At 44.4% G+C, this 59,980-nt stretch overlaps 1 protein-coding gene across 1 annotated transcript; it reads left to right on the forward strand.

Moving 5' to 3' along the window:
- Nucleotides 1-6,056: 6,056 nt before the first annotated feature.
- LOC106560924 (anoctamin-10-like) lies at nt 6,057-44,157 on the forward strand. Its single transcript, XM_045688141.1, has 13 exons — nt 6,057-6,212; nt 20,155-20,360; nt 20,713-20,886; nt 22,357-22,497; nt 23,330-23,449; nt 26,320-26,952; nt 27,192-27,247; nt 40,223-40,297; nt 40,539-40,703; nt 41,548-41,739; nt 41,981-42,118; nt 42,287-42,403; nt 42,513-44,157. Exons 2-13 carry the CDS (start codon nt 20,162-20,164, stop codon nt 42,519-42,521), a joined length of 2,019 nt encoding a protein of 672 aa, XP_045544097.1. The 5' UTR covers nt 6,057-6,212; nt 20,155-20,161; the 3' UTR covers nt 42,522-44,157.
- Nucleotides 44,158-59,980: the final 15,823 nt, after the last annotated feature.

The following is a 59,980-nucleotide window of genomic DNA, read 5'->3' on the forward strand; positions in this document are numbered from 1 at the left end:
GGTGAGTGCTAAACTTGCTCGGTGTCTAAATAGCTAGCCCTGTGATGCCGGGCTATCTACTGAGAATATTGCAAAATGTGCTTTCACCGAAAAGCTATTTTAAAATCGGACATATCGAGTGCATAGAGGAGTTCTGTATCTATAATTCTTAAAATAATTGTTATGCTTTTTGTGAACGTTTATCGTGTGTAATTTAGTAAATTTGTATTAAATTCACCGGAAGTTTGCTAGTTCTGAACGTCACATGCTAATGTAAAAAGCTGGTTTTTGATATAAATATGAACTTGATTGAACAAAACATGCATGTATTGTATAACATAATGTCCTAGGTGTGTCATCTGATGAAGATCATCAAAGGTTAGTGCTGCATTTAGCTGTGGTTTGGATTTATGTGACATTATATGCTAGCTTGAAAAATTGGTGTCTGATTATTTCTGGCTTGGTACTCTGCTGACATAATCTAATGTTTTGCTTTCGTTGTAAAGCCTTTTTGAAATCGGACAGTGTGGTTAGATTAACGAGAGTCTTGTCTTTAAAATTGTGGAAAATAGTCATATGTTTGAGAAATTGAAGTAATATCATTTCTAAGGTATTTGAATAACGCGCCACAGGATTCCACTGGCTGTTACGTAGGTGGGACGATTTCGTCCCGCCGACCCTAGAGAGGTTAATGTCTTAATCGAAATTACGGATTGCTTCTAATCCACTCATCGTTCCCTTATGCTATAGTTTGTACATCTCAATTGTCAATAGAAACCACATTTGTTTAAGCAAGTCAGCCATATCAGCTATGTTTTTTTTAAAGGCAGTTAATTCAGCAATGAGGCTGAATGAACTGTTTCGCTGCCAGACAAGGCTCCACTGATAGATAGGTGTAGTGGTGGTAAGGATTCAGTCCATGGTACTGAAAAGAAAGCTTTTCTGTTGGGACAGCTTTATGTAGGCCCTAACAGTTTGTGGGCACAGTTTGTCACCTTTATAGTGCAATTAATGTATTGTTTAGTGTTGTGTTGTGTAGTAGTGGCTTTGCTGGCATGCATCTAAAAAATATATGATGAGTTGCCACATCCTGACCAGTATAGAGGATATTTTGTTATTGTAGTTTGGTCAGGACGTGGCAGAGGGTAGTTTATTTATGTATTAAGTTTTTTTTGGTCACTGGTCTATGTTTGAGAGCACTGCTTTTGTTGAGCCTGCTTCTCGGTTCCTGTCGTTAGTTTGTTTATTGTTTTTCCGTGGTGTTCTCATTTTATTTAATAAATATGTTGAGCACGCAACCCGCTGCACCTTGGTCCCATTCTCTCTTCCACGACAGCTGTGACAGAACTACCCACCACAACAGGACCAAGCAGTGGAGGAAATCTGGCGAGGACCGGGGAACACGGTAAGGGAGCCCGAGAGGCAGGCACATGGGCAGTTTGGCGGGGCGAGGATGGAGCCCCAGGCCAGCTCCCCGTACCCTTTTTGGGCAGAGACAAACTGGACAGGTCCCGTGCTTTGGGGTGATGGGTACGGTGGCGAGGCCGAGCATTTTCAGGCCAGTGCGCGCAGTACCAGCACCCCGCATGTGCCAGGGGAAAGTGAGCATCCAGCCAGTAGGGGTGATGCCAGTCCTGCGCTCGAGATCGCCAGTGCGCCTCTACGGTCCAGTGCGTCAACCCAGTCCGACTCGGCCTGTTCCAGCTCCCCGCACTAGCCCTGAGGTGCGTGTGCCCAGACTGGCACATCCTGTACCAGCCCCACGCATCAGGCTTCTAGTGCGTCAGCCCAGCCTCGCCAGTCAGGAGCCGCCAGAGCCGCCCGCCAGTCAGGAGCCGCCAGAGCCGCCCGCCAGTCAGGAGCCGCCAGAGCCGCCCGCCAGTCAGGAGCCACCAGAGCCGCCCGCCAGTCAGGAGCCGCCAGAGCGGCCCGCCTGCCCGGAGCCGCCAGAGCGGCCCGCCTGCCCGGAGCCGCCAGAGCGGCCCGCCTGCCCGGAGCCGCCAGAGCGGCCCGCCTGCCCGGAGCTGCCAGAGTCGTCCGCCAGCCGGGCGCAGCCATCACCGCCCGCCCGCCAGCCGGGCGCAGCAAGGGACACCCGCTAGCCGGGCGCAGCCATCGCCGCCCGCCAGCCGGGCGCAGCCAGGGTCGTCCGCCAGCCGGGCGCAACAAGGGTCGCCCGCCAGCCGGGCGCAGCCAGAGACGCCCGCCAGCCGGGCGCAGCAAGAATCGCCCGCCACCTGGGCGAAGTCAGGGTCGCCCACCAGTCCTCCGGCGCGGCCAGGGGCACCACCTAAGTGGGCAACGTCGAGGGTTGAGCGGAGTCCACGTCCCGCACCTGAGCCGCCTCCTATATAGGTGGGTTGGGGAGGGGGGGTGTAGCACAGTGCCGTCGTTGACGGCAGCCACCCTCCCTTCCCTCCCTTTAGTTTAAGGGGGATTTTTCTGTTTGTTTTGGGGGTTTTCTGTGTTTTGTGTAGGTGCATCCGGGGTCTGCACCTTTGGGGTGGGGGGTACTGTCACGTCCTGACCAGTATAGAGGATATTTTGTTATTGTAGTTTGGTCAGGACGTGGCAGAGGTTAGTTTATTTATGTATTACGGTTTTTTTTGGTCACTGGTCTATGTTTGAGAGCACTGCTTTTGTTGAGCCTGCTTCTCTGTTCCTGTCGTTAGTTTGTTTATTGTTTTTCCGTGGTGTTCTCATTTTATTTAATAAATATGTTGAGCACGCAACCCGCTGCGCCTTGGTCCCATTCTCTCTTCCACGACAGCTGTGACATGAGTTTGCCCCACCAAGATTTACATGCAAAAATCACCACTGTTTGGATGTGTTTATGAAGGTTTTGGGTAGGCCTACCATTAGAATACGAAATAAAATGTTCATTCATTTATGTTACTGAAGGCTATATGTAAAAACAAAAAAACACAAAACACCACAATTCAAGTGTTATACACCTTCACAAATAAATACATTATTATTTTGAAAAGGCAGGTCTTTAGAAACGTTTAAAACATATGTACATTTTATTTCAAAAGAACAGAATATCATACTTTAACTTTATTATGTTAGACTACTAGTCTGAGTTTAACGGCCTATGTCTATGCTTCCGCAAGTGCTTACATGTAGAATGCATTGAATAGCGGCTGTAAGGGTGTAGGGTGGTGGTGGTTGGAGTTGTCAACAAAGCAGCATGACAGAAATGTGATGCCAAGTTTTCGAACTGCTGGTAGTTACTTTGAGAAGATATATAAAGTGATCTGTGCATTTGAACAAGAGCATAAATACACCTATTTCACTTTTGCATTTAAACCCAGAATGATCACTGCTGCACATTCTGCCACTGTTTTGAACAGATTAGATGATACTATTTAGAAGGAGCAGACAGCTCACAGATGAGCGCACCAAGGAGAACGCAACAAGCATGCAGATGCAATAAGTAAAAATACATGATCTAAGTAGGGATAGCTAACACATAATGTCACAAAGCATGATGCACTAGCCAGTTAAAAAATTATTCCAGTTATTGTTCAACTAGTTAATTTGACAAACAAAATTACCAAACAATTTCTCAATGTTTCTCAAAATTACTGTAGTTGGCAAATTAATTTGACCATGCTTTGTGATACACCAGGTGTTATACTGTATTAGTCCCCATAGCATGTTGCCCTGTCACCTACAATAGAACATTATGAACACCGCAGGAAACAATACAATTGGCCAGCCACAGTCATGCTTTTTTGTCCTACCAGATCCACGATAAGAAGGTTCTAGCTAGTATATCCCTCTAGCTAGTATATCCCTCTAGCTAGTCTATCCCTCTAGCTAGTCTATCCCTCTAGCTAGTGTATCCTTCTAGCTAGTGTATCCCTCAAGCTAGTATATCCCTCAAGCTAGTATATCCCTCTAGCTAGTGTATCCCTCTAGCTAGTGTATCCCTCTGTCCTTCAACTCTTGTTGGATGTAGATGTCTGGTTTATCAGGTACCAAGCTTCCATGACTGTTATGATAATGTATTTACAAGTTAATTACAATGTGATTTTTGCTTTAGCACCATCTTTACTTGATAGAGCAGATCTAGTCTCACGTGCGGAAGTAGACCATCTGGCGTAAGTTCTGACTGAGCGCACATTTAAGCACCCGAGTACGCCCCATTTACTTTGTGCTCTTAAAATGTATGCTGTGGCAGTTCCCCCCCATAGCAAATAGCTGGCAATATAATCCAAGCAATGTTCGCACTGCCTATTCGCCTGCGGCGCTTCTGCGACTAGCAGAGTCAATGATGGGCAAAGTAGTAAGGTACTGAACAGCAGGCAGAGCTGGTAGGTGCTTGTCAGGGAGGAATAATAAAACAGACAGCGCTCCACACCCTGAAGGGAGGTAGAAGTTTCACTGCATTCCTGTCCTGCAAATCATTCTCACCCTTTTGCAAGGACATATTTGTTGTGTGTGTGTGTGTTTAGGTCTGTGTTCAGGACCCCTGACCAGGCCCCACCTTGATCTCAGGACCACAGTGTGTGTATGTTAGTGTGTGTGTTAAAACGTAACATCGGAGGGGGTGTGGGCCAGCCATCCACATACGCCTGTTGACCTAACCCTCAGCATATTATCAGGCACCATACAGTCCCTTGTTCACTCTCCCCGACTCCCTTCCTCCTTCTTTATCCATCTTTCATTTTCCTCGGACTAAGATGGCGCTGTACTGCAAGGTCTGACCCAAAGCTGTTTTGTGAGTTCTGACCCAGCTTTGCTATTTTGTGATGATTTTGGCTTTTAATTTTACTTTAATTTCACGAAATGTATCCGCTATCATTTGTTATAACTAACAACAACTTCTTAACATCAGATCAACAGTTATTTACCCCAATTCTGGCTTAATCTTCAACTCATCATCCTGGGCTCTTTCTGCAATTCCGACCCAATTTTTGGAGTGCCCAAGAGAAATCCCCACTGTTATAGAGGAAAGAGTGGGGGAATCCTAGCAAGATTAAAGCGAAGGGAACTGCTTTCGGTGAAACATGGCTTTCAGACAAAATACCCCCTATGGCTATCCAACTCGATGCATTCTCCATTCACAGAGGACAGGACAGTAGAGTTAGGGAAATTGAGAGGGAGAGGGGGTTATCCCCATAGTGAAGGTTCGCTGCCTCCCCAATTAACCCCAATTAACACAGAGGTTGAAGCTAAGCTAAAGGAAAGGGCTACCACACACAGGGCCCTCACAAGCAACCTTGAGGCTCAGGACAGGAACAAGTACAATAATTCTCCCTACGACCTCCGCAGAGTCATCAAAGGAGCAAAAGGACAATATACGAATAAAGTGGATTCATATTACACAGGGTACGACGCCCGTCGCATGTGGCAGGGGCTACAGTCCATTACGGATTACAAAGACCCATCCATGATCTGCCCAACGTTGCCTCTCTACCAGACGAACTCTACATATTTTATGCATGCTTTAACAGTAACAACACCGTACCGTGCGTGAGGTACCCCACCGAAACAGAGGACTGGGTGATCTCGCTCTCCGAGGCCGTCATGAGTAAGGTCTTTAATCTGGTCAACACTCACAAGGTCGCGGGGCCAGATGGTATTCCAGGGCGCTCTCAAAGCATGCACAGATCAGCTGGCAGGTATATACTGTACATGGTAATTTTCAACCTCTCCTTGTTCCAGTCTGTAATTCCCACATTTTAAGATGACTACCATCATTCCCAGTGGTGTAAAGTACTTAAGTAAAAATATTTTTAAGTACTACTAAAGTAGTTTTTGGGGGTATCTGTACTTTACTTTACTATTTATATTTTTGATTACTTTTACTTTACTACATTCCTAAAGAGAATAACTTACTTTTTACTCCATACATTTCCCCTTACACCCAAAAGTAATACAATTGTGCCATCTGGTTTGCTTAATATAAGCAATTTGAAATTATCTTTGCAATTACATTAACTTTTGATACTTAAGTATATTTAAAACTAAATACTTTTAAGTAGTATTTTACAGGGTGACTTTCACTTTTACTTTTAGGTATCTTGAATGTATTGTGAGAGGACCAAATATTTTGTCTGTTGCTCTAAAGCGGAAAGGTGGAATAAACAAGTCGGGAGCAGGTTTTGTCATAGAACAAAGTTCTCTATTGAGGTATCTTTTCTTCTCCCACATGCCCACACAACCAAGGAAGATCTCACAAGAATAACACAAATCTTCTTCTTTACAGGAATTAGGAAAACAAGGTGAGTAACTTTTTTATAGCATAAATCACGGGTGTGTCACCGTCTTAACTATACGTTGGATAGCTCATTTCTGGTGGTGGTGAGAATCAGTGTTTGCCATTCCCGTGAGGTAGTCCGTTCCTTTCTTCTGTCGTCTGTCAGGTAAGTCATCTGTTTGGAGAATCAACACCTCCTTTTCCCACTAGTTTCCTCTGGTTCTCCTGTATCTTATGTAGGAGGAAGAGAATAGGTTGTTAGTGCTGCCAGGTGTGCTTAACTGCCTCTGATCCCCTGTACTCACGTGCTGGGCTGGGATACTGTCAGTGGACACAGCCTGCCTCCTGGTGGTCCTTCCACAGTATCTTTACTTTTACTCGTGTATGACTTTCTGGTACTTTTTACACTGCTGATCATTCTTGTTCCCAAGAACTGGACCACCCTGTAAATCAAATGCTTACTTACAAGCCCTTAACCAACAATGCAGTTAAAAAAATAGAGTTAAGAAAAGTAAAAACATAATAAAATCAAATCAAAGTTTATTTGTCACGTGCGCTGAATACAACAGGTGTAGACCTAACAGTAAAATGTTTACTTACAGGTTCTAACCAATAGTGCAAAAAAGGTATTAGGTGAACAATAGGTAGGTAAAGAAATAAAACAACAGTAAAAAGACAGGCTATATACAGTAGCGAGGCTATAGAAGTAGTGAGGCTACATACAGACACCGGTTAGTCAGGCTGATTGAGGTAGTATGTACATGTAGATATGGTTAAAGTGATGCATATATGATAAACAGAGAGTGGCAGCAGCGTAAAAAGAGGGGTTGGGGGGGCACACAATGCAAATAGTCCGGGTAGCCATTTTATTACGTTCAGGAGTCTTATGGCTTTGGGGTAAAAACTGCTGAGAAGCCTTTTTGTCCTAGACTTGGCACTCCGATACCGCTTGCCATGCGGTAGTAGAGAGAACAGTCTATGACTGGGGTGGCTGGGGTCTTTGACAATTTTTAGGGCCTTCCTCTGACACTGCCTGGTGTAGAGGTCCTGGATGGCAGGCAGCTTAGCCCCAGTGATGTACTGGGCCGTACGCACTACCCTCTGTAGTGCCTTGTGGTCAGAGGCCGAGCAATTGCCGTACCAGGCAGTGATGCAACCAGTCAGGATGCTCTCGATGTTGCAGCTGTAGAACCTCTTGAGGGTTTACTGTTGGCATGACACAGGACTGATGGTAGCGCTCACCTTGTCTTCTCCGGACAAGCTTTTTTCAGGATGCCCCAAACAATCGGAAAGGGGATTCATCAGAGAAAATGACTTTACCCCAGTCCTCAGCAGTCCAATCCCTGTACCTATTACAGAATATCAGTCTGTCCCTGATGTTTTTCCTGGAGAGAAGTGGCTTCTTTGCTGCCCTTCTTGACACCAGGCCATCTTACAAAATCTTCGCCTCACTGGGTGTGCCAGATGCACTCCCACCTGCCTGCTGCCATTCCTGAGCAAGCTCTGTACTGGTGGTGCCCCGATCCCGCAGCTGAATCAACTTTAGGAGACAGTCCTGGTGCTTGCTGGACTTTCTTGGGCGCCCTGAAGCCTTCTACACAACAACTGAACCGCTCTCCGTGAAGTTCTTGATGATCCGATAAATGGTTGATAAATCCTTGCCTGTGAAGCCCTTTTTGTGCAAAGCAATGATGACGGCACGTGTTTCCTTGCAGGTAACCATGATTGACAGAGGAAGAGCAATGATTCCAAGCACCACCCTCCTTTTGAAGCTTCCAGTCTGTTATTCGAATCCAATCAGCATGAGAGCATCAGAGTGATCTCCAGCCTGGTCCTCGTCAACACTCACACCTGTGTTAACGAGAGAATCACTGACATGATGTCAGCTGGTCCTCTTGTGGCAGGGGATTTCCACATGCAGTGGAAATGTTTTTTGGGGGATTCAGTTCATTTGCATTCTCAAAACTTTTGGCCATGACTGTACAGCCCCGTCAATGATAATGGGGGCGTGCTCGGTCCTCCTTTTACTGTAGTCCACAATAATGTCCTTAGTCTTGGTTACGTTGAGGGATAGGTTGTTATTCTGGCACCACCCGGCCAGGTCTCTGACTTCCTCCATATAGGCTGCCTCGTCGTTGTCGGTGATCAGGCCTACCACTGTTGTGTCATCTGCAAACTTAATGATGGTGTTGGAGACATGCCTGGCCATGCGATCGTGGGTGAACAGGGAGTACAGGAGGGGACTGAGCACGCACCCCTGGGGAGCTCCAGTGTTGAGGATCAGCGTGGCAGATGTGTTGTTACATACCCTCACCACCTGGGGGCGGCCCATCAGGAAGACCAGAGGTTGAAAATGTCAGTGAAGACACTTGCCAGTTGGTCCGCGCATGCTTTGAGTACATGTCCTGGTAATCCATCAGGCCCCGTGGCTTTGTGAATGTTGACCTGTTTAAAGGTCTTGCTCACATCGGTTATGGAGAGTGTGATCACACAGTTGTCCAGAAACAGCTGGTGCTCTCATACATGTTTCAGTGTTGCTTTCCTCGATGCAAGCATAAAAGGCATTTAGCTCATCTGGTACTGTCGGCTCGCATCACTGGGCAGCTCACGGCTGGGTTTCCCTTTGTAGTCCATAATAGTTTTCGAGACCTGCCACATCCGTCAAGCCTCAGAGCCGGTGTTGTAGGATTCAATCTTAGTCCTGTATTGACGCTTTGCCTATTTGATGGTTCATCTGAGGGCGTAGCAGTGTTTCTTATGAGTCTGGATTAGTGTCCCACTCCTTGAAAGCGGCAGCTCTAGCCTTTAGCTCGGTGCGGATGTTGCCTGTTATCCATGGCTTCTGGTTGGGATGCGAGTAAAAGGGATGTAAAAAAATCTATATTGATCTAGGTGGGTGAGGGCAGGTTGGAGCGCAATTGAGATTGTGTCATCTATGGATCTATTGGGTGGTATGCAAATTGGAGTGGGTCTAGGGTGTCTGGGATGTGAGTTCTGGTAGAACACAATCTCAATTGCACTCCACTCTGCCCTCACCCACCTAGATTCATATTTTTTGGGGTTCAAATCCCTGTTAGTGAGCATTTCTCCTTTGCCAAGATAATCCATCCACCTGACAGGTGTGGCATATCAAGAAGCTAATTAAACAGCATTATCATTACACAGGTGCATCTTGTGCACCTAAAATGAGCAGTTTGTGGCAACACAATGCCACAGATGGCTCAAGTTTTGAGGAATTTACATGCTGACTGCAGGAATGTCTATCTCCTACCATATGTCGCCTCCAACATTGTTTTAGTGAATTTTGCAGTATCTCCAACCGGCCTGACAACCGCAGACCACGTGTAACCACGCCAGCCCAGGACCTACATGTTGTCTAAGACCAGCCACCCAGACAGCTGATGAAACTGAGGAGTATTTTTGTCTGTATTAAAGCCCTTATGAGGGAAAAAACGAATTCTGATTGTCTGGGCCTGGCTCTCCAGTGGGTGGGCAGATTCAAACACAGATTCAACCACACAGACTAGGGAGGGTTTCCAATGCCTTGCAAAGAACGGGACCTAACAGTAGATGGGTAAATAAAAAAAAGACATTGAATATCCCTTTGAGCATAGTGAAATTATTAATTACACTTGGATGGTGTATCATAACACCCAAATACTACAAAGATAGAGGCATCCTTCCCAACTCAGTTACTGGAGATGAAGGAAACTGCTCAGGGATTTCATCATGAGGCCAGTGGTGACTTTAAAACAGTTACAGAGTTTAATGGCTGTGATAGGTTAAAAACTGATGATGGATCAACAGCATTGTAGTTACTCCACAATACTAACCTAAATGACAGAATGAAAAGAAGGAAGCCTTTACCGAATAAAAATATTTCAAAACATGCATCCTGTTTGCAATAAGGCACTAAAGAAAAACAGCAAATACATTGGCAAAGAAATGTACTTCATGTCCTGAATACAAAGTGTTATGTTTGGGGCAAATCCAACAAAACACATCACTGAGTACCACTCTGCATGGTGGTGGGTGCATCATATTATGGGTATGCTTGTCATTGGCAAGGACTAGGGAGGTTTTTTTATATATAAAAAGAAATGGAATAGCACAGGCTAAATCCTAGAGGAAAACCTGGTTCAGTCTGCTTTCCAACACTGGCAGACAAATTCTACTTTCAGCAGGACAATAAGCTAAAACACAAGGTCAAATACAGTGGATTTGCTTACCAAGACAACATTGAATGTTCCGGAGTAGCCTAGTTACAGTTTTGACATAAATCGTCTTGAAAATCTATGGCAAGACCTTGCTGTCTAGCAATGATCAACAACCAATTTGACAGAGCTTGAAGAATTTTTACAATCCAGTCTCTTAGAGACTTAACCAGAAAGACTAACAGCTGTAATTGCTGCCAAAGGTGATTCTAACATGTATTGGGGAAAGGGGGATACCTAGTCAGTTGTACAACTGAATGCCTTCAACTGAAATGTGTCTTCCACATTTAACCCAACCTCTGAATCAGAGAGGTGCGGCCGGTGCCCAGGGAATCTATATCAGGTGGTGTGAAAGGAAGGCCTGAAAATCGTTAAAGACTCCAGCCACCCAAGCCATAGACTGTTCTCTCTGCTTCCGCAAGGCATGAGGCACCGGTGCATCAAGTCTGACACCAGCAGGCTCCTGAAAAGCGTCTTTCCCTGCCATAAGACTGCTAAATAGCTAACAATATGGCTGCACAGCCTATCTGAGTTGACCCTTGTATTTTATTTAGATTTTGCATTGTCTTTATGCACACTCTCAGGCATCTACACACTCACACACACTGACACTCCAACACACACATAACATATTTACACTGAATGTACAACACATTAGAAACACCTGCTCTTTCCATGACATAGACTGCCCAGGTAAATCCAGGAGAAAGCTATGATTCCTTATTGATGTCACTTGTTAAATACACTTTAATCAGTGTAGATGAAGGGGAGGAGACAGGTTAAAGAAAGATTTTGAAGCCTTAAGACAATTGAGACATGGATTGTGTATGAGTGCCATTCAGAGGGTGAATGGGCAAGACAAAATATAGAATATTTGAACAGGGTATGGTTGTAGGTGCCAAGCGCACCAGTTTGTGTCAAGAACTGCGACGCTGCTGGGTTTTTCACTCTCAACAGTTTCTCCCGTGTATCAAGAATGATCCACCACACAAATAACATCCAGCCAACGTCAGGCCAGTGGTCGAAAACTGGCCATTGATGAAAAAGGACAAAGGAGGCTGACATGAATTGTGCAGAGCAAAAGACAGTTAGTCAATTGACAGTCCAGTGCAACATTGGTGCCCAAAGACCCATAAAAGAATGCACAACTCGTCGTACCTTGACACGAATGGGGTATGGCAGCCAACGACCTTACAGAGTTCCACTTCTTTCAGTAAAAAAACAAGAAACTGCTGTTGCAGTGAACTAAAGAACGAAAACACTGGACACTGGAGAATTGGATAGGGCTGTTGCGGTGACCGTATTACTGCCACATCGGCGGTCACAAGTCATGAAGGCAGTCAAATTCCACGTGACCGTTTAGTCACGGTAATTAGGCTTTTCCAAGCTCTGATGCTGCTGTGGTCATTAGTAGCCTTCCAAACTTACTAACTGCCTGGTACTCAGCACTCTATTGTCCCTCTAATCACTCTGACATCAATGTAGATATGTTCAAAAATCTAATCAAACACTTCATGAGAGCCCATGAGCTCATGTTGCTCAACATTTCTATAGGCTATGCAATTGCACGAGAAAACAGAGTGATGGCCTCTACTAAAAAGAGGAGGATCCCATCAGCTTTCTATAGGCTAGGCCTACTATATTTATTTATCTACTTTCCTAATATTAAGCACATTGTTTATCTTTACAACAGGAGTATAGCCTACTTGGTTGCCATGAAAATGAACCACGGGAAAAGCATTCTTCATTCGCTATTTACATGCATAGATGAAATGTATTTTTTCCCGCTGCCCCAGATTCAAGACAGGTGCATGATAATGGTCCATTCTATATCAAAACAAATTTCGTATGTGTAAAGACAAGATTAATTCAAGAATAGTCTGATGGGTGACAATATTAGCCTATCACTTGTGAATTATATACTATCACTTGTAAATGATGCCCAGCATAAGAAACATAATTTTATTTTGCGACTTTTTCTAATCATAGTCGCACATCTCATGTAGCCTAGCCCATAGGCCTATATGTTTTGATAAGGTTTGTATCACAACTAAAGTGGCTAAACAACTTCTTAAAATTAAGCATATCAATCAGCTTTCCAAGGGGTTTAAAGCCTAACTGGCATACATAAACAGCGTTTGAGTTTCAAGTTTGGGGAAGATCATTTTCACCATAAAAATGCATCTTTATAATAAAAGCATTACATGAATAATCACATTTGCGGTCACTTTTGATAATGGTGTTTTCCTACTAATGGAACATCTGTTGCTTATAGCCTACTGCCATGTGCGCATTGCTACACTTATAATGTGAAGAAATAGCCTAATAGTTTATCAACATTTTAAGCTAAATATTCTGATATGTTGCGTCAGCCACATTACATAAAACAGGTATTTTGATGCTAGTGGTTGTATTCATTTGTGATCCATCTCATCTCACAACTGTTCCAGACTATGTTTGGAATATTTATTTCTCTCACAGAATAGAATAGGTCGACTTTTGTACTATGGGGGAATAGTAGATTGACAGATTGCTGTTCGTTAGGCCTACTCATTTTGTTGGCTTGCAAAAACTAAATGTGGACAGTTCTTCCAATATCTTCAATATGCACCTCGGAATTGGATAAGGATGCGCGCAGTTGCGTCACCAATGTGTCTGTCAGTAAATGAATCAATCAAATGTATTTACAAAGCCCTTCTTACATCAGCTGATGTCACAAAGTGCTGTACAGAACAGCAAGCAATGCAGGTCTTCACTTGTAGCCTGTGAGAAAGACCCAATCACGTGATGGAGAGCCATGTGAATGAGAGGTGCTTAGGAGCGCCCAGCGCTCAGGGAGAACGGCACAATGCAGCACTCCCTGCCACTGGCCGCAAAATGCATGGATTTGTTTAGGGTGCATTATGGCCAACAAGGGGATGTCACTGATCTTTTTCAAATCATCATTAGAGTCGTATCATGTAGCCTTACAATGTATTTAATATCAAAACAAATACACTACCGGCCAAAAATTTTAGAACACCTACTCATTCAAGAGTTTTTCTTTTTTTAAACTATTTTCTACATTGTAGAATAATAGTGAAGGCATCAAAACTATGAAATAACACATGGAATCATGTAGTAAACAAAAAAGTGTTAAACAAATCAAAATATATTTTATATTTGAGATTCTTCAATAGCTACCCTTTGCCTTGATGACAGCTTTTCACACTCTTGGCATTCTCTCAACCAGCTTCCCCTAGAATGCTTTCCCAACAGTCTTGAAGGAGGTCCCACATATGCTGAGCACTTGTTGGCTGCTTTTCCTTCACTCTGCGGTCCGACTCATCCCAAACCATCTCAATTGGGTTGACGTCGGGTGAATGTGGAGGCCAGGTCATCTGATGCAGCACTCCATCACTCCCCTTCTTGGTCAAATAGCCCTCACACATCCTGGAGGTGTGTTGGGTCATATCCTGTTGAAAAACAAATGATAGTCCCATTAAGCCCAAACCAGATGGGATGGCGTATCGCTGTAGAATGCTGTGGTAGCCATGCTGGTTAAGTGTGCCTTGAATTCTAAATAAATCACAGACAGTGTCACCAGCAAAGTACCCCCACACCTCCTCCTCCATGCTTTACGTTGGGAAATACACATGCGGAGAGCATCCGGTCACCCACACAGCGGTTAGAACCAAAAATCACAAATTTGGACTCATCAGACCAAAGGACAGATTTCCATTGGTCTAATGTCCTTTGCTCGTGTTTCTTGTTCCAAGCAAGTCTCTTCTTCTAATTGGTGTCGTTTAGTAGTGGGTTATTTGCAGCAATTCGACCATGAAGGCCTGATTCACACAGTCTCCTCTGAACAGATGTTGAGATGTGTCTGTTACTTGAACTCTGTGAAGTATTTATTTGGGCTGCAATTTCTGAGGCTGGTAACCCTAATGAACTTATCCTCTGCAGCAGAGGTAACTCTAGGTCTTCCTTTCCTGTGGCGGTCCTCATGTCAGCCAGTTTCATCATAGCGCTTGATGGTTTTTGTGACTGCACTTGAAGAAACTTTCAAAGTTCTTGAAATTTTCTGTATTGACTGACCTTCATGTCTTAAAGTAATGATGGACTGTCATTTCTCTTTGTTTATTTGAGCTGTTCTTTCCATAATATGGACTTGGTCTTTTACCAAATAGGGCTATCTTCTGTATACCCCCCCACCTTGTCACAACACAACTGATTGGCTTAAACGCATTAAGAAGGAAAGAAATTCCACAAATGAACTTTTAAGAAAGCACACCGGTGTAACGGTCGTCTGAAGGTGAAGAAGTGGACCAAAACGCAGCGTGGTAAGTGCTCATGATTATTTATTTTCAAGAAACACTCAAACAAAATAATAAAAGGGAAAAACGAAAACACACAGTTCCGTCAGGCACATACGCTAAACAGAAAATAACCTCCCACAAAACTCAGGTGGAAAACAGGCTGCCTAAGTATGATTCCCAATCAGAGACAACAATAGACAGCTGCCTCTGATTGGGAACCACACCCAGCTCAAAAACAAAGAAATAGAAAACATATATATTCCCACCCGAGTCACACCCTGACCTAACCAAACATAGAGAATAAATAAGAACTCTAAGGTCAGGGCGTGACAACCGGTTAATTGAAATGCATTCCAGGTGACAACTTCATGAAGCTGTTTGAGAGAATGCCAAGTGTGCAAAGCTGTCATGAAGGCAAAGGGTGGCTATTTGAAGAATTTAAAATCTAAAATATATTTTGTTTCACACTTTTTTGGTAACTACTTGATTCCATATGTGCTACTTTATAGTTTTGATGTCTTCACTATTATTCTACAATGTAGAAAATAGAAAAAAAGAAAAAACCCTTGATTGAGTATATGTTCTGAAACTTTTGACCAGTAATGTAGCCCAAAGTTTGTAGAACAACTAAAGTTACACGAATGACTCTAAATTAAGCATATAGGAGTACCTATTTCTTTGTTAACTGCTCAACACAGAATAGCCGTATGTGCGCACTCCCTCAAATCTTTTGGATAAAATACTTACGTTTTATTCAGCTTCAATCAATTATATTCTTTATACTATGTACTATAAAATATTATAAAATAATGCCACAGAATTCTAAGAAAATCTTGTCTACTAAATGAACTAGGGTAGCCCACAGACATTTGGCATAGCCAGATCAGGACCTAACATAAGGACAACTCAGAGTATGCTATTCTGTTCTTCTGAAGTAGACTACATTTTCTTCATATCATGCTTCTTTAGACCTATCTAAAATAAATGATGGATTTATTGTGAAGGTGCAAGCTGTATTACATGGATTTATTAGACTTTTGGAACGAGATGGAACGAGCTATTCAGAGTAGAGATCCACTACCAGCCAACTTGACACAACTGTATGAACCGTTGGAGTCAACATGGGCCAATATCCCTGTGGAACGCTTTTGACACCTTGTAGAGTCAATGGCCCGACAAATTTAGGCTGTTCTGAGGGCAAAAGGGTGTGCAACTCAATATTAGGAAGGTGTTCCTAATGTTTTATACACTCAGTGTATATTGACTCCACACACTGTGGCATACAGCAGGTCAGCCACCAGGGGGAGACTCGTCAAGGCCTGGTAACAGACGCTGTATACATCTCAAGGCGATGGCTCAATCTGCTGAACGTGCCAGGTCTCGACGGGTGCTCCGGCCAGGACTAATTGGGGCTGATTGGGAGCTGGTGAGTAATCAAGGGCTGATTGCTCACCAGCTGTGAAAGGCCCATAAAGCTGCCAGAAGGGCAGCACACAGGGAGAGAGTGGGGGGGAGAGAGAGAGAGAGTGGGGGGGGAGGGAGAGAGAGAGTGGGGGGGGAGAGAGAGAGAGAGTGGGGGGGAGAGAGAGAGAGAGTGGGGGGGAGGGAGAGAGAGGGTTGGGGGAGAGAGAGAGAGGGGGGGGAGAGAGAGAGTGGGGTTTGAGGGAGAGAGAGAGTGGGGGGAGGGAGAGAGAGAGTGGGGGGGAGAGAGAGAGAGAGTGGGGGGGAGAGAGAGAGAGTGGGGGGAGGGAGAGAGAGAGTGGGGGGGGAGGGAGAGAGAGAGTGGGGGGAGGGGAGAGAGAGAGAGTGGGGGAGAGAGAGAGTGGGGGGGAGGGAGAGAGAGTGGGGGGAGAGAGAGAGAGAGAGAGAGAGAGAGAGAGAGAGAGAGAGAGAGAGGACTCCCGTATCGCTGGGGACGGTTACAGAGGTAACGCGAGGGCAGTTTTGATTCAGACAGGATACAGGAAGCCCAGAAGACGATATCCCGGAGAGGGTCTCATGGGGGAGACCTTTTCTTTTTGATTTATTATTTAATAAACACCCTTGAAACCAATCTAATCTAATCTTACTCTGTCCGTGTCTGATCTGTGTAAATGTTTTGACCAAACCCCCTGGTCTGCCACAACACACACTCACATACAATCTTCATTTGCGCTGCTGCTACTTTGTTTATCATATATCCTGATGCTAGTCACCTTACCCCTATACATATCTACCTTTATCACTCCAGTATCCCTACACATAAATATGGTATTGGAATTGATCCTGTATATAAACTCAACAGAAACGGCCCTTTTTCAGGACCCTGTCTTTCAAAGATAATTCGTAAAAATCCAAATAACTTCACAGGTCTTCATTGTAAAGGGTTTAAACACTGTTTCCCATGCTTGTTCAATGAACCATAAACAATTAATGAACATGCACCTGTGGAACGGTTGTTAAGACACGAACAGCTTACAGACGGTAGGCAATTAAGGTCACAGTTCTGAAAACTTAGGACACTAAAGAGGCCTTTCTACTGACTCTGAAAAACACCAAAAGAAAGATGCCCAGAGTCCCTGCTCATCTGTGTGAACATGCCTTAGGCATGCTACAAGGAGGCATGAGGACTGCAGATGTGGCCAGGGCAATAAATTGCAATCTCCGTACTGTGAGATGCCTAAGACAGCCCTACAGGGAGACAGAACGGACAGCTGATTGTCCTCGCAGTGGCAGACCACGTGTAAAAACACCTGCACAGCATCGGTACATCCGAACATCACACCTGCAGGACACATACAGGATGGCAACAACAACTGCCCGAGTTACATTCGGAACCCACAATCTCTTCATTATTGCTCAGACTGTCCGCAATAGGCTGAGAGAGGCTGGACTGAGGACTTGCAGACCTCTTGTAAGGCAGGTCCTCACCAGACATCACCGGCAATAACGTTGCCTATGGGCACAAACCTACCATTGCTGGACCAGACAGGACTGGCAAAAAGTGCTCTTCACTGACAAGTCGCAGTTTTGTCTCACCAGGGGTGATGGTCGGATTCGCGTTTATCGTTGAAGGAATGAGCGTTACACCGAGGCCTGTACTCTGGAGCGGGATCGATTTGGAGGTGGAGGGTCCGTCATGGTCTGGGGCGGTGTGTGTCAGCATCATTGGACTGAGCTTGTTGTCATTGCAGACAATCTCAACGCTGTGCGTTACAGGGAAGACATCCTCCTCCCTCATGTGGTACCCTTCCTGCAGGCTCATCCTGACATGACCCTCCAGCATGACAATGCCACCAGCCATACTGCTTGTTCTCTGCGTGATTTCCTGCAAGATAGGAATGTCAGTGTTCTGCCATGGCCAACGAAGAGCCTGGATCTCAATCCCATTGAGCACATCTGGGACCTGCTGGATCGGAGGGTGAGGGCTGGGGCCATTCCCCCCCAGAAATGTCTGAGAACTTGCAGGTGCCTTGGTGGAAGAGTGGGGTAACATCTCACAGCGAGAACTGGAAAATCTGGTGCAGTCCACGAGAAGGAAATGCACTGCGGTACTTAATGCAGCTGGTGGCCACACCAGATACTGACTGTTACTTTTGATTTTGATTTTGACCACCCCTTTGTTCAGGGACACATTATTCAATTTCTGTTAGTCACATGTCTGTGGAACTTGTTCAGATTATGTTTCAGTTGTTGAATCTTATGTTCATACAAATATTTACACGTTAAGTTTGCTGAAAATAAATGCAGTTGACAGTGAGAGGATGTTTCTTTTTTTGATGAGTTTAGCTTCTTACTTTCATGTGTTTTTTTTATTTGGGTTTTTGTTCTACCTTATGTTATTTTTAGTACTATATTGATATTGATTACTACATTGCTGTGTTTAGAGCTTGCAAGAAATGCATTTCACTGTACTTGTGCAGTTGACATCAATACTTGCTCTGGTTGCTCTGGATAAGAGTGTCTGCTGAACGACCACAATGTAAATGTAAATGTAAAAACAAACACTTGAAAAGGATACTGGGTATTATTCTACTGAACTCCGCCCCCAAACATGTACAAAATTGGGTAGTTGGGACCAAACCAAATTTTTGTGAGTCATAGACGTCTAGGCTTTGTTTCACAAGTTTGAACAGCACAGTACAGTACGGCACAGTTCAGAACAGCACAGTACAGTAGAGTACAGTAAGATACAGGACAGTGTAGTTTTATTCAGTAGAGTACAGTACAGTAGAATTGTTTTCAGTAGATTCAAGTACAGTAGCGTGTAGTACAGTACAGTTTATTTCAGTAGAGTACACTACAGTAAAGTACAGTACAGTTCAATTCAGTAGAGTAGAGTACAGTACAGTTTAGTTCAGTAGAGTACATTAGAGTAAAGTAGGGTACATTATACTGTACAATACTCTACTGTGCTCTACTGTACCTATCTATACTTTACTTTTCTTTACTGTACTCTACTGTATTGTACTGCACTGTACTGTACTGTACTTTTCTTTATTGTACTGTAATGTACTGTACTCTGCTGTGCTCTATTGTGTTGTATGGTGCTGTCCAAACTTGTGAAACATAGATGTCTATGTTTGGGCAAAATCAAGGCTGGTCCAGACCAAATCGGAACCAATTTTAGACGTCGATATTTGGGCCAAATATAGGCCGGACCAATGTCCATGGACATTTAGATCAAGGCCGGTCTGTGCTTAGTGGGCTGTTACCCTCTCCTCTCCGCATCACATGCAAATGGGACTGCTCTCTAACCTGTAGCCACAGCCTTCTATGGCCATTTGAGATCTCCATGTGAGTCGATGATGGATTGATTGATTGATTGAGTTAAAAAAACACACGGTACATACATATAAAAAAACGTGACAGGAATATAACAAAATCCGCAATACTGGTCCTCCCTTGCCGATAATGTGTTACGGCTGCTGAAATAGCTCTGAAAAGCCACTACACATCGACAGTGGTTAGGAACTAGCCCCTTAGCCTTCTCTGCCATCCCCGCCCACCGCATGCATTTGTTGTTCAAATAGCCAGCTAGCTAGCTATCAAGCCAAACAAGTAGACCTTTCATCTCAGTCCTGCAACTCTGTAAGTCAAGACAACCAGATGCAGGTGAACAAAACCCAGAGCAATCAAAACCCCGTATGACCCCCATGTCATTTCAGTTAGGAAGAAGGTTAGTCCAAATTGGATGTTGGGTACTATATTTATTGAATATTATATAAATCCTATAAATTAAATTGGCCAATTTAGGTGCAATCTATTAGCTTAATTTCTCAGATCAAATTATATTTCAACCAAATAATGTCTAACTACAGAAACCATTTTAGAACACTCAGACGGTGGGTGTCGAATCCTCTTTGTTGTACCTTTTTGTTGCTGTTGTTTGAATGACCCTTGTAAATGTGTGGATTACAGAGTGGTTAACAGATACAGTAAAACTCCTTGTCCTCCTCACACTGCCTCTCCACAGGGACGTGATGATGTCGCTGAGTGATAAAGGCTCTGTCCAGACACAGACCAAGGTCCTGCCCCAGGACTCATGGACGCAGGTCAGCTGTCCCTGCTGTGTGTCTGAGCAGGTGGAGCCCCTGGTCCTCATCCAGCTGTCAGACAACGTCCAGCCTGTCACCAAGAGATGGCTCATCTCCCTGATTGAAGCTTCAAAGAGACATGGAGGTGAGAGGTCATATCGGATACGGACAGCAGCAGATCAGAGGTCTGACTGTTCTTCAGTCTGTGTTGCTTGTTTTGTTCCATCCGAGTGCTATTAACAAATCAGATTCAACTGATTCACCTGGGCTTGATGATTAGCTTATTAGTTGAGTCTCTAGTTTCAAAGTAGTGTACCCACATCAGGTTAATCCTGATGAAACGTTGCACAATACAACTGCAGGGGAAATCCGTGTGTCTTAGTTTATTAGCTGAATTAAGTGTCAATAATTACTGGGCTGAAACCAAAGCATATACTAAGATCACTGCAGTAGAGGCAGGAGTACTGTAGTTGACCCTCTCCTCCTTACTGGACTAGGAGCAGCATTGCTGGCCCACCCTGGAGAGGATGAGTGTGGGGATGTGATCGTGGTGTCTGCTCCTCGCTGCACCCTTCTCAGAGCCACGGAGGATCTGGGTTTGTGTAAGAAATACCGCAATGAAGAGATGGCTTCTTTCTCCTACCACGACAGAGACAACTTCACCAATGTCGGTAAGAATGTTGGTAATACTGGGGGAAGAGTAGAGGGATATTAAAGGTAATAGCAGTTACAAGTTGTAACAGATCTTCAGCACCTAATTCACCTTCTGTAGGAATAGAATCAACAAAATACACATTCAATGTTGTAATAGTGTGGTAATATAGACAACATTACATATTAAAGGTAATATACAGTACCATTCAAGGTCTTTTATTTATTTGTACAATTTTCTACATTGTATAATAATAGTGAAGACATCAAAACTATCAAATAACACACATGGATTCATGTAGTAACCCCAAAAAAGTGTTAAACTAATGAAAATATATTTTATATTTTAGATTCTTCAAAGTAGCCATCCTTTGCCTTTGACAGCTTCACCCTCTCTAAACCAGCTTCATGAGGAATGCTTTTCCAAAAGCCTTGAAGGAGTTCCCACATATGCTGAGCACTTGTTGGCTGCTTTTCCTTCACTCTGCGGTCTGACTCATCCTAAACCATCTCAATTTGGTTGAGGTCGGGGATTGTGGAGGCCAGGTCGTCTGATGCAGCACTCCATCATTCCCCTTGGTCAAATAGCCCTTACACAGCCTGGAGGTGTGTTTTGGGTCATTGTCCTATTGAAAACAAATGATAGTCCCACTAAGCGCAAACCAGATGGGATGGCGCATCGCTGCAGAATGCTTTCGTAGTCATGCTGGATAAGTGTGCCTAGAATTCTAAATAAATCACAGACAGTTCATGAAATTTTCCGGATTGACTGACCTTCATGTTTTAAAGTAATGATGGACTGTCGTTTCTCTTTGCTTATTTGAGCTGATCTTGCCATAATATGGACTTGGTCTTTTACCAAATAGGGCTATCTTCTGTATACCACCCCTACCTTGTCACAACACAATGATTGGCTCAAACGCATTAATAAGGAAAGAAATTCCACAAATTAACCTTTAACAAGGCACACCTGTTAATTGAAATGCATTCCAGGTGACTACCTCAAGAAGCTGGTTGAGAGAATGCCAAGAGTGTGCAAAGCTGTCATCAAAGCAAAGGGTGGCTACTTTGAAGAATCTCAAATATAAAATATATTTAGATTTGTTTAACACTTTTTTGGTTACTACATGATTCCATGTGTTATTTCATAGGGATGGAGGCGACAGGTAGCCTAGTGGTTAGAGTGTTGGGCCAGTAACCAAAAGCCTGCTGGATCTAATCCCTGAGCTGACAAGGTACTCTGTTGTTCTGCCCTTGAACAAGGCAGTTAACCCACTGTTCCCCAGTAGGCCGTCATTGTAAATAAGAATTTGTTCTTATCTGACTTGCCTAGTTAAATAAAAAAATCATAGTTTTGATGTCTTCACTATTTCTACAGTGTAGAAAGTAGTAATCATAAAGAAAAACATTTGAATGAGTAGGTGTGTCCAAACTTTTGACTGGTACTGTATATGACAGTCTTGATTGACGCCCGTCCTCTGTGTTACTAGATGACATGCAGGAGTTCCTGACGCTAGCGGAGCGTCAGTACATAGTCAAGAATGAGCTGGACTCTCTACAGGCCCAGAAGAAGCAGAGAATCCCTGGAGTCCCAGAGGCTCTGAGGGTCCTGGAGGCCTGGGAGAACATCTGTGGGTCTTTACGTGTGTGTGTGTGTGTGTGTGTGTGTGTGTGTGTGTGTGTGTGTGTGTGTGTGTGTGTGTGTGTGTGTGTGTGTGTGTGTGTGTGTGTGTGTGTGTGTGTGTGTGTGTGTGTAGGTATGTGAATAGAGTGATGTAAATGGGGATGTTGGGTGATTCCTTCAAAACTAAAACAAATAAGGACCAAGATTTGGGGGATTTTTCCTTTGGAGAAGGTATTGTTTACATATATTTGACATTTGTATCTTTAAACATACTTGAGAAATAATTAATTGAAGTTAGGTTATTTGTGGACTTACCCAGGCCTCCTTTAAGACTGTAATGGTGTGATGCAAGGTGCTACAAATCAAAAGTTGGTGTCATAAAAAGCTTTACCGCTTGCTCTGTAATATGAGTGGTATTTTGATTTTAATAACACATTTCTTACATTAATTTATGAACATTGGATAATATAAACATGAAAATTGAAAGTATACAATTTGGCACATCTGTCAATATATTGCTTGTGCACATGTGTGCCATTTGCTTACCTCAGCATGTTCTGTCTTCTATGTCATGATCTTGCTTAGCTAAGCTGTTCTGCAGCAGAGCAGAGCACCACCTCTGGCTGATCATTTCAGTGCTCTCTCCGGTCCTCTCTCACTGCTCTGTGATCTGTATTCGTCTGAAAACTAGTACACACTGTCCCTTACATATGCTGGATAGTGTTAACAATGTAATACAGCCAAGCTTCTGGCTATGTTACCCGTCTGTATGTGTAACAATGGTAGAGGTATTGTACAGTTCCCTGATGTAGCCCTTCCATCCTGTCACTGTGCTGTAGGTCAGAAGCTGGTGAGGGCAGGAGTGATAAAGGACATCTTCCCTCTACATGACCAGCAGAGACTGAATGACGTCTGCAGAAGGTGGTACTCTAAGAAGCAGATATGGAGACAGCCTCTCGGTAAACAACAACATACAGTAAACACAAACAAAAAAAAGTGACATCATTTTTTTAGAGTTAGCAATCTAGCTAAGTGTTTTGATTTCCCACTTCCTCAGGTGCTGAATAATACACTCTTAGAAAAAATGGGGTTCCAAAATGGTTATTTGGCTGTCCCCATTGGGATCCATGTAGAACACTCTGGGAAAAGGGTTCTACATGGAACACAATATGGTTCTTCCTGGAACCAAAAAGGGTTATTTAAAGGGTTCTCCTATGGGGACAGAAGAAGAACCGTTTTAGGTTCTAGATAAAACCTTTTTTTCGAAGCGTGTATAGGCTCTAGGCCAATATGCACAAAAATGTCAACAAAATAAATCTCATAATTCTGGATCCTATTTTGACAGGTTGCACATCAAAATATCAATCATATCATATCAAATCAAATGTTTTTTTTCACATCCCCCGAATACAACAGTTGTCACCTTACAGTGAAATGCTTACTTACAAGCCCTTAACCAACAATACAGTTAAGAAAAATAAGTCTGAAGCAAAAAATAGATCAGCAAAATATTTGGATTAAAATAACATAATTAAAGAGCAGCAGTAAAATAACAGTAATGAGGCTATATACAGGGGGTACCGGTACAGAGTCAATGTGTGGGGGCACAGTTTGTTTAGGTAATTGAGGCAATATGTACATGTAGGTAGAGTTAAAGTGACTATGCATAGATACTAAACAGAGAGTAGCAGCAGTGTAAAAGAGGGGGGGAGACAATGCAAATAGTATGGGTAGCCATTTGATTAGCTGTTCAGGAGTCCTATGGCTTGGGGATAGAAGCTGTTAAGAAGCCTTTTGGACCTAGACTTGGCGCTCCGGCACTGCTTGCCGTGCGGTAGCAGAAAGAACAGTCTATGACTAGGGTGGCTGGAGTCTTTGACAATTTTTAGGGCCTTCCTCTGACACCACCTGGTATAGAGGTCCTGAATTGCAGGAAGCTTGGCCCTAGTGATGTACTGGGCCGTACGCACTACCCTCTGTAGTGCCTTTGCGTTCGAAGGCTGAGCAAGCGCCGTACCAGGCAGTGATGCAACCAGTCAGGATGCTCTCGATGGTGCAGCTGTAGAACTTTTTGAGAATCTGAGGACCCATGCAAAATCTTTTCAGTCTCCTGAGGGGGAATAGACATTGTCGTGTCCTCTTCACGACTGTCTTGGTGTGTTTGGACCATGATAGTTTGTTAGTGATGTGGACACCAAGGTACTTGAAGCTCTCGACCTGCTCCACTACAGCCCGGTCAATGAGAATGGGGGCGTGCTTGGTCCTCCTTTTCCTATAGTCCACAAACATCTCCTTTGTCTTGATCATGTTGAGGGAGAGGTTGTTATCCTGGCACCTCCTCCCTATAGGCTGTCTCATCTTTGTCGTTGATCAAGCATACTGTTGTGTTGTTGGCAAACTTAATGATGGTGTTGGAGCCATGCCTGGCCATGCAGTCATGAGTGAACAGGGAGTACTGGAGGGGGCTGAGCATGCACCCCTGAGTGGCCCCCGTGTTGAGGATCAGTGTGGCAGATGTGTTGTTACCTACCCTTACCAACTGGGGGCGGCCCATCAGGAAGTCCAGGATCCAGTTGCAGAGGGAAGTGTTTAGTCCCAGGGTCCTTAGCTTAGTGATGAGCTTTGAGGGCAGCATCGTGTTGACCGCTGAGCTGTAGTCAATGAATAGCATTCTCACATAGGTGTTCCTTTTGTCCAGGTGGGAAAGGGCAGTGTGGAGTGCAATAGAGATTGCATCAACTGTGGATCTGTTGGTGCGGTATGCAAATTAGAGAGGGTCTAAGGTTTCAGCGATAATGATGTTGATGTGAGCCATGGCCAGCCTTTCAAAGCACTTCATGGCTACAGACGTGAGTGCTACGGGTTGGTAGTCATTTAGACAGGTTACCTTAGTGTTCCTGGACACAGTGACTATGGTGGTCTGCTTGAAACATGTTAGTATTACAGACTCAGTCAGGGACAGGTTGAAAATGTCAGTGAAGACACTTGCCAGTTGGTCAGCACATGCTCGGAGTACACGTTCTGGTAATCCATCTGGCCTTATGAATGTTGACCTGTTTAATGGTCTTACTCACATCGGCTATGGAGAGTGTGGTCACACAGTCATCCGGACAGCTGATGCTCTCATGCATGTGTCAGTGTTACTTGCCTCGAAGCGAACATAGAAGTTATTTAGCTCATCTGGTAGGCTCGTGTCACTGGGCAGCTCTCGGCTGTGCTTCCCTTTGTAGTCTGTAATAGTTTGCCAGCCCTGCCACAGCCGACGAGCTTCGGAGCCAGTGTAGTACGATTCAATCTTAGTCCTGTATTGACGCTTTGCCTGTTTGATGGTTCATCGGAGGGCATAACGGGATTCTTATAAGTGTCCGGGTTAGAGTCCTGCTCCGTGAAAGCGGCAGCTCTACCCTTTAGCTCAGCGCGGATGTTGCCTTTAATCCATGGCGTCTGGTTGGGGTATGTACGTATAGTCACTGTAGGGACAACGTCATCAATGCACTTATTCATGAAGCCAGTGACTGATGTGCTGTGCTCCTCAATGCCATCGGAAGAATTCCGGAACATAAGCAGTCCTGTAGCTTGAAAGATGAAATAGCTTACTGTTTTAATCATCGGCTACCATCTCAGTAGTCTTACTGAAAAATCCAGAGCCCTGCCGCTAATGTAAAGTAACTGTCCATTTATTTTTGGGGGTTTATCGTTGTATTTGTTGTTATCGAGCAAAATAGATCAATTTATCGCGATAGGACTTTTTGTCCATATCGCCCAGCTCTGGCACCTCCACAAATATTTACTCCTTTGTCCTAATAATGATCGCTCTCTTCCTGTGCAGATGCGATCCAGTCATACTTCGGAGGCACCATGGCATTTTACTTCAGCTTTCTGCAATTCTATACCTGGGCCCTGGTGCCCCCTGCCTTCCTGGGCCTGGTCCTGACCTTTCTGCTGCCTGGAGGTGGTGGGGTGGTGAAGGAGCAGGCCGTGGAGGGGGTGATGGAGGAGGAAGATTATGGCCCATCTGTCAGCGGTCACATGGTACAGGCTGTATTCAGCATGCTGTGGTCCACGCTGTTCATCGAGTTCTGGAAGCGCCGGAGCTCCTCCCTCTCCCACCGTTGGGGCACACGGCACCTGACCGAGCGTTTCGCCGAGCCCCGCCCCGGCTTCCAAGGCACCCTGGGGCTCAACCCTGTGACAGGCCGTCTGGAGCCCCTGTTCCCGGAGTGGCAGAGGCAGCTGCGTGTGGGCCTGGTGTCGTTGCCCCTAGTGGGGTTGTTCCTGGGACTGGTGGTGCTGGGGATGACAGGTTTCTACCACGGAGAGGCCCTGGTACAGGGCTTCCATCAGGACAGCGGCTCCCTGTTCTCTGGAGCTCTGCTCTACCTGCCCTCCATGGCCCACACAGTCTACACCAACATATTAAAGACTGTGTACCACGCTGTGGCCATGCAACTCACCAAGTGGGGTAAGAGAGGGCACTGGGCAATGGGGAGGGAGATTAGTTAGATAGGGAAGAGATGATAGAAGGGGTTAGAGAAGAGGGAGAGAGAAAATAAGTGTGAGGTTGATGAATAATTGCAGTAGGGGTTAGAATGTTTCACCAAAGAGCAGATTCATAGAATAATAGAGAATGCAATTGGATGCAAAGTATCACAGTTTGTGTGTGATAAGTCCACTGAAAATCAATCTGATTTCTCCTCATAGAAAACCACCGAGAGGAGTCCTCCTTCCAGAACCATCATATCACCAAAGTCCTCCTGGTCAGTCAGTCTTCCTTCCCCATCTGTCAGTCTATTCTCCTCTTCCTCCCTCTCCTCTGGTCGCCCCTTTCTCTACTGTATATTCTTACTGAATATATACAGTGCATACGGAAAGTATTCAGACTCCTTCACTGTTTCCACATTTTGTTACACTACAGCCTTATTCTAAAATGTATGAAAAAAATGTTTCCTCATCAATCTACCCAATACCCCATAATGACAAAGCAAAAACTGTTTTTTAGAATAAAAAAAACAGAAATATCACATTTACATAGGTTTTCAGACCCACTACTTTGTTGAAGCACCTTTGGCAGCGATTACAGCCTGGAGTCTTCTTGGGTACAACACTACAAGCTTGGCAAACATATATTTGGGGAGCTTCTCCCATTCTTTTCTGCAGATCCTCTCAAACTCTGTCAGGTTGGATTGGGAGCGTCGCTGCTCAGCTATTTTCAGGTCGCTCCAGAGATGTCCGATCGGGTTCAAGTCTAGGCTCTGGCTGGGCCACTCAAGGCCATTCAGAGACTTGTCCTGAAACCAATCCTGCGTTGTCTTGGCTGTGTGCTTCGGGTCATTGTCCTGTTGGAAGGTTAATCTTCACTCCAGTCTGAGGTCCTGAGCACTCTGGAGCAGGTTTTCATCAAGGATCTCTCTGTAATTTGCTCTGTTAACTTCTATGGGCTACGTGGGACGCTAGCGAAAGCATAAAGTTAGATTATGTTAGGACAGTGCCTACACAAGAAAAAGCACACATCCATTTTCCAAGCAGGAGAGGGGTCACAAAAACCAGAAATACAGCTAAAATTAAGCACTAACCTTTGACAATCTTCATCAGATGACACTCCTAGGACTCAATGTTACACAATACATGTATGTTTTGTTCGATAAAGTTCATATTTATATCCAAAAAAACCATTTTACATTGGCGCGTGATGTTCAGAAAATATTTTGCCTCCAAAACTGCCGGTGAATCAGCACAACAATTTACAAAAATACTCATCATAAACGTTGATAAAATATTAAACTGTTATTCAAAGAATTATAGATAAACATCTCCTTAATGCAACCGCTGTGACAGATTTCAAAAAAGCTTCACGGGGAAAGCACACTTTGCAATAATCTGAGTACGGCGCTCAGAAAAATACATCAGGCAATACAGATACCTGCCATTTTGGAGTCATCTAAAATCATAAATAGCATTATAAATATTCACTTACCTTTGATGATTTTCATCAGAAGGCACTTCCAGGGATTCCCAGGTCCACAATAAATGTTGTTTTGTTCGATAAAGTCCATAATTTATGTCCAAATACCTCCTTGTTGTTTGTGCGTTCAGTAAGCTACTCCAAATGTAGGAAGCGTGCTGGAAATTTCACGATGAAAAGTAAAAAAAAGTTATATTTACGTTCGTAGAAACATGTCAAACGTTGTATAGCATCAATCTTTAGGGCCTTTTTAACATAAAACTTCCATAATATTCCAACCGGACGATTCCAATGTCTTGAAAAACGTTATGGAACACAGCTACCTCATCACGTGAACTCATGTCATTTTCTGAGTCACCAACTTCCCGGCCTTCTTGTTCATTCTCTGTTCACTGCAAAAGCCTGAAACAAGGTTCTAAAGACTGTTGACATCTAGTGGAAGCCTTAGGAAGTGCAAAATGAACCCTGTGTCACTGTGTGTTAGATAGGCAATGACTTGAAAAGACTACAAGCATCAGATTTCCCACTTCCTGGTTGGATTTTTCTCAGGTTTTTGCCTGCCATATGAGTTCTGTTATACTCACAGACATCATTCAAACAGTTTTAGAAACTTCAGAGTGTTTTCTATCCAAATCTACTAATAATATGCAAATATTTGACTCTGGGCCCGGGTATTAGGCAGTTTACTCTGGGCATGCTTTTCATCCGAAATCGAAAATACTGCCCCCTATACCTTAAAAAGTTAATCTTTCCCTCGATCCTGACTGGTCTCCCAGTCCCTGCAGTTGAAAAACATCCCCACAGCATGATACTGCCATCACCATGCTTCACTTTAGGGATGGTGTCAGGTTTCCTTCAGACATGATGGTTGTCATTCAGGCAAAAGAGTTCAATCTTGGTTTCATCAGACCAGAGAATCTTGCTTCTCATGGTCTGAGAGTCTTTAGGTGCCTTTTGGCAAACTCCAAGCGGGCTGTCATGTGCATTTTACTGGGGAGTGGCTTCCATCTGGCCACACTACCATAAAAGCCTGATTGGTATAGTGCTGCAGAGATGATTGTCCTTCTGAAAGGTTCTCCCATCTCCACAGAGGAACTCTGCAGCTCTATCAAAGTGACCATCGGGTTCTTGGTCACCTCCCTGACCAAGGCCCTTTTCCCCGGAATGCTCAGTTTGGCCAGGAGGCCAGCTCTAGGAAGAGTCTTGGTGGTTACAAACTTCTTCCATTTAAGAATGATGGAGGCCACTGTGTTCTTGGTGACCTTCAATGCTGCAGACATCTTTTGGTACCATTCCCCAGATCTTTGCCTCGACACAATCCTGTCTTGGAGTTTTACAGACGTTTCCTTCGACCTCATGGCTTGGTTTTTGCTCTGACATGCACTGTCATCTGTGGGACCTTATATAGACAGGTGTGTGCCTTTCCACATCATGTCGAATCAATTGAATTTACCACAGGTGGACTCCAATCAAGTCGTAGAAACATCTCAAGGATGATCCATGGAAACAGGATGCACCTGATCACAATTTTTTTTATATAAATATGAACTTGATTGAACAAAACATGCATGTATTGTATAACATAATGTCCTAGGAGTGTCATCTGATGAAGATCATCAAAGGTTAGTGCTGCATTTAGCTGTGGTTTGGGATTTTGTGACATATATGCTTGCTTGAAAAATGGCTGTGTGATTATTTTTGGCTGGGTACTCTCCTGACATAATCTAATGTTTTGCTTTCGCTGTAAAGCCTTTTTGAAATCGGACAACGTGGTTGGATTCAGGAGAGGTTTATCTTTCAAATGGTGTAAAATAGTCGTATGTTTGAAAAATTAAAATTATTGGATTTTTGAGGTATTTGTATTTCGCGCCATGCGATCCCATTGGCTGTTCACTAGGGGTTCCGCTAGATGTAAGATCTGTGCTGCTTTGTATGGTTTTAAATGCATTTATGTGCTGTCTGTGTAAATAGTAACCGTTCTCTCCTTTCTTATTTCGCAGGCTCTAGTCAATGCTACTATTTCAGCCTGCTGTGCCGAATAATTTCTGGGCAATGGTTCAGTGTCTAACACCTTAGTTCCTGAAAGCAACTAAGCTTTCATTCCACTTTTGGTTAGGGTAACAACTACGTTCAACAAAATCATCATATCTCTTCCTAGCGAATTTACTAAACATAAACTTAAAATAAAAACTAAAATACCTGCCTCTCCTCCTAACTTTTCATATTTTTTTAAAACCAATGGAGCCGATAGTCTCGCCATGAATTAATATCCTAAAGCTAAGCGAACCAAATTCTCTTCCCCTTTCATTCGGTCTTTTCTGTCTGTCACGGTATTATTTCTGTACCCCATTTATCGGGAGAGCCTTTCACTCTGCCATCTAATCCTGTTTTTAATTTAACTATGCTGGTCTCCACTCAATAACTATTATCTACCCATTCTGTGTCACTTCTATCTTCCCTCAACCCTGGCTTATGCTCTCCTCCTGCTACTCCCAAACCATCAAGGTCTCAGCAGTGCAGGGGAGGACTTCTCCATCTGCCCTTCCTTCTATCTGTCCGTCGCTCTTTCTCATAACAGTCAGTGTCAAATATTCGTTCTGTTTCCACCTATTGACTAACTGTCTCACTGTCTCCCTGTTTGCACTTCTGGATTTTAGAAAAATCAACATGTCTATGGTAGTAATATCAAGATTATTGCATAGTTAAGTACGTTTATCTGATACTCTCAATGATCCTGGATCACCACAGATGTCATATATCCCTGTCCTGTTGGCTTAGAATATGTCCTAAATACTTAACATAAGTCTACCATTATTAAACTTATTCTTGCCATCTCTATTACCTTATTTAACAACAAAATATAATAATACTATTATATCAATTCCACAGCCTTGTAGTGTTAAATCTCTTCCACTGAATACAACAACAGCTGACTACCTAAGGGCAAATAAACTTAGCTAGATAATGTATAAAAATACCACTACTGGTCAAAAGATATTAAAATAACATAATCAGATCAAAATCACTAATCTGAACAACTCCACAAAGAAAAATTATTGTACCCTTATGGCCATAGGAAGAGAGACTTAAGGACGTCTACCCTTAGTCGGAAGGTTATGGCCTATCTTACTTCTTATTTGTTAAAATTACAAGTATGTCAAAACTATAAACTCCATCATAATTATCAATTACACAAATTACTTTAAAATCAGTATTACAAATGACCTTAAATTCACTATCCAAATGACCTTTCAATGAGGCTGATCAGACCACAAAGGAAAGCCATGATAGAGGTCAAAAGTCATACCACCCCTTCACAGAAGTGTTTCTTACTATATTAGACAAATTAAAGAAAAACCATCAAACATTTTCTACATGTTGTATCTCAGGTTCCCAAAACATTCCTTTATCAAAATAATTCACATGTTTAAAACCTCTCTGGGACATCTGGGACGCTAGCGTCCCACCCGCGGTACACACTATCAACTGCCAGTGAAATTGCAGGGCGGCAAATTCAAAACAACAAAAATCTCATAATTCAAATTTCTCAAACATACAAGTATTATACACCATTTTAAAGATAACATTATCCTTAATCCAACCACAGTGTCCGATTTCAAAAAGGCTTTACGGCGAAAGCATAACATTAGATTATGTTAGGACAGCGCCTAAACAAGAAAAACCACACAGCCATTTTCCAAGCAAGGAGAGGCGTCACATAAACCAGAAATACAGCTAAAATTAATCACTAACCTTTGATGATCTTCATCAGATGACACTCCCAGGACTCAATGTTATACAATACATGTATGTTTTTCTTGATAAAGTTGATATTTATATCCATAAATCCCATTTTACATTGGTGCGTGATGTTCAGAAAATGTATTCCCTCCAAAACTGCCGGTGAATGAGCACATCAATTTACAAAAATACTCATCATAAACGTTGATAAAATTTACAACAGTTATTGAAAGAATGATATATACGCTTCTCCTTAATGGAACCGCTGTGTCAGATTTTAAAATAGCTTTATGGCGAAAGCACATTTTTCAATATTCTGAGTACAGCAAGCTATACAGCAAGCTATCAAAGCAAGCTATACAGTTACCCGCCAAGTTCTGGAGTCAACTAAACTCAGAATTAGTATTACAAATCTTCACTTACCTTTGCTGATCTTTGTCGTAATGCACTCCCAGGACTCCCACTTCCACAAGAAATGTTCATTTTGTTCGATAAACTCCATATTTATGTCCAAATACCTCCATTTTGTTCGCGCGTTCAGATCACTAATCCAAAGGCATAACACGAGAGCGCAAAACCAGAGACGAAAAGTCAAATAGTTCCATTACCGCTCGTAGAAACATGTCAAACGATGTTTACAATCAATCCTTAGGGTCTTTTTAACATAAATCTTCGATAATATTCCAACCGGACAATAGCGTATTCATTACAGAGGAAAAAGAAGGAAGGGTGCGCCTGCTTGCTCGCGCACCTGCATGCTCACGCAGTAAACAACTCACTGGTCCCAGGCTTGAGTCAGCTCCTATTCTCTGCCCAGTAACAGTAGAAGCATAAAACAAGGTTCTAAAGACTGTTGACATCTAGTGGAAGCCTAAGGAAGTGCAAAATGACCCCACAGACACTGTAGTTAGAATAGGGATTAGATAGAAAAACTACAAGTCACTTCCTGATTGGATTTTTTTCTCAGGTTTTTGCCTGCCATATGAGTTCTGTTATACTCACAGACATCATTCAAACAGTTTTAGAAACTTCAGAGTGTTTTCTATCCAAATCTACTAATACTATGCATATCCTACCTTCTGGGCCTGAGTAGCAGGCCGTTTAATTTGGGCATGTTATTCATCTGAATTTCTGAATACTGCCCCCTGTCACCAAAAAGTTAATTAAAACTCAGAAAATAAAACTTCTAAAATTCCATATGTGCGTGTACCCCTTTAAGATATCGTGGCTCCAGGAAACATTCCAATGAAAGACAATGAAGCGCTCTATTTCATTATACTACACCGATTCAGAAACCCAAAAGTTGACTACAAACAAAACCTAATAACAATGATAATTCCCTTGTACTCCCTCCAATCATTAGTTTTAAACTTCCTCAGTGGTTATGTGATTGAACATGCGCTACCCTTGGATACATTATTGTACTTCAAATCTATGAAAATGCCCTACTTAACATACTACTTGACTAATTTGGACCAAGCTTGCTTTGCAACATTAAAACCCATTCAGTCTGTCTGCAAACAGTCTCTCAAAGTGCTTGATAGGAATACTCTGCCATTAGACACACACAACTGTCATTAATGTGCACTGTCCCTGTAAAATAAAATTAACTCAACCTGCAATCCACTTTACTGACCTGACATTGTTCCACGTAATGGATTATAATGTTAGAATACATTAACTTCCTGTTCAAATTCACTGGTGTTACTAAACAATCAAACCAAGAATTAATAACCAGAAACTATAACAAAACTTTTACGATTAATCTATCCAGATCTGAATCGCTTACCGCCAAATATAGGCCAGCGCGGACAACCAACTCTCCTATTTTTACCAGTAGGCAAAAATATAACCCCTACTCAAACAACGTTCTGCCTTACCTCTTATCGTAAGATTAAAACCAATGTTTCAACTTTCTCCTCTCTTTCGGCTTTACACTTATGAAATGTCCAAGACTTTAAAAGTACCATGTAAATCGCCAAATTTATAAAATACTTCATTCAACTCTTTTAGAATAAAAAACACATTTCGGTGGGTACCACTCTATCGCAATCACCTATCCGCTCATTATAATTCATTAGTGTGGTGGCTAATTTCCGCATTACCAAATGAGGAGTTACAAACACACCAGTCCGAGTTAAACTACATCTTTAATACTTAAGATACTTTTGCAAAAGTTCTTGACCTTCAATAATGCACTCTCTCGAATGAACCAGGAAGGTGATTACACAATGGCTACAGGGATCTTTTATAGCAACGATACACCCCCTTCAACATACATTGACAAACCACAGATACTTAGTAACAGTTCACAAAGTTTTGTATGACAGATATCCATAAAACACAGCAGACAGTAACTGCTATGTCAACAGGGTTCATTGTATAGCCCAGTATCTGGTCCCCCTACAACCGCCCCTCCCGGGTACAGTATAGAACAGAACCATTAGCTCATGTCCTCTGGAATGCTTTTTAGGCGTTCTTATCAAAATACATCATAAATCTCCTTTGTCAGTGCTATCTCATAGTGGCCCATCCTCAGTAAGATACCTCTTGTTCCCACTCCTGGACAGGCTCACTGAGAGTGAGCCTCTAGGCCATATATTATCACAGGATAAGTGCGAGATCTAAGAGGACATACAAGGGTCCATTTACTGCCATAATCCTCCCCACAATAAAGAAAAGGAGGGAGTGACTTGCTCACAGACATTGTGGAGACAAGTCATTGGTTCCCCATTAATCACGCCATCCCTTCACATGGTTTAAGAATAAGTAAAGACACATTCCCATGACGACAAATCTGACCTCAAGTACCTCAAATAAGCATATTATACTAATAAAACATCTTAATTATCTATGTTACCCAACTAATTCTGATTCGTCCACGACATTAGATTTAGGTAACTGTCTCTTCCTTGATTCAGTTATTTAAATACAACTCCCATTCTCTATATGTCATTTCACTCGACCATTTAGGTAACAGACAACGAACTTTATCGAACTCACCTCGCTATTATTTTGAACGAATTAGTCTTTCAATTTAAACTAAACAAGCTATCAAAACGTTCGGTTTATATCTTAAACCAACACTAACAACAGTATCTTTCCAGGCAAAACATACCAATAGTTGAATGACAATCAGTAACTCAAATTTTGACCTGTTGGTGACCCCTTCCCGTTCTCATTCCATTAACGGGATTGATTTTGACAACAGCCAGTGGAAAATCAGAGCGCCAAATTTAAAACAGCTAGAATCTCATAATTCCATTTTCTCAAACAATCAACTATTTTACACCATTTTAAAGATAAAGTTCTTGTTAATCTAACCACATTGTCCGATTTCAAAAAGGCTTTACGGCGAAAGCATAAAATTTGATTATGTTAGGACATAAACTTCACAAGAAACACCACACAGCCATTTTCCAAGCAACTAGATGCATCACAAAAACCCAAAACACAGCTAAATGAAGCACTAACCTTTGACGATCTTCATCAGATGACACTCCTAGGACATTATGTTACACAATACATGTATGTTTTGCTCGATAAAGTTCATATTTATATCCAAAAACAGCATTTTACATTGGCGTGTAATGTTGAGAAATGTTTTCCCTCCAAACCTGTCGGTGAATGAGCAAAATGAGCACACATAGTACGTAAATTCTCATCGAATAATGGATCAATATAGAAGTGTTATGCACAGAAATATAGATACACCTCTCCTAAATGTAATCGCTTTGTCAAATTTAAAAATGGTTCACGATGTAACGATCGTCGTGCAGGAAGGAAGAAGTGGACCAAGGCGCAGCTGGGAGCGAACTCATGTTATTTATTACAGACGGAAATAACACGGTCAAAACAGAGAATAAACGAATCGCTACTGCTCCAACAAAAAGAGACAACAACCCACAAACATCGTGGGGGGAAAAGGAACTTAAATATGATTCCCCAATCAGAGGCAACTAGTGACAGCTGTCTCTGATTGGGAATCGACAGAACCCAACATAGAAATACGCCCCAAAGCAAGGCTATACCAAAACATAGAAAATAAACTATAGAAATGCCACACCCTGACCAAAATAGAAGAGTTCACCTGGTCAGGGCGTGACAGTACCCCCCCTCCAACGGTGCGTACTCCCGGCGCACCAACCTAAAGTCTATTAGGGGGGGGACCCGGGTGGGCGCCTCACCCTCGGTGGAGGCTCTGGCCCCGGGCGTGTTTCTCCCCCTGCCTCCACCCTAGCCCTACCCCTCTGGCCCGGACTGGACCACGGTGGAGCGGCATGCTCAGGCTCCGGAGCGGAGCCGCCGACCGGAACAGGACTGGTCACCGGTGGACCGGACACAGGCCGTGCCGGACTGTGGACACGCGCCGTGGGCCTGGTGCGGGGAACAGGGACAGGCCGGACAGGACCGGGGACACGCACCACCAACCTGGTGCGGGGAGCAGGGACGGGCCGGACTGGACTGGGGATGCGCACCACTAACCTGGTGCGGGGAGCAGGGACGGGCCGGACAGGACTGGGGACACGCACCACTGGCTTGGTGCGGGGAGCAGGGATGGGCCGGACAGGACTGGGGACACGCACCACTAACCTGGTGCGGGGAGCAGGGACGGGCCGGACAGGACTGGGGACACGCACCACTAACCTGGTGCGGGGAGCAGGGACGGGCCGGACAGGACTGGGGACACGCACCACTAACCTGGTGCGGGGAGCAGGGACGGGCCGGACAGGACTGTGGACACGCACCACTAACCTGGTGCGGGGAGCAGGGACGGGCCGAACTGGACTGTGACCTCACACCGGCGACACAGTGCGCATAAGCGGCGCCGGATATCCTGGACCGAGGAGGCGCACTGGAGGTCTGGAGTGCACAGCTGACATCACCCGTTCTGGCTCAACACCCACCTTAGCCTGGCAAGTGTGGAGCGCTGGCACAGAACGCACTGGGCTGTGTAGCCGTACCGGAGACACAGTGCGCGTCCTCGGCGCAGGATACATCGGACCGAGAAGGGGCACCGGAGGCCAGGAGCGCTGAGCCGGCACAACACGTCCTCGCTGAACACTCCCCCTAGCCCGGCAAATGTGGGGCGCTGGCACAGAGCGCACTGGGCTTTGCAGGCGCACTGGCGATACCGTGCGCACCTCTGCCACCCAAGGCTCTTCCTCCACGCTGTCCCTACGCAGGTCCTCCAGGACCTGCCACATCTCTGCCTCCTCCTTCGCCGTTATCCCCCACGAGAGCAGTGGTCTGGGCTCTTCCTCTGCCCTTCCGGACCACCCCATTAGCCCCCCCAAAAAAAAATTCTTGGGGGAGTCTTCCGGGCCTCCTCGACCGCCGCCTGCGACTCCTTCCACCGGCTGGCATCACCTCCTCGACCTGGGAATCCTTCCGCCAGGGTCCTTTCCCCGACATGATCTCCTCCCAGGTCCAGAACTCCTTTCCCTCGCGAGCCCATCTCTCGCGCTCCTTTTCCTCCCGCTGCTTGGTCCTGGTTTGGTGGGTTGTTCTGTATCGATCGTCGTGCAGGAAGGAAGAAGTGGACCAAGGCGCAGCTGGGAGCGAACTCATGTTATTTATTACAGACGGAAATAACACGGTCAAAACAGAGAATAAATGAATCGCTACTGCTCCAACAAAAAGAGACAACAACCCACAAACATCGTGGGGGGAAAAGGAACTTAAATATGATTCCCCAATCAGAGGCAACTAGTGACAGCTGTCTCTGATTGGGAATCGACAGAACCCAACATAGAAATACACCCCAAAGCAAGGCTATACCAAAACATAGAAAATAAACTATAGAAATGCCACACCCTGACCAAAATAGAAGAGTTCACCTGGTCAGGGCGTGACACACGACGAAAGCACAATATACAATAATCTGAGTACAGCCCAGATGACACTAACAACTAGCAAACAGAAACCCGCCATCTTGGAGTCAATAAAACTAAGAAATTACATTATAAATATTCACTTACCTTTGATTATCTTCATCAGAAGGCACTCCCAGGAATCCCAGCTCCACAATAAATGTTCGATAAAGTTCATATTTATTTCCAAATAATCAATTTTGTTCGCACGTTAGGTTCACTATCCAAATCCACCACGCGCGTGCTTATGTGACTTGAGCCCATGCCTTATAATGGGACACCAGTTTACCACAGCTGGTATTCCCTTCAAATTCACCATAGAATCTTCAAACACCGTTCTAAAGACTGCTGACATCTAGTGGAAGCTTTAGGAAGTGCAAAATGAACCCTAAGTCACTGTATACAGTCAAGGCAATCACTTGAAAGGACTACAAGCACCAGACTTCCCACTTCCTGCTTGACTTTTTCTCAGGTTTTTGCCTGCCATATGAGTTCTGTTATACTCACCATTAAAAGTTTTAGAAACTTCAGAGTGTTTTCTATCCAAATCTACTATATGCATATTCTAGTTTCTGGGACAGAGTAGTAACCCGTTTAAACCGAGACTCCTCGCAAATAACCCTATTTATAATTGTCTATAGTTTTAAAATCAGGCACGTACTACCGAGACAATTCCCCAGAAAATAGCCCTAATTTAAAGGTTGAAGAATTTCTCTGGCGATGATTCTCATTACTCTCGTTGTCTCTGTCTTATCATTAGTTCCAACTTCTCTACGTCCAAACTTCCATCAAATTCATACTTCTTTTCTCCACTTTGGGCGTTAGATTTACCTCTCATCCCCGGTTAATTCCAGGACCTCCTTTGAGGATTTACTACCCATGTTCATTCAATTACTATCGTTGTTATTATGCTTCTTCTCACAATCTATGTGTACGTGCTATTAATCTCTATGTGTGTGCTTTCTACCGTTAATATCCTTAATGCAATCATACAGGTGCTATCCCCCAAATCCGTGAATAAAGCGCACTGACCTTGTTTTTTGCAGCTGAGGTTTCAATGTTGGTAGGATCTCGTCACCGCTTCTGTCGCATACCAGTTTGCCACCGGGCTATGAAGAACCCTCAGCAAAGGGCCAGGTCTTTAATCTACGGATATTTCATCCACCCGTGCACGGTTTCAGTGTCTCCCTGGACCGACAGAAGCAGGTATTCAGTTCCGGCTGTCGAAGGACCAAGCTATCACGAGAGTTTTCAATCCCAATGATAATAACTAACAATCAATAAGCTTTGACTAATCCCCAAGGTTTGTATCCCTCCCCGGAGTTCTCACCACTGTTAATCACTACCCAGCGCTGTCTGTTCCTTTCCCCCGAGATTAGAGGAACCTTGAGAGTTACTCCCTTTCTTCTCATAAGTTTCTCAAAGTTCTCGCTAGGTCGAGTCAAACACAGTCTAATTGTTCTCGCTATTTTCTTAGGCACACTCATACACACATACATTTCTCTTCCTCCCGGGTCTCTACTAAACCTTATGAGACTTACGTTTAGTACTTTAATCATTCATAATACATGCTACATAACTAATAATCAGTAATTAGTTACGTTTCAGGGTAGAATTATTTAATCATTACATTTAAACATATAAATCCCTTATCAATTGATGAGGATATTTTTTATGTAATCCATTTTAGAATAAGGCTGTAAAGTAACAAAATGTGGAAAAAAATCAAGGGATCTGAATACTTTCCAAAAGGCACTGTACATGTGTTGCAATAGTCCCTGGTGCAGAGCTAAATATATTCTGATACAGGTAGGTGTACACTCGCATAACACAGTTTCTGTGGAACCCTGCAAGGTTTGTGTTGCAAGGCTGCCTGATTTAAACTGCTGGCTGGCGGCAATAATGTAATGACTTGTTTAGTAATTAAAGTTGGAAATTCAAACATTGCAAATTGTACAACAGCATACTAATCAACCACCAACTGATAAAAAATAAAAATACAACTGTGCTGTATAGCCTTACTGAACCTGCATAACATGAGCTGTCCTTGCGCTCTCTCCCAGCTTGGATAGAAAGTTGTTGGGCATAAAACCAGTCTATTAATGCCAAATAATACAGTCAAATAATATGCCAACATCTCCCTTTCTCATTTTCAGTTTACTTTCTTCAACAACTTTGCTGTGCTCTTCCACATTGCCTTTTACAAACAGGACCTACCACTGCTACGCAAGGTAAGAGATTTCAGCTGGGCAGCACTGTTTGTCTATGGCCGGAGGAAAAGTTATACAATGTGGAAATACCTAATTTTAAAGGGTAGATGGATCTCAAATAGATTGTTTTCTTTAGGTCTACAACAGAACAGATCACGTTCTCTCTGTGCACTGGCTGTGGTAATTGATCCCAGACAGTGTGTGTGTATGTGTGTATACAGTATGTAACTATTTATGTTTGTTTATCGATCTGTGCACACAGAAGCTTGCCTCTCTGCTAATTTTGAACCAGCTGGTGAACCAGTGTACAGAGGTGGTGGTGCCATTTATAGTCGACCGCTTCCTTAGTGCTGCCCATAAGAAAGAGCAAGAAGACAACCTAGAGATGGACAAACTCAGAGCCCAGAGAAGACTTCCCCCTTTTCCAGTAAGTCCATGTAAAATGTGTTTGTCTGTTTTGTTTTTCTCTATATCTCTTCGTTGTGCTCGTCTGCCTTGGTTTCTTTGCATCTGTGCCTTAGGGGGTAGAATCAGGGTTGGGTGTATTTGTGTAACGGTTCTCATATGCTTGGCCAACAAAGGACACAATGCTGTTTAGATTTTTAACAACATGGCTAAAGAGGAGCACTCATCTTATAAACTCCAGCTGATGGCCATACACGTGTGCAGTAACATAACAATGTTCCATAACAGTTTGGGAGCACGTACCTGCAAACTTTAGAGCAACTGCAAATAAGTCATGAAATCTGAGTGACATGAAATTAAAATACATTTACTCTTCACAGGGTGACTAACCTCATTAGAAAGGAAAGTACAGGACAGACGCTAGCTAACCTTTAGCGTACAGCAACGTGCTAACTTTGTAAAATGTCAATAAAATTGTAAATACAGGACACAACTGTAACACTATCACATAACATAGGGATTATAAAACAGTATCGTTTTCAGCCTAACAGACATTAGATATCATGTTATAAGTGAAAACACTGGGTGCAGCATGGATCACGATACATACCTCCATCAAAGTTTAGCAACTCTTTGGTTGGACCCTGCGTGATCATAGGCACATATATACACAGAGATGCAGTTGCACAAATAATACGGCAGGTGGCTCCACAACTATACACACATATACATAACCTAGCTGCTTAATTATGGCAAAACTCATACAACCAAGGATGTCTATTTCAACCCTGTAACATTTGCATGTCGTATGTTAGGGGTCTCTTTGTTTTGGTGATTAACTTATTGCGTCTGTCGCTACGTTTCAGGGCCTGTTTGCAGAGTACATTGAGTTGCTGGTGAAGTTTGGATATTTGAGTCTGTTCTCCTGTGTGTACCCGCTCACCGCCGTCCTCCTGCTCCTCAACAATGTCACAGAGATCCCAGGGGATGCCTACAAGATTTGCAAACTGTTCCGCAAGCCATTCTCTGCACCAGTGTCCAATATGGGGGTGTGGCAGGTCAGGAGGGTTTTGGGCGAGGGAATGTGAGAATTTGAACAAACAGAGAGGGCATTTTTAATGCAGACAGAAATGTGTTATGAAGCTAAATCTGGAAAATAAATAGATGTGAGCAACGTGTAGTGGTTAATGATATTTCCTAATCAGTGCCCATCTATGTCCCTGTGTACATTTGCATGTATTTGCTCCTGTCCTTGTATGTGCCTGTAACCATATTATTGTATGCCTGTGTATGTTTCAGACAGCGTTTGAGGTTCTGGGCTTTGTCTCAGTCATGTCTAACTGCTGGCTGCTACTGCTGTCCCCTCGCGTCCAGGAGTTCTGTCTGGAGGGAGGGATCAGCGGCAAGAACATCATACTCTTCGCCATCCTGGTGGAGGTACAGAATGAGGGAGGGGAATTAGGTTTGGGGAGCCTTCCTGGTGGAGGTACAGTATCTTGTTCATAACAGTACAGTATATGGTTTATAGCAGTTGTCTTATTCACAGCATGTTACGGTATCATTATCTGCCCAACTGACATAGGTGTATGTGTGTTTGTTTGTCAGCATGTCCTGATCCTGGTCAAGATAATTCTAGCCTTTATGATACCAGCAGAGCCTGACTGGGTCAGAATCAAGAGGGAAAAGATCGAGTTTAACTCTATGCAAGCTCTAGGGAAGCAGGTAAGAATTATCTGATCAAGAATAAATCACTAATAATATAGAACATTTCTGCCAGTTACTGGAACAACCTGGCATCTGACAATCAAACATCTCCTTTTGACTCCTACAGAAGCTATGAAGCCCCTGTGGGAGAGTGAGTGTCCTGTTGCCCTTCAAGTGGTGGTCTGGACTAGGGGGCTCATTAGAGTCAGCTGCCATAACGAGGGCAGACAGGAGGATATAAAGACATCTGTTTGGCCTGTGAGCCTAAACCCTGGAGCCAGCCAGTCTGAGATGCTCTCTCAGTATCTCCCTCTGGAGGACTCCCTCTCCAGGCATAAATACAGTTCAGAAAGGAAACCCCAGGTATTCGTTTAACCATTTATTAGAGAATATGAACAATACAATACGTCTTGGCAATAGGCTCTGCTCCGTCAGGGTAGCTCACTGTCAGAGCAAAGCGTCAATACATAACAAAATAACTACACGCAGTGAGCACTGTTTACTATACCAATCCACCTGCAGGAAGGAAAACAGAACCAAACAGGTGGAGGTTTGGGTGGTGGAGGTTTTGGTGGTGGTGGAGGTTGGGGTGGTGGAGGTTGGGGTGGTGGTGTGTAGCAAGAAAAACAAATGTATACTACCAGTAGCAGCAAACGGCAGCAGAGGATAGGTGAGCAGAACCTGGTCAGCTTAAATAGACCGCCATATTAAGGTAGGAAGTGTTGTTAGCATCTGGTTGGTGCAGTCTCAGCTGATGCAGAAACTCAGGTTTAAATTCTGAACCTGCTTTGCTTTATAAGTCTCTCATGTCATGGAAGATACAAGAGGCGGGGTCTGGGACTGACGGCAAACCAAATGAAGAGCTAGGAGCGTTGTTAATTGTGTTAATGCAGTTTTGCATCTTCAGCTTAAGGTGTCTGAGATTTCTAAAATACTGGGTAGCTTTGGACTTTGAGTGTGGCACATAGAATAGGTGATCTAGTATGTCTATTTCTATGTTGGTTCTAATATGGTTCCCAATTAGAGGCAGCTGTTTATTGTTGCCTCTGATTGGGGATCATATTTATGTAGCTATTTCCCCACCTGTGTTTTGTGGGATATTGATTGATTTTTAGTGTGTTTGGGCACTACGTCCTGACGGTCTTTGTAAGTTTTGTTAGTTTCACTTAAATAAATATGTGGAACTATACTCACGCTGCGCCTTGGTCCGCTCATTTCCAAGAACGTGACAGAATATCCCAACAAACCAGGACCAAGCAGCGTGTTCACCAAGTAAAGGAGTTTTGGACATGGGAAGAAGTGATGGGTGGATGCCGAAATCCTTCCTTGGCGGCAGATGGAAGGTAATAATTGAGGACAGCGACGATGCCAGGGTTCGCGGCCTGGCGGTCGAGCCGAGGAAAGTGCCAGAGCCCGAATGGCAAATTCTGGAGGAGCGTGTCGTCAGACCACAGCCACAGAAACCCCAAGATTTTTTTTTGGGGGGGCACATGGAGCTGGTGGCTGAGCTGCGGGAAGAGCCAGAGACTGTCAGGGAAGCAATGGAGAAGTTGGGAGAGAGAGATGAGAGAGATGTTGTGCAGGTGTGTTCTGCTCAACATTCGACCAGAAGATCCACTTAGCAGTCTGGTGAAACCTGTGTCGCCCTGAAGAGCGTGTCACCAGTCCGGTGCAACCTGTGCCGGCCCCACGCATCAGGCCTCCAGTGCGTGTCCCCAGTCCGGTACGTCCTGTGCCTGCTCCTCGCACTCGCCCTGAAGTGCGTGTCCCCAGTCCGGTACGTCCTGTGCCTGCTCCTTGCACTCGTCCTGAAGTGCGTGTCACCATTCCGGTGCCACCTGTACCGGCTCCACGCACTAGGTCTCCAGTGTGCATTCACAGTCCAGAGCTTCCGGCGACGCTTCCCAGTCCAGAGCTTCCGGCGACAGTTCCCAGTCCGGAACCTCCGGCAATGGTCCGGAACCTCCAGCGACGGTCAACGGTCCGGAACCTCCAGTGACGGTCAATGGTCCGGAACCTCCAGCGACGGTCAACGGTCCGGAGCTTCCAGGCAAGGCATCCAGTCCTGCTCCAGGGCGGGAGCCTTCCTCTGCGCCGGTGGCCAGTCCAGGCACGGCGTCCAGTCCAGCTCCAAGGTGGGAGCCTTCCTCTGCGCCGGTGCCCAGTCCACGCACGGCGTCCAACCCAGCTCCAGGGCCAGAGTCCTCCTTTGCGCTGGTACCCAGTCCAGGCACGGCATCCAACCCAGCTCCATGTCCGGAGTCTTCCTTTGTGCCAATGCCCAGTCCAGGCATGGCGTTCAGCCCGGTGTGATGGCCGGATCCGGGGTCTGGGCAGGGGCTACGACCTGCACCGGAGCCGCCACCGCCACTAATCACCCCCTCTACCCTCCTCATTTGGTTTCAGGTTTTGCGGCCAGAGTCCACACCTTTGGGGGGGGGGGGGGGGGGCTACTGTCACGCCCTGACCATAGCGAGCCCTTGGTTCTCTATGGTGTAGTAGGTCAGGGCATGACCATGTCTATTTCTAGGTTGGTGCTAATATGGTTCCCAATTAGAGGCAGCTGTTTATCGTTGCCTCTGATTGGGGATCATATGTAGGTAGCTATTTCCCCACCTGTGTTTTGTGGGATATTGATTGATTGTTAGTGTGTTTGGGCACTACGTCCTCACGGTCTTTGTAAGTTTTGTTATTTTGTTTTGTTAGTTTCACTTAAATATGTGGAACTATACTCACGCTGCGCCTTGGTCCGCTCATTTCCAAGAACGTGACAACATGATAGATTTTACTGGAATATTTTACAATGTTAAAACATGATTTTGATGTTGGAATATATATTATATTCATATTGTAGCAGGCTCAAGGGTGTGGGGTTTCCATATCACCAAGTTCAATAACAAAACACGAACCAGTAGCACAACTAGAATGCAAATGGGGAGTTTATTAGGGATTTTTGTACACTGGGGAAAGGGGGGAATTCACAAACTATTTCACAGTCCACAAACTGGTCTCGTTGTCCATTCCGTTCTCCAGGGGTAATCCTAAAACTCAGGTCCTCAGCCAATCCAGTTCGGTACACAAGGGGGGTAATCAGACAGTCCAGGTCACAACAGGTAATCACACAGCTAGTGCTCTTTCTTCTCCCCGTGCTCTTTCTTCTCCCCGTGCTCTTTCTTCTCCCCGTGCTCTTTCTTCTCCCCGTGCTCTTTCTTCTCCCCGTGCTCTTTCTTCTCCCCGTGCTCTTTCTTCTCCCCGTGCTCTTTCTTCTCCCCGTGTTCCTCCCCTGTGTGCAGGACATTTCCTCTTTTATCCCCAAGCACTCCCTGGCTTAATGAACCACAGCCTTGCCTTGTTGGGGCAGGCAGTCCATATAAGGCTCAGGGCTGGAGCCAGCGGGCTGCAAGATATCTCCCCTCAATAACCACTCCCCTCACGTCTCCCTGCCGTCGTTCAAAAGTTTGGGGTCACTTAGAAATGTCCTTGTTTTTGAAAGAAAAACACTTTTTTTATCCATTAAAATAGCATAAAATTTATTAGAAATACAGTGTAGACATTGTTAATGTTGTAAATGATTATTGTAGGTGGAAACGGCTGATTTTTTATGGAATATCTACATAGGCGTACAGAGGCCCATTATCAGCAACCATCACTCCTGTGTTCCAATGGCACGTTGTGTTAGCTAATCCAAGTTTATCATTTTAAAAGGCTAATTGATCATTAGAAAACCCTATTGCAATTATGTTAGCACAGCTGAAAACGGTTGTTCTGATGAAAGAAGCAATAAAACTGGCCTTCTTCAGACTAGTTGAGTATCTGGAGCATCAGCATTTGTGGGTTCGATTACAGGCTCAAAATGGCCAGAAACAAAGACCTTTCTTCTGAAACTCGTCAGTCTATTCTTGTTCTGAGAAATGAAGGCTATTCCATGTGAGAAATTGCCAAGAAACTGAAGATCTGGTATATCGCTGCGTACTACTCCCTTCACAGAACAGCGCAAACTGGCTCTAACCAGAATAGAAAGAGGAGTGGGAGGCCCCGGTGCACAACTGAGCAAGAGGACAAGTACATTAGAGTGTCTAGTCTGAGAAACAGACACCTCACAAATCCTCAACTGGCAGCTTCATTAAATAGTACCTGCAAAACACCGGTCTCAATGTCAACAGTGAAGAGGTGACTCCAGGATGCTGGCCTTCTAGGCAGAGTTCCTCTGTCCAGTGTCTGTGTTCTTTTGCCCAGCTTAATCTTTTCTTTTTTTTGGCCAGTCTGAGATATGGCTTTTTCTTTGCAACTCTGCCTAGAATGCCAGCATCCCGGAGTCGCCTCTTCACTGTTGACGTTGAGACTGGTGTTTCTTGATGAGGGGAGCGACTCTGGCCATTTTGAAGTCAGAGGTTCAGGGATGAGTTGATGAGGGAAGTGAGGAATGGAAGAAGGTCTCCAGAGATGGTCTAGATAAGGGAGGATGGGATGGGGTCGAGCGGGCAAATTTTCAGGTGGCCGGACTTCACTAGTCGCAGGATTTCATCTGGAGAGAGAGGGGAGACAGAGGTCAAGGAGTAGGGTAGTTCTGTGTGAGCGGGACCAGTGGATTCAATATGCTGAGTTCTCTTTTCAAAGTGGTTGACAAAGTCGTCTGCAGAGAAGGAGGAAGGAGGGGGTGGAGGATTAACGAGGGAGTAGAAGATTGAAAATAGTTTCCCAGGTTTAGAGGCAGAAGCTTGACATTTAGAGTGATAGAAAGTAGGTTTAGCAGCAGATAAAGAGGAAGAGAAGGTAGAGAGGAGGGGGTGAAAGGATGATAGGTCCAGAAGTTTAGTTTTCCTCCATTTTCGCTCAGTTGCCCGCAGCCCTGTTCTGTAAGCTCGCAATGAGTCACTCAGCCATGGAGCAGGAGGGGAGGGCCGAGTCGGCCAGGAGGAAAGTGGATTGTGCGAGTAATAGGATGCGGAATGGGAGGAGAGTAGAGTCAAAGAGGCAGAATCAGGAGACAGGAGGGAGAAGGATTTAGCAGAAGGGATAGATGATAGGATAAAAGAACATAAAGTAGTGGGAGAGAGTGAAGATTGAAACGGCACATGACCATTGGCGTAGTGACTGAGTGGCCAGAGTTGGAGGAAAGAGAGACACGAAAGGAAACAAAGTAGTGGTCAAAGACTTGGAGGGGGGTTGTCTTGAGGTTAGTAGGAGAGTTGGAGGGGACTAGGAAATGGTGAGGTCAAAAGAGGCAAGGAGGGGAAAGAGAGTTACCCAAGAAGACTCACAGCTGTAATTGCAACCAAATGTGTTTCTAACATGTATTGACTCAAGAGGGTGAATACTTATCTAATCAAGGTATATTAGTGTTTTATATTTCATTAACCTTAAAATATATAGAACATTTTTCTCCCACTTTGACATGAGACTATTTTGAGTAGATCGTTGACAAAAAAAGACAATTAAATCCATTTGAATCCCACTTTGTAACACAATAAAATGTGATGAAATCCAAGGGAGGTGTAGACATTCTATAGGCACTGTATATTTATAAACAACATTGATTTGGTCAAGTGAAACTATATCTGCTAAATTATGCATTTAAATAATTTTCCAAATCTGTTTACCACAATATACATTTAACTTTTATTTTGGAATTTTAAATGTCTATGCAAAAGCAGATATATCTGTAAATAAATACCTGTATAATTCTAATGATCACTTGTCTTATTTGTTTTTGAGCCAGCCCATTTTTCTTCTAAACCTACTATAATTTTTTAATAGTCATGTTGATGTACTGTACTGAACTGTAGATCATTCTGTTATTATTTGCCTTTAGAAATGGCTGCTAATGAAGGTTTGATGTCACACAGCATACTGTACATATCCTCTAGGATCTGCTGAGACACTGGTCTCAGAACAGAGGACCTTCAGTCATAAACAACAGAGAGCTAAGGTATGCCATCATCTGGCACATTGCCCCGCCATAATCAAGTAAGGAAGCTAGTAGTTGAAAGAATTTGGTATAACCCATCAAGGAGTGCATTCGGAAAGTATTCAGACCCCTTGACTTTTTAAACATTTTGTTATGTTAAAGTCTTATTCTAAAATGTATCAAATAAATCAAAAATCCTCAATCTTCACACAATACTGTCACGGCTTCCTGCTCATTCCGTGCACCAGTTCGGGAGGTCTACAGTTGAAGTCGGAAGTTTACATACACTTAGGTTGGAGTCATTAAAACTCGTTTTAAAGTCAAGGTATTGGAGTGGCCATCGCAAAGCCCTGACTTCAAACATATAGAACATTTGTGGGCAGAACTGAAAAAGCGTGTGCGAGGAAAGAGGCCAACAAACCTGACTCAGTTATACCAGCTCTGTCAGGAGGAATGGGCCAAAATTCCCCCAACTTATTGTGGGAAGCTTGTGGAAGGCTTCCCGAAATGTTTGACCCAAGTTAATAAACAATTTAAAGGCAATGCTACCAAATAGTAATTGAGTGTATGTAAACTTCTGACCCACTGGGAATGTGATGAAAGAAATAAAAGCTTAAATAAATCATTCTTTCTACTATTATTCTGACATTCCAAGACAGGGTCTTTTTACTAAGATAAAATGTCAGAAATTGTGAAAAACTGAGTTTAAATGTATTTGGTGAAGATGTATGTAAACTTCCGACTTCAACTGTACGTCACCGGCCTCTAGGTGTCACTGAACTGTCTCATTATGCACACCTGATTCCAATTCCCCTGATTAGTAATTGTATATATGTGCCGGTCTCCAATCATTTATACAACGTGACAAATACACCATAATGACAAAGCGAAAACAGGTTGTTAGAATTGTTTGCACATATACATATATGCAAACTTATTTACATAAGTATTCGAGCCCCTTTGCTACGAGATTCGAAATTGAGGCCAGTTGCATCCTGTTTCCGTTGATCATCCTTGAAATGTTTCTACAACTTGATTGGAGTCCACCAATGGTAAATTCAATTGATTGGACATGATTTGGAAAGGCACACAGCTGTCTATATAAGAACCCACAATTGACAGTGCATGTCAGAGCAAAAATCAAGCCATGAGGTTGAAGGAATTGTCCGTAGAGCTCTGAGACAGGATTGTGTCGAGGCACAAACCTGGGAAAGGTACCAAAAACAATCTGCAGCATCAAAGGTCCCCAAGAACACAGTGCCCTCCATCATTCTTAAATGGAAGAAGTTTGAAACCACCAAGACTCTTCCTAGAGCTGGCTGCCCAGGCAAACTGAGCAAACGGGGGAGAACGGACTTGGTCAGGGAGGTGAACATGAACCCGATGGTCACTCTGACAGAACTCCAGAATTCCTCTGTGGAGATGGGAGAACCTTCCAGAAGGACAACCATTTCTGCAGCCCTCCACCAACCAGACGGAAAACACTCCTCAGTAAAAGGCACATGACAGCCCACTTGGAGTTTGCCAAAAGGCACCTAACGACTCTCAGACCATGAGAAGCAAGATTCTCTGGTCTGATGAAACCAAGATTGAACTCTTTGGCCTGAATGCCAAGCGTCACGGATGGATGAAACCTGGCACCATCCCTACGGTGAAGCATGGTGGTGGCAGCATCATGCTGTGCTTATGTTTTCCAGCAACAGGGACTGGGGCTGTAACGGTCCTCGTATACACTGGACCAAGGCGCAGCGGGTTGAGTGCTCATTTTATATTTTATTTAGAACACTTAATTAACAAAACAAGAAAACGTACGAACGAACAGTATTGCAGGCTAACACAGCAGTGCAACAACAACTTCCCACAAAGGGACAGGTGAAAACAGGCTACCTAAGTATGACTCTCAATCAGCAACAACGATGTACAGCTGTTCCTGATTGAGAGCCATACCAGGCCAACAAAGAAATACACAACATAGACAGAGCATAGAAATACGAAATAAGAACATTACCCAAAAACCCTGGAACATATAAATCAAACACCTCTCTTACATAAACACATATCCCATTAAACCCCGAACCACATAAAACAAATACCCCCTGCCACGTCCTGACCAAACTACAATAACCAATAACCCCTTATACTGGTCAGGACATGACAGGGGCACTAGTCAGGATCTAGGGAAAAATTAACAGAGCAAAGTACAGAGAGATCCTTGATGAAAACCTGCTCCAGAGCGCTCAGGACCTCTGACTGGGGCGAAGGTTTACCATCCAACAGGACAACAACCCTAAGCACACAGCCAAGACAACGCAGGAGTGGCTTTATGATAAGTCTCTGAATGTCCTTGAATGGCCCAGCCAGAGCCTGGACTTGAACCCGATCGAACATCTCTGGAGAGACCTGGAAATAGCTGTGCAGCGACACTCCCCATCCAACCTGACAGAGCTTGAGAGGATCTGAAGAGAAGAATGGTGAGCCAAGCTTGTTGCGTCATACCTAAGAAGACTCGAGGCTGTAATCGCTGCCAAAGGTGCTTCAACAAAGTACAGAGTAAAGGTTCTGAATACTTATGTAAATGGACACGTTCTCAACGCATGCACTGACCAGCAGGCAAGTGTCCTCACATTTTCAATCTCTCCTTGTCCCAGTCTGTAATCCCAACATGTTTCAAGATGACAACCACTGTCTCTATTACCAACAGCTTCAAGGTAACCTGCCTAAATGACTATCGCCCTGTAGCGCTCACATCTGTAATTATGAAGTGCTTTGAAAGGCTGGTCATGACACACATCAACACCATCTCAGACACCTTATACCCACTCCAATTTGCATACTGCCAGCCCCAGGGGGTGAGGGTAGGCAACGCCACACTGACCCTCAACACATAGTTCTCTCAGGGGTGTGTGTTTATTCCCCTCCTCTACTCCTTGTTCACCCACGACTCCAACGCCATCATCAAATTTGCTGACGACATGACGGTGGTAGGCCTGATCTTTGACGACGATGAGTCAGCCAACAGGAAGGAGGTCAAAGACCTAGCAGTGTGGTACCAGGACAACAACCTCTCCCTCAGCGTCAGTAAGACGAAGGAGCTGATCGTGGACAGTAGGAAAAGAGGGGAGAGCACGACCCCATCCACATCGACAGGGCTGTTGTGGAGCGGGTTGAGAGCTTCACGTTCCATGGTGTCCACATCACTAAGGACTTAATATGGTCCACACAACCCAGCACAGTCATAAAGAGGGCACGGCCGCGCCTCTTCCCCCTCAGGATGCTAAAAAGATTTGGCATGGGCCTTCAGATCCTCAAAACGTTCTACAGCTGGACCATCGAGAGCATTTTGAGTGGCTGCATCACCGCTTGGTATGGCAAATGCACCGCCCTTGACCGCAAAGCGCCACAGAGGGTGGTGCGGACAGCCCAGTACATCACTAGGGCCGAGCCCTCTGCCATCCAGGACCTCTATATCAGGCGGTGTCAGAGGAAGGCTCGAAAAATTGTCAAAGACTCCAGCCACCCAAGTCATAGACTGTTCACTCTGCTACCATTCAGCAAACGGTACCGGAGCATCGGCTCACGGACCAACAGGCTCTGAGACACCTTCTACCCCCAAGCCATAGGACTGCTAAATAGTCAATTATTGGTATTGTCACGGCTCCTCCTCTGCAGTGCAGGGGCGGTTCCTCCTGCAGGCAGAGGAGGGTCATTAGTGATTGGAGCTGGCGTGATTGGAGCCACCTGGGCTCAGGGTATTTAACAAACTGCTCCACTAACCTCTTTGGGCTTGCTCTCTCTCTCTCTCCATGCTCCTCCAGGTATGATCCTGTTTTGTTTGTGCCTTTGTTGGTTTATTTAGTTTCCACTCAGTCATGTTTACACACACATATTCACACATCCATGCACCCTATATACACCCTACATTATGACATTTCCACACCTCAGAACTTTTTGAATTGGCCTATACCGGTTGTTGATGTCCTCTCATTTTTGCCACAGGCTATGAGCCTGCCTGTGACAGTATCCAAACTGTCTTCACTGCCTCTACGCGCACACACAAACACACACCTAGTCCATTGACACTCCTGCACAAAAGCCACACACATTCACAAAAATGTTTTTATTTACAGCAACAACCTGGGGAATAGTTACTGGAGAGAGGAGATGAATAAGCCAATTGGAAGCTGGGGATGATTAGGTGGACATCAAGGTATGAGGGCCAGATTGGGAATTTAGCCAGGACACCACAGTGAACACCCCTACTCTTACAATAAGAGCCATGGGATCTTTATTAACCACAGAGAGTCAGGACACCTATTTAACGTCCCATTCGAAAGATGCTACCCTACACAGGGCAATGTCCCCAATCACTGCCCTGGGGTATTGGGATATTTATTTATTTTAGACCAGAGGAAAGTGCCTTCTACTTTCCCTCCAACACCACTTCCAGCAGCATCTGGTCTCTCATCCAGGACAACCCTGCTTAGCTTCAGAGGCAAGCCAGCAGTGGGATGCAGGGTGGTATGCTGCTAATACACATTACACAAGCACACACACACTTTTAAACGTATCATTTGCTTCTGCTACTGTTCTTTATTTTACTTTTATTATCCATCCTGATGCCTAGTCACTTTACCCTGCCTTCATGTATATCTACCTAAAATACCTTGTACCTATTAATCTGGTAGTGGTACTCCCTGTATACACTGCGTGCACAATTATTAGGCAAGTGCGTATTCTGAACTTATCATTATTTCTATGCACATTTTCCAACTCCAAACCATATAAACTTGAATGCTTATTGGATGTAATCATTTTCAGGTGAAATGTATTTGTGTAATGAGGGAGGGTGTGGCAAAAGTTAATAACACCTTATATCAAGGTGTGCATAATTATTAGGCAGCTTCATAACCTCAGGTAAAATGGGCCAAAAAAGAGATTTAACTGACACTGAAAAGTCAAATGGTAAAATGCCTTTCAGACGGATGCAACACTCTTGAAATAGCTAAACTATTGAGGCGTGACCACCAGACAGTCAAACGTTTTGTTGCAATTAGTCAACTGGGGTGCAAAAAACGCATGAAGAAAAGGCGCAAATGAACTGCAAAAGACTTGAGAAGAATTAAACGTCAAGCTACCAGGAACCCATTATCCTCCAGTGCCACCATATTCCAGAACTGCAACCTACCTGGAGTGTCCATAAGTACAAGGTGTCAAGTACTCAGAGGCATGGCCAACCACAAGAAGGCTGAAAAACGAACACCACTGAATTAGACTAACAAGTTGAAGTGTCAAGATTGGGCAAAGAAATACCTAAAGACAGGTTTTTCAAAGGTTTTATGGACAGATGAAATGAGAGTGACTCTTGATGGACCAGATGGATGGGCCCGTGGCTGGATCAGTAATGGACATAGGGCACCACTTCGAGTCAGGCGCCAGCAAGGTGGAGGAGGGGTACTGGTATGGCCTGCTATCATTACGGATGAGGTAGTTGGACCTTTTCAGGTTGAAGATGGACTGAAACTCAACTCCCAAACCTACTGCCAGTTTCTGGAAGAGTCTTTCTTCAAGTAGTGGTACAGGAAGAAGTCCTCAGCATTCAAGAAGGCCATGATCTTTATGCAGGACAAAGCTCCATCACATGCATTCAAGTACTCCCCTGCTTAGCTAGCCAGCAAAGGCCTGAAAGATGCCCGAATAATGACTTGGCCCCCTTCCTCACCTGACTTAAATCCTATTGAGAACTTGTGGGCCCTTCTCAAACGTGAGATTTACAGTGAGGGAATACAATACACCTATTTGAACAGCATGTGGGAGGCTGTGGTTGCTGCTTCAGCAAAAGTTGATTGTGAACAGATCGAGAAACTGACAGTCTCTCTCCATGGATGGAAAGTTCATGGCAGTTATTGATAAGAAGGGTGGCTATATTGGTCACTGAATATTTTTGAAAGGCCAAAAATGTTATGTCATTTTGTGTTACTTATTTGTTACACTTACTCTAAAAAATGAGAATAAACAAGTGAGTTGGGAGAAATTATTTTAGTAATTTAGTTGCCTAATAATTCTGGACACTAATAGTTGCCTAATAATTGTGCACACATATATTCCTCTGAGAAAGACACAACTCACTTTTCCTTTGCTAAACATTCTGGTTTGAGGTTCAATAACATTTTGGATTGACTGAGAGCATTGTGTTTGTTCAACAATAAAATTAATCCTGAGGAATACAATTTGCCTAATAATTGTGCACACAGTGTATAGCTCCATTCTTGTGTATTTTATTTTATTCCTCTTTAGTTACTATTTCACAGTAATGTCTACACCAGTTGTATTTGGTGCATGTGACAAATATCTTTTGTATTTATGGAATAACCTACACACATAGCATACTTTGCAATAAAAACCTTTTAAAAACAGCTGTATATTGTGCTCTGCAATAATTTGTAAACCAGATGAGTTCTCAAATAGCAGCTGCCCAATACGATGGTGGGCATGCATAATGTTCATTGCATTGGAATATAAAGTAGGGAGAATGATAAAGAGCCTGTAGGATGAAAGAAAAAGCAGTTGGGAAATTAATGTTTGAGTTGCAAATACTAAATGTTTAGGGAATGTGAGTATATGTAACGATGTGCGCTGAGAGTCAGGAAGCAAGTTCAGGGAGTGTTTTAATAAATAAATGCAACATAAAACAAAAAACACGAATAACGCACGGACTTAACACTGGAACAGTAACAATATTGCCTGGGGAAGGAACAAAAGGGGGTGACATACATACATACATACATACATACATACATACATACATACATACATACATACATACATACATACATACATACATACATACGGAAGGTAATCAGGGAGGCGATGGAGTCCAGGTGAGTCTGATCATGCGCAGATGTGCATAACGATGGTGACAGGTGTGCACCATAACGAGCAGCCTGGTGACCTAGAGGCCGGACAGGGAGCACCTGTGACAGTATATTTAGGTGTTTTAAATGATTAACTGTCCTTGTCAATCCAGTTATTATTCTACTAACTATGACTAAGTGTAAAACATGTTTTCCATAATTTCATACATATACATTCTAACAAAGAACACCATCACAAATAATGTTTCACCACTTATTGAGTACAGAGACAAATAGCAAAAAGGTGTCTCAGGTAGTATTTCATAATATTAATAAATTACACTTTTATAGCGCTTTTCATTACAGACAAAATCTCTAAGTGCTTGTTTTGCTAAATAAACAGCAAGTAATTTAAAAATAATTATAGGCTACAACAGTAGCTAGATCAGCTCAATAAACTCTGACTGCTTCTTGAAGCCTCCAGCAGATGGGCAGCCACAGTCATGACTGTCACAGGTTCCGTTTATTTGATTGTTGTTCCCTTGGGTTACCGCTGGAGGGCACCCTTTCCTTGTGTTCTAGTTTACAGGTTACCCTAATTATTACTTATTGGTTTCACCTGTGTTTGATTACCTTCTGTTCACCTGGTTGCCTTGCTATTTAGGAGCCTCTGTTGCTTGTATCTGTGCTTAGGTCTTATGTTTTGTTTAGTGCACTCTTGTGCTGTTGCCTTGTTTTTTGTCAAGATGTTAAGTACAGAGCTGAATTTACCTTTACCTCTGCTTGCTGTGCTTCTCTGCAACTGAGTTCGAGTTCGTACAAGCATCATTGTAACAGTAGACCTACAATGGACCCAGCAGCCAAAAATGGACCCAGCAGCCAGCAATGGACCCAGCAGCCAACAATGGACCCAGCAGAGATTTCTCAGTCATCCGAGGAACATGCCAAACTCCACCCTTTACGGTCGGCTCTCACCCACCAATGAACTGTGATTGGCTACCATGAGGTGCGGCTGCAGGCATTATCGGATGATTTAATAACTCATGTCTGCTCTGCAGACAGGACAGACGGGAGCAACGGCTGCTGCACCTGTGGCTGTTCTTAATCCTCCATCCTCCAGCTCAATGTCTTCCTCTCTTCGGGAGCCTCATCTCCTGGCACTGGAGCGCTATGAGGGGCATTCTGAGAGGTGTCTTGGGTTCCTGCTCCAATGCTCTCTGGTCTTCAAGCTACAGGCATCAACGTTTCCCACCGAGTGTTCCAGAGTGACATACGTCATCTCCTTGCTCTCAGGATGGGCTCTGGCCTGGACCACGGCCATATGGGAGCAGCAATCAGACATTTGTTTTAATTGACAAAGCTTCACACAGGAGATTAGGGTTTTTGATCACCCCATCAGTAGCAGAAACACTGCTCAAAAACTCCTTGCACTCCGGAGGGCAGCCAGAGCGTAGCGGATTACGCCATTGACTATCGGATGCTCGCCGCTGAGAGTGGTTGGAATAGAGGCACTTCACTATCAAGGATGAACTGGCTTCCTGGGACAACCCTGACCTCGAGTGGTCTCCAGTGTTTCAGGTCCCGCTGAGGGAGTCGATTCTTCGGGTGTCCCACTGCCTTATGCTGCACCTGCTTGTTCTGTACCCCGTCAGAGTTCTCAATTCAGCTCTGGTTCCCCGTCATATCCTTCAGATGAGCTGACGCAATTGGGACGCACCAAACTTTCCGCTCTGGAAAGGCGCAGGATTAACGAGCAACGTTGTCTTTGCTGTGGACAGTCTGGATACTTCTGTGCCTCCTGTCCCGAGCTGACGGGAAACAGGATGACTCGTCAGTAAACGGGAGAATACTGGCGAGTTAGACAGTCTCCAGCGGCCGACACGGTACGCACGATTCTTCCGGCCAACCTGCAGTGGGACAATGGGCAGTTGGACATTCCTGCTTTCATAGACTCTGCGGCTACCGGCTGTTTTCTGGATCGTACATTAGCCTGCCAACAGGGACTGCCTCTTACTAAGCTGGACATTCCGTTGTCGGTCACTGCGCTGGATGGTCAACCCCTAGGGTCTGGGAAGGTGAAGCAACTCACCATGCCTATTCAGCTACGAGTTCTGGATTATCATGTGGAGCTTATCCTCAAATTGACTGGCCCTTGGGAAGGATTTTGGGATGGAGTCCTTCATGCCAACTCACCTGCCAGCAGCTCTCTCCTCATCCTTCTGGTCCTGCTCATCTGGAGGCTCCCGATGCTCCTGTTCCCCCAGTTGGGGATGACAAGCCTGATCTTTCCCATGTACCTCGGGATTACTGGGATCTGGGTCAAGTCTTCAGCAAACGAAGGGCCAGCGAACTGCCTCCTCACAGGTCCTACGATTGTGCCATCAACCTCATGCCTGGCACTACTCCTCCGAGTGGAGGGCTGTATTCTCTCTCAGGTCCAGAGACTGCAGCCATGAACAGTTATATGGTAGCCGATTTTATTCGGCCGTCCACGTCACCTGCAGGAGCGGGCTTTTTCTTCGTTGGGAAGAAGGATGGGGGATTATGTCCCTGTATCGATTACTGGGGTTTGAATAACATTACCATCAAGAACTGTTACCCTCTGCCTCTTATGTCATCAGCTTTTGAGAGACTCCAGGGAGCTAAGTTTTTTCAAAATTGGATTTACGGAACGTGTACAATCTGGTGCGCATCAGACAGGGAGACGAGTGGAAGACAGCGTTCAACACCCCTAATGGACATTGAGTACCGTATCAAGCCGCTTGGACTTACTCATGCTCCAGCCAGTCAGCACTCCTGAGGTCCTCTGCTCGGGCTCAGCGACAGGCCAACCGTCATCGCAATTCTCACCCTCTCCTGCATCCAGGCCAGATGGTCTGGTTGTCTACTAGGGATCTGCCTCTACGCGTGGAATCTAGGAAGTTGGCACCCCGATACGTTGGGCCATTCGAGGTTCTACAGCGCATCAATCCAGTTGCCCATCGCCTTCGTCTTCCCCGGTCCATGAGGGTTCATCGCACCTTCCACATCTCAAGCCGGTGGTGTTCAGTCCTCTGGTTCTAGCCACTCGGCCTCCACCTTGCATGATAGCGGGACAGCCAGCCTACACTGTGTGACGCATCCTCGCCAGTTCCGGTGTGGGACTCAGTATCTCGTGGACGGGGAGGGTTACGGTCTTGAGGAGCGATCCTGGGTTCTGGCTGTGGACATTCTGTAACCCGGACTCATTCGGGAGTTCCGTCGCCTCTCTGCTACCCCTAGTGGAACGTCAGGAGCTGTTCCTTGAGGGGAGGGGTGAGGGGTCCTGTCACAGGTTCCGTTTATTTGATTGTTGTTCCCTTGGATTACCGCTGGAGGGCACCCTTGCCTTGTGTTCTAGTTTACAGGTTACCCTAATTATTACTTATTGGTTTCACCTGTGTTTGATTACCTTCTGTTCACCTGGTTGCCTTGCTATTTAGGAGCCTCTGTTGCTTGTATCTGTGCTTAGGTCTTATGTTTTGTTCAGTGCACTCTTATGCTGTTGCCTTGGTTTTTGTCAAGACTTTAAGTAAAGAGCTGAACTTACCTTTACCTCTGCTTACTGTGTTTCTCTGCGACTGGGTTCGAGTTCATACAAAAATCATTATAACAATGAGGATCTGGGAGCTCATAGATGGTCAGCGGAGTTGGTAGTCGGAGGTGGTGGTCAGGTCAGCATATCCAAAGACAGGCAGGCAGCTCAATGTCATCAGGCCGTCGCCGCCATCTGCAGCTTCTCTATATTGGGATTCTGTGATGAAGTTTGAGCTCCCCACAGAGTACAGCCCACTCCTTACAGAATTATCCTCCTGAGCAAAGAAAAAGCTGTCCCGCTGCCAACTCCACATGCATAGCAGATATTTGAAGTATCTAAATAGTGCAACCTACCAATGGGTTGAGGCGGCAGATATCCTAGTGGTTAAGAGTGTTGGGCCAGTAACTGCAGGTCACTGGTTCAAATCCCGAACCGATTAGGTGAAGAATATGCCATAGTATCCTTGAGCAAGGCACTTAACCATAATCTCTCCTGTGTGTCGCTCCCGATAACAGCGTCTGCTAAGTTACTAAAATGTAAAATATGTGCCGTAGAGGGCACAATGTTGCAGTCCAGAAATTAGCGCTTTACCATCTATACCAAAAGCCTGGGCCTCTGATGAAGACTGTAGAACTGTCATCAACGCATGCTTCAGTATTTCCCCTTATCTATTGGAGCATTGGTGTGCCCAAGGACAGAACTACATAAAACATTTTTAAAGGCACAGATAGCCTACATATCAATACATACACACAAACTATCTAGGTCAAATAGGGAAGAGGCGTTATGCCGTGAGGTGTTGCTTTATCCATAAAAAAAAAAAAATTGCTGTTCATTTGAGAAATATGAGATGGAGCGGAGTTCCATGCAGTAATGGCTCTATATAATACTATATGCTTTGTTGAATTTGTTCTGGATTTGGAGAATGTGACAAAAACACTGGTGGCATGTCTGGTGTAGGCGACTTGGTGAATAGATCACAAGAGACAAAAGTGAGCGACAATAAAGATGCTCAAACAAGCATGTGTATCTGTAGCGGCTAATGACTTTGAACGGGAAGTAATGACTATTTTGCGGTGTGATGTAGTCGAGCCACTAAAACTTGAGTCCAAATCGAGTCCTTAGTCCCCTGTGCTCGAGTCCAAGTCCGAGTCACGAGTCCCAATGGCTGAAGTCATAGTCCTAGTGCTCAAGTCCTGGTCAAAGTCAGTCACTGGGTCCACATTAACTCAAAATAAAGTTATTTACCCAGTCAGATATAATGTAGTGGCAAGAGGAAT

This window comes from Salmo salar, chromosome ssa10 (genome assembly GCF_905237065.1).
Source record: "Salmo salar chromosome ssa10, Ssal_v3.1, whole genome shotgun sequence".
NCBI classification, from domain to species: Eukaryota; Metazoa; Chordata; class Actinopteri; order Salmoniformes; family Salmonidae; genus Salmo; species Salmo salar.

Coding starts and splice junctions, on each gene's coding strand:
- LOC106560924 (XM_045688141.1), top strand. CDS start 20,162: ATGATGTCGCTGAGTGATAAAGGCTCTGTCCAGACACAGACCAAGGTC. Junction 23,450..26,319: donor GATATGGAGACAGCCTCTCG/GTAAACAACAAC, acceptor CTTCCTGTGCAG/ATGCGATCCAGTCATACTTC. Junction 40,704..41,547: donor GAAGACTTCCCCCTTTTCCA/GTAAGTCCATGT, acceptor GCTACGTTTCAG/GGCCTGTTTGCAGAGTACAT.